Raw genomic sequence first — 72,089 nt, 5'->3', positions numbered from 1 at the left:
GCATGACCAGCTGTATTATCAACCAGGAGATCAATATTGGGAAGAGGAAAGTCATCCTTAGGACTTGCCTTGTTCAGGTCTCGAAAATCGACACACATTCGAACTTTTCCGTCCTTTTTGGGCACCGGTACAATGTTTGCAAGCCATTCTGGGTATTCAACTACTTGAATGAATTTTACCTCCAACAGTTTCTTAACTTCTTCATAAACTTTCATCTCCCATTCAGTTTTGAGTTTTCGGAGCTTTTGCTTCTTTGGCTTAACACCAGGGATTAAGGGTAAGCGATGTTGAACAATTTCTTCACTTAACCCTGGCATGTCATCATATGACCAAGCAAAAACTTCCTTGAACTCTTTAAATAAGGCGATTAATTCCTCGCGTTCTTCAGGAGATAAAGTTTTGCCAATTCGAATCTCCTGAATCAAGGTTTCGTCACCTATATTCACGGTTTCAATTTCCTCTTCGAGTGGTTTTGCTCGGCGACTCTCATCCTGTTGAATCATGTATTTGATTTCAGGAGGAGTGTCGTCGGTATCCTCATCAGAGGGGGAGTCTTGATTGTTATTATTAAGTTTATCAGATTCTGAAGCAGAAACATTAGAAATAAAAGTAGAGACTGGATTGTACTCAGAGAAAGGATGCTTTATTTCATTTAATGCTGAATCAGGTACATCAAATGAAAAATTACCCACATCGGGCTTTACAATAGACGCTTGAAAAAAATTTACAGACTCAACGAACATATTGACATTTATGTCAATTAACTCTGAATCAACGATAGAAGTAGCATCTGACTTGATTCCGCTGGAAGAAGAGGAATCATCATCGACCTTAGGAGACTCGACATTTACAGTACCTGCATTAACAGAATTGTTAGAATAAACAGACTCTGAATTAGACCCAAAGACTGACGTGTATTTATGGACAACTGACTCTTTTGGAGGGACATGACTGTTTAGGAAAGTAACCTGAGGTATGACTTGAAAGGTCCAGTTGGTCAATGGTTCCTCTGCCGGGGTGATTAAATGAGTAGGGTTCAGAATCGAGGCCCTCCGATCAATTACGGCAATAGTTTGTGAATCTTCGAGAAACAGTGAACTCAGAAGGCTCGGCTCTACATGTTCTGCCCAATCAGCTTCTGATTCAACTTCTGTCTGCACATCGGTCTGCTTGTCTTCTAACTGCAGATCAAAGAAAATTTCAAATCCTGGCAACCTCTGTCCTGAATTCTCATCTAACCAAGTTTCGGCAAAGCCACAGAAAGGGACATCTGCACCCTCTCTTCGAAAACGGCCATTCATCGTCAAATTAATCGGTGCCATTGGTAATTCTAACCCCCTGCGGCGACATTCAGCCCATTTCATCATCAGCAGCTTCATTTCTTTAACTTCCTTCTTTGAAGGCTTGTACCCCAGCCCAAATAGATTATTGAAGGATTCGAATTCAGGGAACTCAGTCAAACCCTGATGGTGTCTACCTAGCCCTGCACCTGGCATATATCCTTGTCGACGAATCATCCTGACGACATTTGCGTTTGTACTGGTCAGGAAACAAATTTCCTCATTCATAGCTTCTTTAAAGGTAATGGCAGCCACCTCTAATGAGAATCCAGTCAAACTAACATCCTCAGCTTTCTCCATAGTCAGGTCCTGAGTAATCAGCCCTACTTCCAGGTCTGGGTCCCCCTTCACAGTTACCACTCCGTTTTTGCGAAGAAACTTTAGCTTTTGGTGAAGAGAGGATGGAACAACCCCAAACTTGTGCAACCAAGGGCGGCCGAGTAACAACAAAAATGAGGCTTTGATGTCCAAAACCTGGAACTCTATCTCAAAGTCTTCTCCTCCGATCTGTATTTCGGTGACCAGAGTTCCGATCACATCTCGGCGAGTGCCATCGTACGCCAGAATACCCTGTTCAGATGGGATGAAATCCGCAGGACCAAATCCAAGAGTTGTTGCAGTACTCAACGGGCATACATTCAAAGCAGAGCCATTATCAACTAACACCTCTGGTACTCTCTTCTTGTTGCAAAGTACTGTGATTTTCAGAGATTTGGTGTGGTCTCGGCCCTCAGAAGGCAGATCGTCGTCAGTGAAAGATAAAGTCTTAGACACTCTTGTCATGGCAACCAAGCTTACCAGCTCATCCGGAGTAGTGTCTACAGAGACTTGTGCTGAGTTAAGCTCTTGAAGGACTAATTTTCTGTGCTTAGATGAGGCCATGAGTAAACCCCATACGGAAATATTGGCCTGAGTCTTTTTCAACTGCTTTAACAAGCTCTCTTCTTCTTCATCGGCGCTGACCTTACTGACCTTATTCTGTCTCTGGTTTTCAGTATTTCGCGCAACCTCTGCAGGATTTTCAACACACAATTCTTGAGGCTTGAATACACGCCCACCACGGGTCATATGACGCATCTCGTCACAATGGTTATCCAACAACAATAACTCATCTTCTTCAAAGTCCTCAGCCCTTAAGACATAAGGAGCTGTCCTTCTATTTCCAGCACTGTCAATCTGAAATGTACCAAACTGAGATGAAGACGATTCAGCCAACTCATCGTCATCAAAGGAAATTACATAATGATCTTTCTTTTCTACTGCTTCGAAATCTTCCTTGTCAAACTTCATTACATAGGTTTTTTCTGTGGTAATGGCACAAATGAGGGTTGATGGATCGAGCAGAGGTTCATCAGTAAAAATTGCATTGGTAGCAGGAGGAGGCATGGTATGATGATTAGGAAGTGGGTTTTGAGTAACGTTTGGTCTCTCCACTGCCAGCTCATTTTTGTCAATCATGTTCTGGATAGCATGCTTCAAGGCCAAACAATTCTCGGTCAAATGCCCTGGACCTCTGTGATATTCACAGTATTGATCCATCTTCCAGAATGCGGGTAAGGGATTGGGTGGAGGTTTGATATCCGGGAGCCGGATCTTCCTATCTTTCATGAGCCTTTTGAATATCATTATTAAATCATTCATATGCTTAAAATTGATACAATCCATTGAAAATTCGAAATTAATTACTACCAAGTGATTTTCAACATTCGAAATTCGAAATTAAAATTGATAAAATCCATTGATAAAATCACATTTACTCAAACTTAATCTAACAAAACCTGAAGGCATCATAGATTGCGCGAACTTATTGCACACACTTACATCACTTTCATCTAAACCCCTGCATCTCACATGCACACACGTCCCATTTTAGGAACCCGGAGTGTTATCTAGCATGGTTGACTGGGATTTCATCACCTGGTGCCTCTGTGCTAGAGAAGCATTCCACCCTTAGCCTAGTACCTTTATGGTACGTAAACGGATCTCTTGTTCACGTACTGATACGCCGGACACTGGTACAGTATATCGAACATGGATTCGCGCTAAGGGAACTCTTGGCCTTACCCCTAGATTAACCCACACATGCATGTAGTATACGAACACATGTGCATCACGTGTGTGAGCCTAGTTTAGGATATCCTACCCATTTGTGTCTAGATTAGGCCGTAGTCCATCTTCCAATGGCTACGATCGGTCCTAGGTACACAAACAAAGTCATGAGTCGAGATCCTTTCTCCACTCCGCTAGATTAGGGTTAGGGTTGATGCCTTCAGGTAACACTGATAAAATGTGCGAAGATTAAAAAACTTTTCCTTTGGGGTTAGGATGTAAATCCCATTCATTTTCAAAGATCTCATAGGATTAGTCATTCATGATCCATCCGTTGAAAGCAATCTTATGCTATCTCATCTCATCTTGATCACAGATTTTCAATCTTCTATTATCTGATTCGATCGTGTTTCCATCTGATTCGAGAGTCTTTTGACTCATCTGTCTTTAGTTGGTGTTAGTGGAGTCTTTGACTCGTGTTTTCATCTCTTTTAGAGAGTCTTTGACTCATTTATCCTTTAGTTGGTGTTAGTGGAGTCTTTGACTCCTGTTTCTTTTCCTTTAGAGAGTCTTTGACTCATATATCCTTTAGTTGGTGTTAGTGGAGTCTTTGACTCGTGTTTTCATCTCTTTTAGAGAGTCTTTGACTCATTAATCCTTTAGTTGGTTTTAGTGGAGTCTTTGACTCGTGTTTCTTTTCCTTTAGAGAGTCTTTGACTCATTTATCTTTTAGTTGGTGTTATTGGAGTCTTTGACTCATGTTTCCATTTCTTTTAGAGAGTCTTTGACTCATTCGTTCTTTTGTTGTATTACTAGGAAGTCCTTGACTCATTGGTTCTTCTGTTGGCGTTATTTGGGAGTCTTTGACTCATTCCTCCTCTAAGTTGTAGTATTAGAGAGTCTCTGACTCATTTGTTCCCCTCTTTAGTGTTGTTAGTTCGGAGTTTCTCCTTTAGAGTTGTTGATTACTTCGCTTTTGATTAGAGGCTAACTCAGTCTTATTAGAGCTTTGCTTGCTTGGGATCTTGGATCGTTTTCTCTCTTCTTGGGACGCTATCTTTCTTGTTGTGGTTTGTCTCTTTGAGACGTTAATTGCTTATTCGGGGTTTCCCCTTTTGCTTTAGGGCTTTGCCCTAGTTTGTGGTATTACTTGCGTGTTCCTTTTAAGATTAAAAATATTTTAAGGTCCTGAGCATTGGAAAAGCTTTAAAATCCAAAAAAAATTAGAAATTTAAAACTCAAAAAACATTTGAAAACATCAAAAACCTTAAAAAAATCTAAAGTGTTGAGTGTTTTCTTTTATAAGCGTAGTTTGAGAGTTCGTTTCGAACTACGTTGGCTTGATCCTCTTCCACGAGGTACGTAGTGCAGCTTGGGATCCACATCCCAAGTCCAGCCAAACCTTTAAAAATAAAAATTTTAAATCTTTCAAAGTTACAAAAATATTCAAACCATTTTCAAAAAGATCTTCCTCTAGAGTTAGGAGTATGTCCTAGCTGTTTAGGTTGTGTTCTAGAGTTAGGAGTTTGTCTTGATTTGTATTGATATGGTATGTCCTGTCGTGTGAGTGTCCCTAGAGTTAGGAGGCCTCGAGTCGATCGGTTAGACATTTAGTCGAACCGATGGCTAGACTAGGCATATAGTCAGCCCGTGGTTTTCATTAGGTTGCACAGCCTAGTTACACATAGGATTGTAGGAACCACCTGCATTAGCCTAAGGCTAATCAACTTGCATTAGTTAGGGCATATAGGGTGTCCTAAAATCCACAATTCACTGGAATTTTAATAATCATACAAGAAGCTTTAATAACTGGTTCGGTCTTTTAGATCGAGTCTAGGATAGAGGGCTAGATGTCTTAGGCATCATAATTTAGAATAGGGCATCGAACTACGTGGGCTCCGATTCTTCCCGAGGCCGGGATACGTAGCGCAGCTAGGATGGATGGCCATTCTGGTCCGAGTCCAGTCCTGCATTAGAGTTAGGACTTGTCTTGTCCCGTCATACATAGCATAGATTTGTGTCTCATGTTTTGATATGTTTTCTTACTTTCTTGTACTGATACTATACCTTTGGTTGTAGCTTGCATGTGCGTGTCCACCAGAAACTTAGACACCCATTAGGCATGTCACTCATAACCTAGCTTTGCTTAGGTGACACATTTTTCATTTCATTTTACGTGTTTATTTCTCCATTCTCAGGAAATGCATGCTTAGGTAGACGATTCCTGAGGATTGTTCCCATTTCACATGATTTTTACTCAAACTTCTTTGGAATTAATGAAAATGGCATAAGAGACCAAGTGCTTGCACTCGGGCGAATTGGGGGTGCTCTCAGACCTTCCCCATTCGTAACCAGGCACGAACCCATATATATTTCTGGTTATCCATTGCACAGAGGATTTGATTTTAGGGTTCCATGGCCTATCCATGGATGGCGACTCTGAGTTCTTTTTAGGTACATCTCGGTTTCGAGCCCTGGCTCCTGATCAGGATGTATCTCATTCGTTTTGTATCGCCACTCGTGCTATGCTGTGAGGGTGGCATCCGTTTCGAGAGTTCCTTGGCAGAGCTCTCCTTCACATTGTGGAGATCTTAGAGGATTGCTGTGGGGACCTCGCGTCCCTCGCCGCACTCGTCCTCTCGGATCGGGGTCCACAAAGATGAGAGATGATCTCAACTTTAAAGAATAGGACAAGACCCAACTACTACACATATGGAGCAATGTGGCTCCACATGAGTGTACTCATCATATGTGATGCTGTAGACACCCTCATTTTGCTACACTTTAAAAAGCAAAAGATTCGGTAGTTTGTCAAGTTTCAAGTCCGTATTCCACCTAAGATTAAGCATCTGTGGATTTTAGGGTAGATTTCACCTCGTTGAAGGAATTCTGAAGTTGATTCGCAATCCTAAAGGTTTATAGAGTGTTCCAATGGTATCTGGAAGATGAAAGTTCAAGTTTCCAAGTAAGTGAAAATACCTGCTATTTTTAGAATTTTCAGGGTTTCCCTCATTTTTGCCCATTTTTACGCTACACGGGTATTTTGGTCATTCTCGATGTGTCCCGTTTGACCCCCGAGTTATATTTGAGAAATCTTGAGTGATTTTACAAATTTTGAAAAAACTGCTATTTTTATAAACTCTCTGGGTTTTTTCCCAATTGAAATTCCAAGGGTGGTCCCGAGTACGGCAACTTATGAGGAGAGAAAAATTAGGTTGCTAACAAGTTTTAACTCTTTTGAAAACTCAAACCCAATTTTGGAAATTAAGAGATCAACAATAAAGTTCAAGCACACAAGTTAAATCTAAAGTGCAAATGCAAAATAAAGAGCAAGAGTAAGAGAGATTGCACCCGAGATTTAAAGTGGTTCGGTCCTCCTAACGCGAGGCCTACTCCACTCCACCAACCAAACCCGTTGATGGCTTCACTATGTGATCTTCTTAACTTCGGCGAAGATCGGTGCCGATTACAAATTCCGATTACCTTTAACCTTGGTGGCAATCTTCACCACGGAAAGTGGGCTACGCTTCTCCGAACACTCGCCCGATACAAGTTCTTGACTAAGAAAGAAAGAACAAAAAATCCCTCACAAGGGTTTACAAATTGTAGAAGATGTACAAATTGAGCCTATAGATCCGAATCCTAATCTTTAGAGGATGAGAGGCATAATCAAGTTTGGTTCACTCTTTGGATGTTCAAATGAAGTTTAAGAGTGTTAGGATTGATCATTTGAATGTTTGGAATGCCCATATATATAGGAAAACCAAAATATGACAGTTCAGTGGCATTGTGGTAATTCCTGCGAAAATTTCCAACGGCTATTTTTCCGACCGTTATAGTGTTCTCAGAGTTCCGAGAATATTTCTCGGAGTTCCGAGAATTCTCGGAGTTCCGAGAAAAAATCTCGGAGTTCCGGGAATACTAACAGAAGTTGGAAAAAGTCTATTGGACCATTTCTCGGAGTTCCGAGAATATTTCTCGGAGTTCCGAGAAGCCTATGAAGAGCAGAATTTCACTTCTGTTTTTAGGCTTCCAACTTAACACCAAGTTGGGATTGCTATGAGGGTTCCAAGGTGTTGGAACTCCACAAAGACAATCTCTTATATATTTAGGGTGTTTGTTTATTTGCTTAATTATGCCTCTAATATCTAAAACTAAGATTGGATCTTTTACAATCTAAATATGACTTGGTCTTCAATGGATTCTTCAAGTCTTCATTTGTCTTGAACTTCGATGTCTTTGGCCTTCATGATGTGGTCCAATGAGATCTTCTTGGCCTCAATCCAAGCAATGTTGTCTTAGCACCAATGTGATCTACAACTTAGACAATCAAACACATTAGTGATCATAAATCACTTGTGTATTGGAATCATCAAAATAAGATGGGAATGCCAAGGTGAAAACCATTGGGCTTACAATCTCCCCATTTTTTATGATGACAAGCACAAGAGATTTTTCAATTAAAAGCATACATATTTTCCTTACACTAGAATTCTCTCCCCCTTTGGCATCAATAAAAAAGATTGGGGTAAAAGAGAAACAAAGGGATGAAATATTCAATTTAAAGCTCCCCCTTTTTCAACGAAAAAGACAAACCTAGAACTCCCCCTATTTAGAATTTTTATTCAACATAAGAGGGGATATTTTAATTACCCATAGAAAGATATTCAATTTTAGAGCAAGACCCTAATCTAAGCACATATGATGAAAATCATATTGGGGCTTTGGGAACCCAAGATTTCTTGGTTCCAACACTATCCCTAATCTTAGATGCACATTGGAATTGGTAATGACCATTTATTCCACAATAATGGCATCTAACATGAGGGTTAGATACGCTAGTCCTATCATATGCATGTTTAGGTCTTTGACTAGTCTTCTTTAAGATTATGTCAATAATTTTGTCACCATTTAGGAATCCATGGAGACATAATCTTAACCTTTCATTTTCATTATGAAGATGGGTTATTTGATTTAGAAAATCATTAAAATCATCTTCATAAGATTTGGAAGAGCTTGCCACATCTTGGAGTTTTGCAATTTGGCAAGTTTTCTCATCCAAACAACCCTTAAGGGTTTTAATCTCAAGTTCAAAATTTTCAAGTTGTGCTTGAGATTTTGATATGGAAGAGGATGATTCATGTTTCAAAAAGTCAAGTTCATTTTCTAATTTTGAAAGAGATTTTTTAAGAACTTTATTTTTTGAAATTTGACAATGCAAGGTATTGTACAATTCATCATAAGATATTTTTTCACTATCACTACTTGATGAATTATAAGAGGGGTTTGAATTTACCTCATCTTCATGGGTGAGTGCCATGAAGCAAAGATCATCCTTTTTATTTTCTTCCCCTTCGCTTGAGCTTTTGCCCGAGGTGCTCAAAGCATCCCAACCGGCGGCAAGAGCCTTGTACTTCTTCTATTCCTTCTTTCTCTTGTATTTTGAGGAAGATGACTTGAGAAGTGGACAATCCGGTCTTTTGTGTCCAATCTTCTTGCAATTGAAGCATCTTAAGGCTCCCTCAACATCACTTTCTTCTTTCTTCTTCTTTTTATCCTTTTTATGCTTCTTTCTCCCTAAGCTTTTAAATTTTCTTAAAGCTTCTTCTTCATCGCTATCCACCTCGCTAGAGGATGATGAGTTCGCTTTGGAGGCTTTTAGAGCTAGAGATCGACTCTCTTTTTCTTTCTCTTTCGGCTTCTTCTCCTCTTGTCGGCTAGTGAGGAGCATCTCATGGGTAATGAGAGATCCTACAAGCTCCTCCATGGTTAGCGTCTTGAGATTCTTTGATTCTTGTATGGCGGTTACCTTTGGATCTCAATATGGAGGAAGAGATGTAAGCAACTTACTCACAAGCTCATCAGTAGGATAAGATTTACCAAGATTTGCTAGTTCATTAGAAATTTTAGAAAAACGGGTATACATTTCGGAAATGCTTTCGTTTTGATTCATTCTAAACATTTCATATTTGCTCTTTAACAAGTTTATTTTGGAATCCTTGACTTGTGATGTTCCCTCATGGGTAACGGCAAGTGTATCCCAAATAATCTTGGCGGAATCAAAAAGAGCAACTCGATTAAACTCCTCCGTAGATAAGGCGCAAAACAAGGAATTTATAGCACACAAGTTAAAATCTAAAGTGCAAATGCAAATAAAGAGCAAGAGTAAGAGAGATTGCACCCGAGATTTAAAGTGGTTCGGTCCTCCTAACGCGAGGCCTACTCCACTCCACCAACCAAACCCGTTGATGGCTTCACTATGTGATCTTCTTAACTTCGGCGAAGATCGGTGCCGATTACAAATTCCGATTACCTTTAACCTTGGTGGCAATCTTCACCACGGAGAGTGGGCTACGCTTCTCCGAACACTCGCCCGATACAAGTTCTTGACTAAGAAAGAAAGAACAAAAAATCCCTCACAAGGGTTTACAAATTGTAGAAGATGTACAAATTGAGCCTATAGATCCGAATCCTAATCTTTAGAGGATGAGAGGCATAATCAAGTTTGGTTCACTCTTTGGATGTTCAAATGAAGTATAAGAGTGTTAGGATTGATCATTTGAATGTTTGGAATGCCCATATATATAGGAAAACCAAAATATGACCGTTCAGTGGCATTGTGGTAATTCCTCCGAAAATTTCCAACAGCTATTTTTCCGACCGTTATAGTGTTCTCGGAGTTCCAAGAATATTTCTCGGAGTTCCGAGAATATTTCTCGGAGTTCCGGGAATACTAACAGAAGTTGGAAAAAGTCTACTGGACCATTTCTCGGAGTTCCGAGAAATTATCTCGGAGTTCCGAGAAGCCTATGAAGAGCAGATTTTCACTCCTGTTTTTAGGCTTCCAACTTAACACCAAGTTGGGATTGCTATGAGGGTTCCAAGGTGTTGGAACTCCACAAAGACAATCTCTTATATATTTAGGGTGTTTGTTTATTTGCTTAATTATGCCTCTAATATCTAAAACTAAGATTGGATCTTTTACAATCTAAATATGACTTGGTCTTCAATGGATTCTTCAAGTCTTCATTTGTCTTGGACTTCGATGTCTTTGGCCTTCATGATGTGGTCCAATGAGATCTTCTTGGCCTCAATCCAAGCAATGTTGTCTTAGCACCAATGTGATCTACAACTTAGACAATCAAACACATTAGTGATCATAAATCACTTGTGTATTGGAATCATCATAATAAGATGGGAATGCCAAGGTGAAAACAATTGGGCTTACACCAATTTGGGTATATTGGGGGTTGTGTTGGTCATTTCTAGTGTGCCTGAGACTATCTCTAAAGTATGACTGAAGAATCCTCATAAATCTCAAGTGTTTTAGGAAACCTGCTATTTTTAGAAACTCATGGGGCTTCCACATTTTCATCATCTTATGAATATTTCAATCATTTCTCATGTATCCAAAATCATCTTGAGGGTACGGCTGATAAATTAGGAGTAATTTCATAAGATTTGGGAAACCTGATAAATTTAGATCTTTCAAGGTTTTCTCTTAGTCTTGCACTTCGGGGGTATTTTAGACATTTCTAATATGTCATATTTGGTCCTTAAGTTGTGTATAAGAAATCTTGAGTCCGTTCATAAATCTGCTATTTTTGGAATTTCTCAGGGTTTTCCCAAGTCTCACCAAATTCTTACACCTCGAAGTAATTTGGCCTTTTCTTGTGTAGTTCTTTTGATCCCCGAAATGTGTCTGAGAGATTATGAATGATTTCCTGAATTTTGGAAAACCTGCTAAATTTAGAATTTCTCAGGGGTTTCGCTTAATTTGAAAATTCTGAGTGTTGAGGACATTTTGGGTATTTTCAGGGGATACCAAATGATCATGTTTGATATTGGTCACCGAAAGGACCCAACTTTAAAAGTTTCTATTTTTGAAGTTTGACCACAAAGACTTTTCATTTTTTATTTTTCCCTTTAGGGGTGAACTAATTTGAGAGTATTTTGGTCGCATTTGGATGTCTAACGGTCAAATATGGGCATTTTGGTCTGAAAAGTTGTTTTCCAAAAAAAAAGATGGTTCAAACATGTGTTAGGGATGCACTATAAATGTGAAATGGGTTGGGTCCATATACAGAATGTTGAATTTAGAAAGAGTTTATTAAATTTTACGGAAAAACCTGAAACTCATGTGAAATGGCCCATTGGGCTAAATCCCGCAAAGATGGAGCTCATGTGGGTTCACCTATAGGGTCGACCACCATGGTGGGCGCCCCACATGGCTGACCCACATGAGTTGAGCACTCAACCTTGATGATGTCACAATGGTGACTTCATATTTGTTAAAAGAAAAATAAAAAGAATAAAAAAGAAAAGAAGGAAAGAAGGAAAAGATGAATGATTGCTTAAAAAGGTTTTCTTCCAAAAAAGCAATGTGGAATGACAATAGCATGTGTTGATTGACAAGAAATTAAGATTAGAATCAAATTCAATTTGGAAACAAGACAGAAAGAAAGCAAGAGGGAAAATTTGGAAACAAGTCAAAGATGGGAGCTCTCACATTGGAAACTACTATTTCTCTCTTAACCCTAGCCTTTTTCTATGAAAACACCACACCACACAACACAAAGGGAGAACCATCAAATTTCGTCCCTCTCTCTCCCACCCAAGAGAAAAATCCAATTTTCTCTCTCATAAAAAAAGGAAGAAAAAAGCCTCTCTCTCTTCAAGTGTGTTTATCTCTCTCAAGTGCTCTTCACAAAAGGGTTTCTTGATTTTCTTCTTCTTCTCCAAAGCATCACACAATCAAGGATTATTGGAGTATTCTTTGGATTTTTTGAGCGTATAAAAGGGTTGGACAGAGCGTATGAAAGGGTTGGACAGAGCGTATATCTTGGATCACCAACCCTAGAGACAAGGATCGCGATCAACGATAAGGATCTCACTTCTTTGCGAATTAGAACACGCATGCTAGGGTCTTATTTTTGAAATATCAAATCAATGAGTATTCTTTTGAAATTCCAGTATGTTATAATATAGAATAGAGGCTTTCAAAATCTAAAATTTCAACAAAAATTAGTTTTCTTCCATATAAATATTAATTTTCTTTCTTTATTATTCAATATGAGTTTAAATTCAATTTTCAAGGCAAGTATTTGAAAACAAAATCTTTTTCAAAAAATGAATTTTTTTAGGTTAATAAAAAGTTCAAAACTACTGGAAAGTGAAATCTTGGCCCATGGTTTGACCGCCTCGATTTCCGTTTTATTTTTTGAAAGATAACTCGGCAAAGGGTTATTTCTTGAAGAATAAAATGAAAAATGGGTCAAATCAAGTCCAAATTTCATTACAATTTGGTTCCAAACCTATTTTTACATTTTCAGTTCACAATAAAAGTTTTGGAATTTTTTGATTTTTTTTAATATGGTTTTAATTTATTTTAATTTTGGGTTATTTTTAATAAATATTATACAATTTTGAAAATTGATGAAACTTTCCAGAACTCATGTTTAATTATAAATTGAATTTTTCATATAATACAATTTTTTTAAAAATATTTTCTTTACTGTTTTCTAATCGATTATTCGGTTTACGTGCCTAATTCTTTTTCGTTTTAAATTAGTAAATTTTTAAAATTTTTCTTTACAAACCAGTAAATTAGGTTACTGGAATATTAGAGAAAAATTTTCATTTGGTTTTGCAAAATTTTAATATGGTTTTATAATTTATTTTAATAAACGGGTTTCAATTCGTAGGAAACAAATTCTCCTTTTCTATTTAAAAATCGATTTTATGGAGGAGAGTTAATTTTTAAGATTTGAAATTTTCAGAAAAAATTTTATAATCTATTATATATCTACTGAAATTTTTTATTTGATTTTAGGATACCATTAGGTTTGCTTTTTAAGTAATTCTTTGGTTTCTTCCGATTTTTGTGTAAATTTCAATTGGCATCAAATCGTAATAAAAATTCATGAATGTCATACAGTAGTCTAATCGCATGATTCTTTTTATACTATAAGAGTTTGAGTCTATTTGAAATTGATATGCTATAGGTTGCTGTGTTAATCTATAATCTGATTTGAATTTTAAAAAATCAAAAATTGATATCAAACCTTAATGATAATTCATGAAAATTGTCCAGTAAGCTATAATCATCTATATCGTTATTCGGTGAAAGTTTGGATTAATTTGAAATTGATATACTATAAGTTACTGTGTTAATCTATGAACTGATTTGAATTTTGAAAAATCAGAAATTGATATCAAATCTTAATGACAATTCATGAAATTTTTTCAGTAAGATATAATCATCTATATCTCTATTCTGTAAAAGTTTGGATTAATTTGAAATTGATATGCTATAAGTTACTATGTTAATATATAAACTCATTTGAATTTTAAAAAATCGCAGATTGATATCAAATCTTAATGAAAATTCTTGAAAATTTTCCAGTAAGCCACAATCATCTATATCTTACTACTGGAAAAGTTTCAATTGATTTGGAGTTTGATTGCTTAGGATTTCTGTGTAATTCTAGCAATCTGGTCTTAATGTTAATAAATCATAATTTAATAGCAAATCAACACAAAAGTCAGTAAAAACCTCCAACAAATTTTAAATTTACATCATGAATTTAATCCCAAACTTGTTTGAAACAGAAACCTTAAGGTTCATAGATCTCCCATGTAATTTCGCTATACCGCGATAGTCTAACTGCCGAGATCGCAACTACAATCGTATACTAATTGCGATTAATCCTGCATAATTGGAGTGTGTAAATTATAGTATGATATTGCTCCGAGGTGCACTGTCCACGGAAATCTTGAGAAACATGCCAGGCAATAAGATACTATAACTTACGTGCTAAATTATACAAGGGTTGAGATCACGATTCCCATCCATGGTTGCGATTCGAGGCTGAAACTGGCAAACCATAGAACCTTTGGTATCCCTTAGATATTTAGGAATCGAAAATCCTTGAAAATAAAAAATCAGTCAATCTAAAAATCACCAATATCAACAAATTGAATTAACTTAATCAAAGTCTTCGAAGCCGTTGGATTGCGGTCTCCTATCATAGGAACCTTTTAGGGCCCCTTAGGAACACTTACATCACGTTGTATCCTGGGTTTTAGGGAGTCCTAGAGTTAGGAGTCCAACCTCATCACGGTCGTTTGTTATGGGTAGCAACCCTGCCATAGATCTAGTTACACTAGTAACCCAATTTTTCCCTTGGACAAACCTAGTTACCTAGGATGAAGGTTAACCTGCATTAGTCTAAGGGACGACTTGCACTTAGATAAGACCATATAACATCTTAGATGAAGTCCTAGAATAATAAAATCTTCAACTTGAATTAAATAATTTTTCTTAAACTGTTAAACTAGTCAATCCAGTCTAGATCAGTGTCTTAGATGAGTTAGTATAAGTAGCTTAGTTCAGGTACACCGAACTACGATCGACTCTGATTCCAGTGAGACTGGGATACGTAGGCAACTTGGATACTTGAGTGGCATACCAAGCCCGAGTCGGCTCCACACATAAGTGGTGGGGTTTTGTATATTAGTTTTTTTTTTAATTCTTAATTAAATTAACTAAATATATAGGATTTCCCCCAAATTAAAATTTTAGGAGAACTTTCACTGAGATTGAATTCAAACAAATTTAGAAAATCAAGATACACATTTAGGAATTACATTAAAATTAGATTTTAGGATGCATCTCACGTCGTTCGCACTTCAATAGAGTTAAATGAGTCATTTAAAAGAAATTCAAGAAAGTTAACTTTTGGAATCGAAGACCGGATTATCGGACGAGGATGGTGCATGTGGTGGTAACTTCCCATACCTTCCATTCTCATAACCAGGTAACGGGTCTAGATTTCTAGTTTTTTATAGGTCCTAGATCCCTCATCTAGGTGGCGACTCTGTCATTCTCCTTTGTGTGAAATTCGGATTCCTTTAGTGATCCCAAGTTCACGGAAAGGATGAATTAAATCACATTGCTAGGCTCGGCGGCTTACCCCTGCCCTTGTGGGTACTGGGTTGCACGTTTGTTTGCACCCTATGGCTTGGTTAGGTAATCAATAAAAAAAAAAAGCACACGCCAATCACGTGGGTATGAGAGACCAAGAGAGAGTATGGCGCCTCGGGCGCTCACGACCCTCTCTCGGGATCGGGTCCCACAGTTTGGCGACTCTGCTGGGGACCACCTAACTTCATTAAAATTTCAAAGGATAATTCATTTGAATTGATTTTAATTGGCTCATGAAAACTCTATCTTATATGCTTGATAGATTAGTTTCTCATCACATCATACTCAAACTTAATCTAACAAAACCTGAAGGCATCATAGATTGCGAAAACTTATTTCACACACTTACATCACTTGCATCTAAACCCTTGCATCTCACATACACACACGTCCCATTTTAGGAACCCGGAGTGTTATCTAGTATGGTTGACTGGGATTTCATCACCTGGTGCCTATGTGCTAGAGAAGCATTCCACCCTTAGCCTAGTACCTTTATGGTGCGTAAATGGATTCGTTGGTTCACGTACTGATACGCCGGACACTGGTACAGTATATCGAACACGGATTCGCGCTAAGGGAACTCTTGGCCTTACCTCTAGATTAACCCACACATGCATATAGTATACGAACACACGTGCACCACGTGTGTGTGAGCCTAACTTAGGATATCCTACCCATTTGTGTCTAGATTAGACCGTAGTCCATCTTTCAATGGCTACGATCGGTCTTTAGGTATACAAACAAAGTCATAAGTCGAGATCCTCTCTCCACTCCGCTAGATTAGGATTAGGATTGATGCCTTCAGGTAGCATTTGTTAAAATATGAGAAAATTAAAAGCTTTCCCTTTGGGATTAGGATATAAATCCCATCTTTCCCAAGATCTCATAAGATTAGTCCATTCTTGATCTATCCGTTGAAAGTAATCATATGCAATCTCACCTCATCTTTCCCAAGATCTCATAGGATTGGTCTATTCTTGATCTATCCGTTGAAAGCAATCTTATGCAATCTCATATAATCTTGTGATTGTGTGTCTTTCATTCTTCTATCATACGATTCGATCATAACTTCATACAAATCTCACCATCCCCTAACTGGCAGGAACAGAGTCTCACGATCTCTCGATTATACAATCTCAAGATCTGATATTTTCTGAGTTTGAAAACGTGGGTTTTTTTTAAAACTGATATTTTCTGAGTTTAACATAAAATAAAAAAAACCACTAGAAACTTAATTTTCAGCCACTGTTTGATCGTTTCATCTTTCGTTCAATTTTTCGAAAAATAACCCCGAAAAGGGTTATTTCTCGATGAATGAAACCAATAGTATATCAAATTAAGTCCGAATTTTGTGAAATTTAATTTTAATGGTATTTTAGGATTTTTAGATCACCCAAAAAATTTCATATTTTTTTGAAATTATTTAGTCTGAATTTGAATTATTTTAAATTTAGCCTATTTTAAATTAATATCAAATGATTTTAAAAATTAATAAAATTTTCCAGAGTTTAAGTTTAATTATAAATTGAATTTTTCATTAAATAAAAAAAAATTTAAAATATTTTCTTTACTGTTTTCTAATCAATGCTCCATTTTGCGTGCCATAATTTTTTTTATATGAAATTAAATAATTTTTAAAATTTTTCGTTACAAAGAAGTAACTTAGGTTACTGGAACATTAGAAAAAAAAATTTAAAGGTTTTTACAATGTTTTGATATAATTTTTGATTTATTCATAATAAACAGATTTTGATTACAAGAAAGCATATTGATCTTTTTTCCTTTTAAAATCGATTTTATGGAGGAATTTTAATTTTTAGAGTCTAAACTTTTGGTAGAAAATCTTATAATTCATTTTATATCATATTTGATTTTTTCATCATTTTAGGATGTTAGCAATCATGTGTTTGTGATTTTTCTTTCAAAATAGCAATTTTTGTGAGATCAAATATTGATAGTAAATGACCTCCAACATTCATGAAAATTTTACAGTAATCGTCTCTTATCAAAATGAAACTACTGTAAAAATATGAGATTATTTGGATTAGATCTACTATAAGATACTGTGTAAATCCATAATCTGACTTTAATCTTTAAAAAATTAGAAATTGATAGTAAATCATGATCACAATTCATGAAATTTTCACAGTAGGCTATATTCATTCATTCCTTATTATTTTCAAAATTTTAATTGATTTGGAATTAGATTACTAAGGGTTTCTTTATAATTCGAACAATCTGGTCTCAATATTATTAAATAAGAAATTAATAGTAAATTATCATAAGAATCCATGAAATTTTTTCAGTAAGCTATATTTGTCTATATCATGTTACTATATAAATTTCAAGTTGTTTGGAATTCGTTGGCAATGGGTTGCTTACTAAAATCACCCACTTGGTTTGAAATTGATAAAATCTCTTAAAAATTGAAATTAATCATAAACATCATGAAAACTTTCAGAAAACTTTGATTTTATATCATGTATTCATTCCTTAAGCTGTTGAAACAGAAACCTTAGGGGCCATAGATTTTCTTTGTAGGGTAAGATAGTTTAATCGCCAAGAATGCATTCATAATCGTATCCTAATTACGATCAATCATCGATGACTTGTGCATTTAAATTATAGTATGTTATTGGCTCCGAGGTCCATTGTCCACGAAAATTCTGAGAAATATGCCAGGCAATAACATACTATAACTTACGTGCTAAATTATTCAAGGGTGGAAAGCACGATTCCCTTACATGAATGTAACTCTAGGCGAAAACTTGCCAATATTAGAGCTATTGGTATTCCTTAGATTTTAGGATTCAAAAACCTTTAAGGAACTCAAAATCATTAACTTCAACAAATTGAATCAATTTATCCCATGTCTTTCGGAACCGTTGGATTGCGGTCTCCATCGTAAGAACCTTTAGAGACCCCTTTAGGAACACTTATATCATGTCATGTTCTAGGTTTTAGGGTGTCCTAGAGTTAGGGAGTTCAGCCTCATCACGACCGATTGCTATTATTAGCAATTGAGTCATAAATCTAGTTACACTAATACCCTTTTTTTTCATAGGACAAGCCTAGTTACCTAGGATGTAGGTTCACCTGCATTAGTCTAAGGGATGTCTTGCACTTAGATAGGACAATATAACATCTTAGATAGAGTCCTATGATAATAAAATCCACTCAACTTGAATTAAATAATCTCTTGAAAACTGTTGAAACAGTCCTTCCAGTCTAAATTGGTGTCCTAGATGTCTTAGACATGTAGCTTAGTTCAGGCACCGAACTATGATCGACTCTGATTCCAGTGAGGCTTGGATACGTAGGCAACTTTGGATGCTTTGAATAGCACACCGAGCACGAGTCGGCCCACCACAAATGGTGGGGTTTTGTATATTAGTTTTTTCTAAATTCTTAACTAAATTAACTAAAGATATAGGATTCCCTCAAATTAGAATTTTAGGACAACATTCACTTAGATTGAATCCAAATAAATCAAGAAAAATCAAGATACATATTAGGAAATATATTGAAATTAGATTTCAGGATGCTTGTCATATAGTTTGCATATTAATAAAGAGTTAAATGAGCCATTTAAAAGAAATTCAAGTGAGTTAACTTTTGGAATTGAAGACCGAATTATCGTGCAAGAATGGTGCTTGTGGTGGTAACTCCCCATACCTTCCATTCTCGTAATCAGGAAGCGAATCTAGATTTCTGGTCATTTACGGGTCCTAGATCCCTCATCTAGGTGGCAACTCTGTCATTCTCTTTTACGTGGAGTTCGGATTGCTTTAGTAATCCCAAGTTCACGGAAAAGACGAATTAAATCAATAATAAACGGCACACGCCAACCGCGTGGGTACGAGAGACGAAGAGGGAGGGAGGCGGCTCACGGGCGATTCCCCTCAGCGCGGAATCGGGTCCCACAGTTGGTTATTATATGGTTGTATGACTCATTCACTTTTTCACTCCATATATGGTTCTATAACTTTGTTATGTTTTGATCATTAGTTATGTTGGTTGTTAATGTTATATGGATGTATGACTCCTAACAAACATAGATGTGCATATTGAATCAGAATGACAACTGCTCCACAAACCTCGCAGAAGAAGGGGAAGAATATTATTTGAAATGACCAAATGGATAAGGTGCTAGTAGATACCCTCATAGTTCAAATCGCAGAGGGGTACAAAATTCCAAATGGTTTTAAAGAACCCGCTTACGTAGCTGCAGCCACTGCAATGAATACCTTTTTCAACCTCAATCTCAACAAGGAGCACATAAAGAACCGCATAAAGACAATGAAGCAAACATATAAGAATGTCTGCATCATCCTCACTAGAAGCAGTTTTGGTTAAGACGATGACACGAAAATGGTCACCTGTGAGAAAGAGGTCTACCATGACTACGTCGCTGTAAGAAACACTTCCTCTCAAGATACAATGTTCTTATAGTAATATCATATTCAATATCTTCTTATTTTTTATGCCTCTTGTCACAGGCTCATCCAGAACATAAGAAACACTTCACTACCCATCATGTTTTGCATGATGACATGGTCAAAATCTTTGAAGATGAATTCGCGAAAGGGGCCAAGTCTAGGACGCATGAGAATCCAAGCGTAGCAAGTTCGCAGCCAGTCAGTCTTGATGACATAGGGAGAACTTTGCAGATGACCATACCCTCACGTCTATACACCCACCATCTCCAGAAGCAGATTCCATTAATGGTGGTAGCGAGATATCTCCCCTAAGGCGGGCTGGTAGCAGACGACAGAGGACTCGCCAGGGTGGGGCATGTTTGGACAGTATGTCGCGTCTCTCATCAAGCATGAACAAGGTTGCCGATGCCCTCACAGGTTCGAGTGCCCCTGCTTAGCTTGCATAGCTTCGTGAAGCTGTTAGAGGGGTTAGTGGTTTTCACAGGATATCTTGTTGAGGACCACGGAGTATCTCACAGTAAATCCATCTCAGAGGCATCTTTTCATAATGTACGAGGAGGATGAGAGGAGGTCGTACATCCGAAGGAAGATGGCTCGTTTCATCAGGCAGCAGATGGATGATTGAGGAAGGAGATGGCGATGGGCGACGTATCTTCTATCTTTTCGTTTCATTAAACAATTCTTTTATAGCACTTTTTGTGGTAGTTATGGTGATATGAACTTAATGGTCGTAGTTATGGTGGTAGTTATGGTTATATGAACTTTACAGTCTTTGTTTTATTTTATCTGTAATGATGCTTTGACATTTGGATGGTGGTTAACTACGTGATGGTGGTAGTTAGCTTGTTGTCGTAGTATTAAGGTAACTGATGGTGGTAGTTAACTTATCTGTAATGATGTTAATTACTTTTGATGGATGTGTAGTAAACTTTTTGGTGGTGGAATTTAATGCCTACTGTCATATTGTTATCTTATATCTTTGGATGTGATATGTTGAATTTTTATTAGGTGAGTATAGGGAAGCAAAAGTATTATGTTGTCTTTAATAGTAGATAGCCAGGGATTTACTATACTTGGCCAGAGTGCCATGAGCAAGTTAACAAATTTAGCGGAGCATGCTACCGCTCATTTGAGACGTTGGCGGAGGCTTAGTCACAGCTAGACTCATATTTGGAGAGTGCCAGGTATCGGAGCAGCGAAAGGGTTGAGGAAGTGCAAAGGGTAGAGGAGATGAGAAATGAAAGGGCAGAGGCGGTGCCACAGAGGGTGTTACCATGGGTTTCCCTCTTTCTTGTTGGTTCCATTATATTGCTTTTAAAATCTACTTCTTAAGTTTTTTTGAGTATTTATTTGTGTTAGTGGACTACTTGGTAGGGCTTAGGGGCGTAACTTGTTTTATATGTGGTAAAGAACATATACTGTGCTGTTTCTTTTCCGTTTCCCTGGCAACTGAATGTACATTCCTGTTGTTTCTTTACTGTTTCTTTTCCGTTTCCTGGCAACTGAATGCACACTCCTACTGCTTTCTTAGCAGTTTCTTTTCCTTTCTGTTTCCGTCTGCCACGTCATTTCCTTTTCCTTTCCGTTTCCTGCGCGCAACTGAACAGACCCTCACCATTCATGTCAAGACTCAATCAAGAGTGAAATGATGAAAACGAGAGAAAAGGGTAAACAAAAACATGATTTTAGGGATTTTTTTCTCAAAATGGCTTAAATAACCCTCGTATTTCATAAAATAACAGTATTTAAAGTTGGTAAATAAAGTAATTTACATGTTGTTTTAAAAGTCGATGGGAGTCACGACTTTTTGCTTAATAAAACATGATTTCTTAATAAATACTCGAATCTCATCCACCAAAAACACGTGCCCCATTTACTAGAAAAGCGATTCCCATATATTCCGAACCGCGCTTCCCCAAAATTGGGAAACATGCTTCCCACATTTCGAAAACACCCTTCCCACATTTTGGGGAAGCGATCCGTTTCTTGCTTCAGAAACACGATTCCTGGGAAATGTGATTCCCACTTCTTAGGGGCGTTTCCGGTAATATTGATCTTTTCCCTTTAAAATTACTTATGTTCTTTCACTTATGAGTGTTTTAAATCAGTCCTACATGTATTACGAAAATTTTAATTAGGAAGTGAGTCTTTATGTCAATAGACGGTATTTTAGTCCAAAAATGTTAGTTTTTTATTCTAGGGTTTTGGAACTTTCTAGTTCTCTTCTTTTCTTATATATTATAAGTCTTAAGGTCATTGATGATGATGATTGAATTAATAAACATTGGAGTTTCATTCTTAGTTCTTGATGGATGACTTTTTATTTGATTAATAGAGATTCATGATTCCCTCTAGAGTCTTGAAGGTTCGTCTTCCATTCCAAGAGCGATTATTGGGTCGTTTAAGTGTGAGGCCTAGATCATGATGCAAGGCCACAAACCGAAGGTGTAAGTGTGTGGCCTAGACCGTCGTGCAAGGCCACAAACCGAAGGTGCGGCACCTTAGGGAGATTTGGCGCGATTCGAGGTCATCTTTCTTTTGTTCTTCTTGTTTATTTTCTTTCCTCCTTTTGTCTACCCCTTTCAACTTTCCCTTTCCATAGCCATCCCCCTTTTCGACTTTCCCATGATCTGAAGTCACATTTTTTACCATTCCTTCTTACTTTACAAATCCTATTAACCCATTCTTGAAAACCATTATTTATTCGATCTCGAGCCAAGAATCTGTCTTGTTAATCAGTTTTACTGCATATCCCATATCTCTCGATCCAATGGTCCAATCATGACCAAATTTTTGAAGAAAATCCTACTCTACTATTGTCATAATGTTTAATTTAGGATAATCCGACTCTCTTATCTGAATCCGAGATCAGATATGAGCCATCTGTTTCCAAAATCTGAGTGTTCTTGTTATTTCTAGCCAGATCAATGATCCAATTGTCCGATCGCCATCCAACTTTGGTTGATTGACCCCAGATGTATATCCTAACTTCTATATGAAGATTTGATCGATCCAACGGTCGAATAATCCTTATCAGTCTTTTCTTATTAATAAAATCTTTTCACCATTAAAAAAAAGAAAATTTTTTAATGCCTAACATACAAATTTGGTTCAGATCCCCACTCTATTCAAACACTCCAATCCTTAGATCGCCTTCACCGATTTTAGATTCATAATAGCTTTTAAACGTGCTTTGCAAGACATCTTGAAGAATTTCGAGATGGACGGTTCCAACTTCTCGAAATGGTGACGTAGGAGCATCCCCTGGGAATCTCTACACCAGCTCTTGATGGATCCTTAGGCATGGGCGATGCCACTTGTAAGGAAAGGGGGGCAATTGCCCCCCTTATTTTTTGGAAAAAAAAATATATACCTTTATTTTTTAATAATTATTTATACTTACCCCTTTTAAAAAAATATGCCCCCCTTTCCAATCATCCCTAAGATAGAAAACAAGTTTAAAATTTTAATATCACCATTTTTATCTTTTTTTTTCTCCAAAATTTACTATAATTTTTGCCCCCTTGTGCAAAATTTTAGATAGAAATTTTTTCTATCTTAATTTTAAGATAGATAAAGAATTACTATAATTTTTGCCCCCCTTGTGCAAAATTTCTGGCATCGCCCCTGTCCTTAGGCTAGGTTTGTTTTGCTGTAGTAGGTTTGCTTCATCATTTTATCCTTTTCCATGTCTCTTTTAGTCATTTGGGATTTTAGGGATAGTTTGGTTATTTTTCCTATCTTGTAATTGGCTATAAATAGCCTCATTTCCCTCAAATTGTAGTTAGACCTTTTGATTTTGAAATAGAAGTTGTGGGCATTTTATTTTTTTGTTTTATTTTTAATTTTTAATTTGTAGCTAATCTCGTTTTGGAGGGGAGCCTCTAGTAAAAGAGGGTTTTCTTTGCAAAGGAGGATTTTTCGTCCACCTCAAAGGAGGATTTCCAAGCTTGATGAGCAAGAATTTCTTCCTTTTCTTCATTTTCAATTCCTTGATTTGCAAGGATTTCAATCAGATCTCAGTCTTGATGTCTCCACACCAAGATCCATCTATAAGTTTGGATTGTGTTCATTGAAGAAGAAGATGAGTGCAGGAATTTTCGCTGGATGCAGAGGCTGCTGGAATGAGCTTTGATCTGAGAGCTTTGTTGTGATTTCACCCTCAAATTAACCTTTGTGAGTGGATCATCCTAGCCTCAGTTGTGTGATTCAATTGGTAGAAACTTTGCAAGGAACAGATCCAAATAATCTCAGCTGAAATTTCCTGTTGAAATAGCAGAGGATCATGCATCTTTAATGTTTTAGCTTAGCAGAAACACTTTTCTAAGTTATAGTCTGCTCATGCAGATTCTTACTGTGTTTTCTTTTGAAACATCATCATCAAATTTACTAGCATTCGTGTAGATCTGCAAGAAAAGGGAAAACACTACTCATGACTTTGTTCGAAATCTTTTAGATCTACTGATCCACGGTTTTCACGAAAACAAGGAGAATTTGATTACGGTTTTTGTTATTTTCTTTACATCTGAAATTCTCCAATGGAGATTGGTCCTAAAGATTAGAGTCAGATTCCTCAAAATAATCAGAAGTTGTAGAAAACAGAGGGGCTCCACTTAATAGCAGACCCTGCTATGTTAGCTCACGGCTTTGAAAACTCTGGGCAAGTTCAACTCACCTCTGCATTAAATCTCCCAACAACAGCTGTCCATCTTGCTCATGTTTTCTGTTCCATTATATTTTTTGGGAATGAGTTAGGGCACGTTGCAGATGCATGGCAATTGGCAGAGCTTGTTTTGGAGTTTTAAAGTTCAAAAAAATCTTCTGTAGACACTGATTTCATGCAAGGATTTGCTATTGGAACAAACGAGGCATCAGTTGAAAGGTTTGTTTTAAATTCGTATGTTGCATACCAGGTGTTTGATAAAAATCGTGTGACTATAAGGTCACTTGAGAATATGATTCAAGCAACATACTATCGGTTTTGGTTTGGCAAATGTGATGTTAATGGAAGTTCTGAGCTCTTGGATTACATTCGAACTGTTGTCAAATGGGAATTTCAGTTTAATTTCTTTTCTCGGGCACAACTTCTAGTTTACTGGAATCCTTATTATTTCCAAGTGTAAATCTTGCCTAGTGGGATTTGTGCTTCAATAGACACCACATTTTAACCTCTGTGTTGAAGCTTGTAGGAGATTGTTACTTTCTATTTGTGTGTGATCTGGCGTAGCAAAAGCATAAATGCCTCTGCAACAGTGACCGTTATAACACTATGAGTGCATATGTTTGGTAGTTGATGACTGCATAAATCTATGGTTAGTTCTGTATCATTTCCATTGAATCCATTGAGACGTTTGCTTGACGGTGAGCGTAGCACTCTTGGGTTTGGGAGAGATCCAGCCATCCCTATTGCAGCCACCTACTATCCTCTTTGGATTTTATAGTGTACATCAAGCCGGAGTCTCACCTTTAGAACGCTAAATCGACTCTTGATTCACCTGCATCAGTTGGAAACTGAAACTATGAGATTACCTTGACTGATCCTTGTCCTCTTGGCCAAGGTTTTAAATTTTGGTTTCGGTGTCGGTTTCGGCCATGGTTTTAAATTTCGACCGAAATCCAAAATTTAGGACTGCAATTTCGGATTTCGGTCAACACCGAAACCGAAAAGACCGAATCCGAAATTACCGAAACGTACGAAATTTCGGTGAAATTTCAATCAAAATATTAATTTTTAATTCCCTTACAAAATTTCAGCCGAAATTTTGGCTCAGAAAACCAACATTTCGCCCTTCTTTACCGAATTTCTGGCTGAAATTTTGGTTTCGGCTAGGTCTGAAATTTATGCCGAAACCGAAATTTCAAACAATGGTTTCAGCCACCACAGAAACCGAAACGTTTCGGTTTCCGGCCAAAATTTTGGCCGAAGTCATGTAAAAATATGATTATGATTTCTTTTATTTTATTTTTTAATTTCAACCGAAATGTCTAAAATTTCAGTGTCAATTTCTACAATTTTAGTTGAAATTTCGACTATTTCTATAGGAATTATAACATTTCGGTGTACATTTTTTAATTGCCATGATGACTAGTTTTTATATTGTTATGCTTGATGAATGAAACGCTAGCCCTTAAATATAAGAAATACCACTCTAAGTAAGATAATTTTGGCGGACTCTCAATAACTTGGACACAGATGTCATGGGATGTCCAAGGTACCACTCGTTAAATATCACATTAACAAGATGACGATACTTGTAGAGGAACTGAAGGTGTGTGATTACTCCATACAAGAAGATTTCTATGTCACGAACGTATTAAATTCAGTTCGACCTTCTTGGGAAACTATTAACATTTCTTTTTCCACACTCAAAACGGAAATTGGCTCTCCATAATCTGAGATATCACCCGTAGATGGAGGAGTATTGGAGAAACCAGGGAAGGAAAGGCAAAGATCAGTTCACTTTTCCAAAGCTGCGTAAAAGTGAAAGAGATGTAATAGTATGGTGAAGGTGAACGAGAATAATATAGAAACCACTAGGAAATCTGATGGGAAACACTTTGATAAAAGCAATTTCATACGCCACAATTGCAGTAGGGTTGGACGCTCTAGAAAGTTTTCTTCTTTTGGTGGATTCCTACGAGATTTACTTGCATCACATGGGACTTATCATGGGGTTTATGAGCTTGAAATGTCACCAATCTAAACATGTCACATCTACAAATAAATATGGTTTTTGCGAGTTCCTTTTTTTGTTGAAGAGATTGGCATGCATGTTTAAATGTGAGTTTTTCTGGTAATTTAACAACTTGAATCTCATTTTAGACATACTTTAATCTTGGTCTTGTTGATGAGAAGTATAATGCTCTGCCATCTACATTTCTTTAAATTCATTATATAGAAGTCTAATGCTCTGCAATCTACATTTCTTTAAATTCATTTCATATAATTGCAAAATTGTTGCAGCGTCTTTAGCAACTTCTGGGATACTACTATGCTCCCTGTGTGATATAAGATATGCTCCTTGTTTGATATAAGATTGTAGGGTAAGTTTTTATTTTAATTTGTTTTAAGTTTTAAATTGCAGTGGGTTGAGGATGCAACACTTTTGGTGACACGTTTTGAGTATGCAAACTTTTTCCACACTGTTACCGACTGGTATAGTGCATATGTGGCTTCTAGAGTTACCGGCTTGCCTAATCGGCCTCATCTGGTTTTTGTGGATGGTCACTGCAAGGTATGCTTACTTAATTCGTTCTTAGTCATTTCTTGTTTATTTCAACATCATATAAGATTTGGAAAATGCTAAATGGAAATCACTTTTACACTTCTTTGAAAAAGGCACTTATTAGGTACCACTTCTACCTCGTTTGCATGATTAGATCCATTGATCCCAATGAAAGCCATAAGTTCGGCCAAATACAATTGAGAACACCTTGATGAGATGATTCTAGGCCTTTGATCCATCAAGCATTGTTTGGGGTTCCTCCAAGAAAAGCTGAACCATTGATTTTTGCAGTCCTTCATCTTACACATGGGATTTCCGTTCGGGATGGGACCAAGACCGTGTGTCGCCTCATGATATTCTATGTTGAGAAAATCTGCCGGGTAATCCAATCCGACCGTGCACAAATTTAACAGAAAAGATAAAATAAACAAACCAGCCACAAAATGAACACCGAGATTTTACGTGATTCGGCCAAGCCTACTCCACGGGCGAGAAGCACAATCTTCCACTATGAGAAAAACAATATACAAGGATTACAATGGCTTTACCCAAGACCCGCAACCCTTTCCTTGCTTCCCACACCATGACCGTACAAGAGAAAACCCAAAGAGAAAAACCCAAGAAGAAAACCCAAGAGAAAAACCCAAGAAGAAAACCCCACTTTCTCTTCTTTTTCTCTCTCCTCTCTCTTTTTTCACTCTCTTTCTCTAGCCACACAAGAGACACTCACGTCTTCACTTTTATACTTAGGTTTTCTAAGTAACCTAAAAGCGACACTTGCTATTTTGGCATATCAACCAAAAGGGAATAAAACAAGAGAAATAAGATACTTTCCCCTTTTCCCTTCTTGCCTTCCCACCCAGGCAACCTAGTGGTGGGGGGAAGTAAGACAACTTTCCCAACAATCTCCACCTTGGCTTATTTCCCAGCCGCCTGAAGATTTTCTGTTGATGTCGCCACCGGTCTGCTATCGCCCAAACCACCATTGGCCTTCTGAAGTACCAGCTACACACCCTCGAATCACCTTGGTTCTGACTCCTCCTGATTCGATCAACACGGCCAATGCACCTGTGTAACTGCCAACCCGTTGACTCACTTAGTCAACCTTGGAGAGAGATCTCGATCCATCCTCCCCAATGCAGGTACAATTATCCTCTCACCATCGTCTGCAACCTGGAAACCAGTCTCTGCACCAACTGCGAAAGAGACCCTACGTGTGCGCACACCATTACCATGTTTCCATCTAGCCATCGAGATCTTAAGAACACTAGTCACCGTGTCCATGACCAGACGATATAATCCGCCACACTCCTTTCCTTTCATCAGAACCATACAGCCGAGTGTGATTTTCATGGATCCTCCTACAGCTGAAATCCTGCAACCCCTGGAGTCCAACCGGTCAAGAGATACTAGATTCTTCCATATCTTTCAGACATACGCCACACCATCCAAAGTACGAACCACTCCATCAAACATTTTGATCTTCATGGTTCCAACACCCGTGATGTCATAAGTTGTTGGACTCAAAATTTTAAAGCAAGGGCAAAATAGTAAATCCCTTATTAAAATAAGAAGAGAGAGAAAAAAGAGGTGGTTACGTATCACCTTATCCCTAAAGTAAAAAGAGATAAATATAAAAAGTTAAATCCCTAAATTGTTGGAAATAAAAATGACTCAAGCAAAAGAATATGTGAGTCGCCCACTTTTCAAAAAAGAGAGTTACGTAACTGTCCGCAAAAAAGAGAGGTGATCATGGAATCCTAGATAAGGGATGAGGTGGCACCCACAACAAGAAGTGAAGATCATGAAGTTGAGAAAAAAGGGGGTGAGGTGACAGTTGCTAACTACTTTAAAAGAGTTCTATAAATAGATTCAAGATCTTTTAGAAAAGGGATCGGATCTTGAAGAGGAAAAAAGCTACGCAAAAGGAGAAGCAAAAGAAAATGAGAGAGAGGTGAGAAAAGATGGAGGGCTAACCATTTTTTTTTTCTTCTCTCTTTCTTTTTGCGGGTTTTCTTCAAGGAAGATGAAGACCTTTCTCTATTTAAAGTCTCTTCTAGGGGCTTCTAGACGGAGAAAGATGATAAAGACTCCATTTAAAGTCTCTTCCAAGGACTTTTTAAAGGGAGGAAAGGGAAGATGAAGACCTTTCTCTATTTAAAGTCTCGTCTAGGGACTTCTAGACGGAGAAAGATGATAAAAACTCCCTTTAAAGTCTCTTCTTGGGACTTCTAGACGGAGAAAGATGATAAAGACTCCCTTTAAAGTCTCTTCCTGGGACTTTCTAAAGGGAGGAAAATGAAGAAGATCTTTTTCTATTTAAAGTCTCTTCTAGGGGCTTCTAGACGGACAAAGATGATAAAGACTCCCTTTAAAGTCTCTTCCATGGACTTTCTAAAGGGAGGAAACTGAAGAAGACCTTTCTCTCTTTAGAAACTCTTTCACGGACTTCTAAACGGAGAAAGATGATAAAGGCTCCCTTTAAAGTTTCTTCCAGGGACTTTCTAAAGGGAGGAAACTGAAGAAGAGATTTCTCTCTTTAAAGTCTCTTCCAGGGACTTCTAAACGGAGAAAGATAATAAAGACTCCCTTTAAAGTCTCTTCCAAAGACTTTCTAAGTGGAAAAAGACGATAAATATGTCATTTTCCCAAAGGAAAAATGAAGGAAATTTGAGAAGATGAAATTTCCTCCTAGAAGATCTGTTAACAAAAGGAATCAAATCTTTCTGGAGAATAATTAATTAAAAATTGTATTTAGATAGGGAACCTCTTGATGGACAATTAGAGGTATTTTCTTTCTTCAAGAAATATAATTAACAGTCAATAGAGCCGGAAGTGTACGATCCCTATAAAAATTAATAAAACCTCATCTTTTTAAGAGGGAAATTTGATCCCAATTTATTTTATGTGTGTGATTTCCCTTTTCATGCATGTGAAATTTGTTATGAACACAAGTAGACCCGTTACCCAAGGACACTACACCCGCCCTTGTCTCCTGAAACGTATCAAAATAGTCCCTCCTGAAGCATACATGAACAGAGCACCCTGAATCTAGAATCCACTCATCATGAGGAGAAGTGTGATTACCTGTGGAGATTGGGAGAACGTCTCCAAACACTTTGCCCTGCTCATCCGTTACCGCCACCGCCGTATTCGTAGCACCATTGTCCACTTGGTCAGCTCGCTGTGGACAATCCCGCTTGATGTGGCCATATCCCTTGCAATGGTAGCACTGCACGCCCTTTCTGCCGACCATAAATCTTGACCTGCCTTTTCCTGATCCCCTGTCAGACGAACTTACTCTTTGATTGTCACCATGAACAACCAACCCTTACTCTTCATTTGCACTAAAAACAGGTTTCTTTCGCATCTCATTCGATAAGAGCGACTCTGTGACTTCCTCTAACTTTATTGTATCCTTACCGTACAATAAAGTCGTCACCAAGTTGTCATACAAATCAGGAAGCGAAGTAAGAAGCAAAAGGGCCTTGTCTTCTTCCTTCAATTTTTCATCTACCTTGTGGAGCTGATCCACAAGCTCGTTGAACACCGTAATGTGTTCCAGAAGATCCCGCTTTCCTGCATCTTCAGCACGTATAATTGCCGCTTTAGATACAACCGATTGGCCAAGCTTTTTAACATATAAAGCTTTTCCAACTTCTCCCATAATTTAGGCACATCTTCCTCTTCCATAGCGTTAAACATAATGCTATCTGCCAGACATAGTCGAATCGTGCTAACTGCCTTCGACTCTATGTCTTACCACTCGGCACCTGTCATCTTCTCCGGCTTTCCATCATTTCCCTTCAACGTCTTAGGTAATCGTTGTTGAACTAGGATGTCCTTCACCCTCATCTTCCATAGGGTGAAACTGTCCTTTCTGTCAAATCTGTCGATGTTGAATTGAGTAGAACTTGATTTTACTGCCATCTCAGATTACTCCGCACTTCACGGTGTAGCGCTCCACCTCGAACGAGAATCTTTTCTTGGACAATCTTTCTACTCCCAAAGATCGCTATGACCGCGATCCAACCACAACACCCATGATCACTCCACCCGGCCTTGACGATCGCTCCAACCACAGCTATGATACCACTTTTTGAGAAAATCTTCAGGGCAATCCAATCCGACTGTGCACAAATTTAACGGAAAAGATAAAATAAACAAACAAGCCACAAGATGAACACCGAGATTTTACGTGATTCGGCCAAGCCTACACCACAAGTGAGAAACATGATCTTCCATTATAAGAAAAATAATATACAAGGATTACAATGGATTTAACCCAAAACCTGCAACCCTTTCCTTGCTTCCCAAACCAAGACCGTATAAGAGAAAACCCAAGAAAAAATCCCAAGAGAAAAACCCAAGAAGAAAAGCCCACTCTCTCTTCTTTTTCTCTCTCCTCTCTTTCTCTTTTTCTCTCTCCTCTCTTTTTTCACTCTCTTTCTCTAGCCACACAAGAGACACTCATGTCTTCACTTTTATACTTAGGTTTTCTAAGAAACCTAAAAGCAATACTTGCTATTTTGGCATATCAACCAAAAGGGAATAAAACAAGAGAAATAAGATACTTTCCCTTTTTCCCTTCTTGCCTTCCCACCCAAGCAACCTAGTGGTGGGGGAAAATAAGGAGCGGGCACGGAACCTTTTAGAAGCCCCTAGCTCTATATTAGAGCTAATGGCTTTCAGTCGAGTGTCGACGCAGTCGTTCAAAACAAAACAGTGTACCTAACCTCCTCCTTGGCTCACTTTGGTTGCAAACACTTATTCCTTAGCCAAGAAGCAACAGTAGCAACAGTCGCTCCTCGACTCACTTCGGTTGCAAACACTTCCTCCTTAGGCGCATGTCTCGCCAACACAAAATGGGGGTTTCACTCTTTATAGGACTTGATCAAACATCTCACGACACGAGCTGACGACAACCATGCAGCACCTGTATGAAAGTCAGTACCATCCCATTACAGACATGTTTTGTTGTTCATATGTCAAGGGCTGATAAGGTTTTGCGCGTTGTATCAAATTAAACCACATGCACCACCGCTTGTGCAGGCCCTGGTCAATTCCTTTGAGTTTCGGTCTTGCGACCATACTCCCCAGGCAGAGTGTTTCATGCGTTAGCTGGGCCCCATCTTGATGTTTTCACCATTGGATCTTGAGAAGTGTCTACTAGAAGAGATCCTCCTTTATCTCTAATATTTTCATTGTTACATAATGGGTTTCTTGAAAAATATCATTGTTATAAAGAGTTCTTCCGAAATAGAACTTTTTCGATCTGTTGAGATTAGTCAATTGGGACATTTTAGAGATTGCCCTCAGAAGCAATTTTTAAAAAATTAGACTGATAATCGAACCATTAGGCTGTAAGACAGAAAATTGGGTAAAAACCGTTGAGATTTGTCCATTAGTTTGTTAAAATTTTCATAATGGTTGCTAGCTGGCTACTTTAATACCAATCTTCTCTTGAGGAGGGGGAAAGGAGAGGCACGGCACAATTTACTAGCATTAAAAGAGTTCCAGGAGCTGATTATCACTGTGGGCTTCTAGATCTTGGATTCAAAGGAATCACATCGTAGAATTGCAAACCTGAGCTCACGCACTTTCAGGAGAGATTCTAATAGCTAAATTAGGTTGGAGATACCTCGACTACATTTATTTCTTTTGTTGTGATGCCCTACCGATGAAGCATCCGACAATTATCTTGCAATTCTAGCTGCCATACTTGTATGGTTGGATGCGCTTTTAGAAAGAATGTAGCGATGTTTGAGAATGAATGAGGAGAATCTATATCGCTTTGGATTGATCCTGGGGTCTGTACATGGCTGTTTATGGAATCCTACAAAAGTAGCCAATCCAATTAACTAAATATGATTTAAAATTGAAGATCGTCTGACAAGTGATCTTGTGATCTTCCAAAATGGAATGAGGCAATCATCGAAAGCATATGCCTTCAAGATCCAATGCATGTGTCTCTTCCGTTGACCCCTAAAATCAAATTCTTTTTGTGGTTTGTGATCCTTCGCGGGATTATGGCTGAAGTTATAATTAAAGAAAATCTGGAATGTTTTGATTTATCCCCATTATATGTAGTATTATGAGTATGCTATTCCGTCATCTTATCCAATGTAATTATTGAAGGCAGGTGTCGATAGTGATACAGGGTAAATGCGCGAAAGCATTGCTCTAGCTTTGCCGGGGATTAATGGCCGGAAGTGGATGCACAAGCCCAGGTCAATTGGACAACTTGTGAGCGTAATGCTGGCTGAAACTGTCTCTAATTTATGAATTCTGATTTAGTGAAATTAGCTGTCAGACGAGAGATATTTCTCTCCCAATTGAGATCAGAATTTCATTCAATAAAGTTCATTTTCTCCCCTTAAACTCAGCTTTTAAGGTGAAAAAAACAGCTGAAAAATTCTGCCAAGCTCAAGTGGAAGGGCAACCTCTAGAGAACTGGTTAGGGGCGGATTCTGTAACCGGGGAAGACTGTCTGATCTGTCTAACTTACAATCTAATTTCATTATTACTAGACTTGTATCCAAAATCCTCACATCTGTTTCAACAAAACTGCAACTTATCTGTGAGATTTTCTGGTTTTTATCGCATAACCAGTCCCTAAATAGCTCTCGGTTTGAGATAGATCTCACCAACTCAATTTGAATTCTCGGATCTTTCGAACTCTAGTGTTTTCTCAGTGATATTTAGATCTACATCTATAGATTCACCTTGGAATTGCCACGATTTCAAGCTAGATCTGTTCCTAACCTATTTGTCAATTCGTTAGTTAACCATTCCATTTCACTTTATTGAATCTCTACTTGGAACTTCTTGTTTAGATCTACCTGGTACGAATTTGTTTGAACCAGTACCTTTCAAAAAAAAAATAATAATAATTGTTTGAACAGTGCTCCTTTGTCACTATTCCATTTTGCACGTGTACTCTACATCAAACATGAACTCGTTTGACTGACATAGTTTCTCTTAGATTGAACCTTGTTCTTGCATTTATGATGGGTACCATATGTGTTTGGCTGGAAAGGGATTCTCTAAATACAATTATAATGATCATTTGGAGAGCTCAACCGCCATGGAACACAGATGGTATCATAGCTGATTTGTTTCATTATCTCATCTTTCTCAAATCGGAATGACTCCCACACCTTCAGAGAGGTCATTGGGGCCATTGATTTTCCCTCACTGACCGCAGAAGCAATAGTATCTGGAATGGGAGATCTCCCTCCAACTGCCTAGAACCTATTCTAATTTATTATATCTTCAGGCAGGGTTTGCCTGTGTGAGCATGGTCTGGCCTTTGGCTATCTTTTTCCTTTTTCGTGAAAAAAAAGAATTATAAAAAGACCAACTTGTACCGATGACAATATATGCTGTAGAATACAAAGATATGCCTTAATAGTGCTCTGTATGAAGGAATTCAATGGGTTTATATCCTCGGAGTGAGGTGGGCCAAAGAGGTCTCATCCAACCCGCTTTTATTTTCTGAACTAGAGACCCTAATGAAAAGGGACTGAAGACACCTCACTCTTGTTATCATTAAAAAAGGCACCTCACTCTTGTCCCATGTAGTGAGGCTATAAGAGAAACCTTGTTTGTTTTCAATTGTAGTGGAACTCCCATTACTTTAATAGAAGTGATTATTTCGTCCAAGATTCTATGATTATAAGAGCATAAATACAACACCTAATCATTGCTTATTCCCAAAAATAGCACATAAACACTTTTTTTGTTATATTGCAGCTTTCATGGAGTTCCTGCAGAAGAGCGATTGCACTGGCAATCTTTCCTAGTTAAGCTTGGAGCAGATAATCTCAAAGGTGCCAAAAATGAAGAGCTCTTTGTTGCTTCACACAAGTATGTAAATATTCATCCCGACCTAAATGCTTTTATATTTGGGTGTTTGCTGTGCTGCAACCATGGTTTTAAATTTTCGCTGAAATACCGAAATTTTGGATTTCGGCTGGGAGTAAAATTTAAAACTGAAACCGAAATTATAAGATTTTCACCGAAATTTCCACCGAAATTGCCACCGAAATTTCCACCAAAATTTAGTTTTCGGCTTAGGCCGAAACCAAAACCGAAATTTCAATCCTTGGCTGCAACAGCATCACAACAACTCTATATACACAAACAAGGACTGTGCATGGCTGGAGAGAGTGTTCATTTTTCTTCTTGAACGCATTTAGAATTCTGGGTGACCTTCGAAGAGCATTTTACTTAGTGAGTTGCTAGGAAGACATGCCCATGTCAGAGAGCTTGCTAATAGCCATCCCTATTATGCCACCTACCTGACAATACATTTAATGACCATTTTTTATTGACAAAAGTGCCCCAATATCTTTGATAAATTGACAAATATACCCATATTTAGGTACTCGCGGCAATGTTTGGAGCATAGTTCCCTGAAACTCCTTGGGCGGGTGGGAAATCCGTTTCCCCTAAAATGCGTTTCTTGCGGCTGGGAAACACGTTTCGGAAACGTTTCCAAAATATGATACAAAATTGGAGAAATATTTCTGAAACACATGGGAAACATATGGAAAACTTATGTAAATAATGTGTAAACGCGTGATAAACATATGCAACACTCGTAGAAAACGCATGTGAAACGTGTAGGAAACATGTGTGGAGCTTACGAAAATCATTTTGGAAAAAACACATCATTTCCTAAGACGTTTTTCGTACCATTTTCTATTGTTTCATGTTTCTCGTTTCCCCTATATTTTTTTTCATATGTTTCCCGTTTCCGTTTCCCACCCTAGTAACTATGGTTTGGAGGGCCGGCACAAGTGTCTTCATATCATTTTCTTTCTACTTATTATCTCATATATTATTAACTGCATGGAAATTCTAGGTGTTTAGCATGGAAGATAGTATCAACCATTCAAATAAATCACGAGTGATTTTACTAAGCATTTTTTTGAACTGGGTATTTTACTAAGCATTTAACAAACATGTGATTTTTTTCTAGTTTATAATACTTACCTGATGTGTTTAAACAATTCTCAGAAAAGAATTGGTGATTTTGGTTGAACCTTCCCTATGTAACTTGGGACAGCTGTTGTTGTATCAAATATGGACTAGAGGTGGAAGACACATAAACTCTGGAATCCGGATATCATTGCCCTCTGAACAATTACCGGATTGATAATATTGGAAGGTATATTCTTATATAAACATTAGCTCATTAAAACTATATAAATAGTATATTTCTGCACCTTTCCAGCATTTCCATGCCCTTGTTATAACATGATATCATAGCTGACCTAGCCCATCCTGCCGACAACATAATGGAAGGAGAGATTTTATCTAACAATGGTGCAAAAGTGAAACTAAATTCTGTAGGATTATCTTTACTGATTCATGTATCTTAATTCTATAGGACTATCTAACCAAGAGCCAATATGAGAAGATTTCTCCTAAAATTTCATTTACAGAATTGACTGCCATTCTAGTTCAGTTTTCTTCTTCAGAAGATACAACCCAAGCCAGAAGATATTTCAAGTTTGAGGGATTATTTTGTCCTCCAATAAGCAATACATAAAGGCGTTCACTTAACAGTAATTGCTTTCAGAATATCTTCATTTCCTCTTAACCACAATCCAAAGCAACTTTCTAAGTGGTATGATGGGATTCTCAACCCTTTTAAATCCCCAACTTCAGAAACCCTTCCAAATTACAACACCAGCAATCAATCAATTCAACAAAAACATAAAAATAAAAATATCCATTTCTTCTTCCCTGGGGATTTCTCTCATCTTTGATATGCAAATGAGATATGAGCCCCCTGAAATCACCACTTCAACAGTTTGGGGTCATTACTACTGGCACAAAGTGTCAACCCCATATGTTACTTTTTTCAAAAAGCTGAATAGCTACTTATATTAACTAATGCCATAATGGCCTTGCTGAACTTGATCAAATTTGATAACAGTCTCAATAACATCATATCTTATCTGCAAGATAATTCGAAAGACGGTCGATTGGCTTGGAAGTGTGCTCTTGTATGCCTCAGCACCTAACTTTGATGCGGACCAAGTAATCAGCAGTGATCCAAGCAAAACTAAGCTGTACACGAACTCCATATCCATCTGACTCATTCAAATCTCTAGATCTCTTCACCCAGCGAGGGTGATAAGTCACCTGGTACCATGCAGATGCCTTCTGTTCATATACATTATTCTTCTCTTCCTCTGTTAACTGCTGAATATCCGGCCCAATCGCCTCGAAAGCACACCTATATTCCTTATGAAGGGCAGTGTAAGCATGCTTGAGCCTCTCTTTCAGATCACCTTGCTTCCTGCTATTGTATTTCGGCATGGACCAAATGTGCCCAGTTACTACCTCCTCCTCTGAGTTCACATTATACTGTCCTAAAAGAGCATTCAGCTGTCCATCATAAGAGCATTTGTTATTCCATGCATCCAGAACAAAATCGGCAGATCCAAAAATTTCAAGATCCGTATCGTATGGTATGTCATCGGGAGTATATGTTGCTTCGTCCAACGTGTCTACGTTCCAAATGTCTTTGATTTTACGGCAGAGTCTGCCCAAAATTTTATAGGACTTGTAGGACTGGGACTCGTCCTTGCCCATGAAGTCTGGGTACATTTTCGGTTTGAGCTCTTGAGGCATGGTGACAAAAAAGCCAGTTTTCGGGAAGTCAACAGCTGTTGCTGCAAGCGTTGCAAGCTGGATGCATTTTTCATCCAGGGCTCCAATATCGCTGAGGTCAGCATGAACCACATGGGCATTGCAAATAACACCAAGATTCGCATTCACCATGTTCTTTGCAAAAAAATCTTTTATGTCCTGTCAAGCAAACACAGATCGTTTGATGTTAGTTTCTTCATCCGCTGAAACTAAATGAAAGATCATTGAGCTTAAAAATATCCTCATAATTGTAAGGCATCAGACAAATTTCAGGAAGGCAACTAAGGGATGTTTGGATACGCGGAGTTTAGAATCTTGTATTTGGATTTTAAGTAAGAAATCCAGGTTTTAGAAACCTCTCGCCATCCTGAGATTTCTAAAACCTGGAAATATGGGATGATCTGCTACTCTTGCTGAGAGAAAGAAAGGCGAGAAATCAGAAAAGGATGGCTGGTCTCCTTCTCTCATTGCCCATCTACGATTTTGAGGAAATCCAAGATTCTAAAATCCGCGTATCCGAACGGCCCCTAAGATAATAATATGAAATTACCAACTGATGAAAACTATAAAAAGAACCATTCGAGTAAGTTATTTTCAAGACAGAATGATCTATAAGTCAACTCAAACTGTAAAATCATCAGACTATCAGAGAAATCAAATAGAAAAATTAGATGATAAAATGCATGATCTTTTAAGATATGTAGGAAATTAAAAAAATATAAAGTTCTTAAAATATGGAAAAACAAGATAGTGACAAATCAGCCATATATTAACATTACACGTCAATTTTTTTGTCAGCTTTTAACAATCCATGGTATGTTGACTTGGTCAAAATGACTATATAGCATCCAAGCCAAATATTGGAAATAAGGCAGTCATAGAACGTCAGCTAACATCATATTTCATTTTCCTTAAGTATATATGTTGAGAAAATCCACTAGGCAAATCCGATCTGACAGTGCACAAATAAACGGAAAAGTATAAAAAAACACAAGCCACAACATGAAATCCAAGATTTTAATTGGTTCGACCAAGCCTACATCCACGGGTAAGAACACGATCTTCCACTATGAGAAAAACAATATACAAGGATTACAATAAATTAAACCCAAACCCACAAACCCGCAACCCTTTTCTTGGTTCTCTCACCCAAGACAGTACACCAAGAGTAAACCAGGAAAAAACCCCTAGAAAAAGAAAACCCGAGTATAAACCCCAAGAGGAACCCAAGAAGAGATTTCCCAATAGAAAACCCGAGAAGAAACCCCAAGAGGAACCCAAAGAAGAAACCCTATTTCTCCTTCTCTTTCTCTCTCTTCTCCCTCCTCTCTTTTTCTCTCTCTTTCTTCTCTCTCCTCTCTTTCACCTTGAGGTAGCCGAACACACCCCAAGCACTCTCTTGCCGCACACAAGAAAGAAAAAGCACACTCCTTTTATAATACAAATGTTTCCCAAAACCTAAATACGGTTTCTCTTTCACCTCTTGCCTTCCCACCATAACAAGCCACGGTGGTCGGAAATAAGGTAACTTTCCAACAATCTCCACCTTGACTTATTTCCCAGCCACTTAAAGACTTTCCGTTGATGTCGCCATCCGTTTGCTGTCACCGAAAACCACCATTGGCCTTCTGAAGTACAAGCTACACATCCTCAAACCATCCTGGTTCTGACTCTTCTTGATTCAATCAACACAACCAATGCACATGTGTAGCTGCCAACCAGTTCACTCACTTAGTCAACTTCTCGATCAATCCTCTCCAACGCTGGTAGCGTCACCTTCTCACGATCGTCTGCAACGTGGAAACCTGTCTCTGCAAAAGAGACCCTACTCGTTCACACACTACCAATCTGTCTTCCCACTTGACATATGTTATCTTTTCTGGCTTCCCAACTGCTAACTGACCAACTTCTCCAAAAGCTTAAGCTGCTGCAGAAAGGCGTTATTTATCTTTTATACTTTAACACTCCCCCGCACGTGTGGCCCACATGGCAAACACGTGGCACATGTGGTCCCACTTTGGGAAGACCAACGCATGTGGATTTTTGCTATCCGAGAGGTTTGAACTTTAGACCTTTGGCTCTGATACCATGTTAAACAACTAGTTACTCCAAAAGCTTAGTTGGTTAGTTAACATGGTTTCAGAGCCAAAGGTCTAAAGTTCAAACCTCCCGGATAGCAAAAATCCACATGCGATGGTCTACCCGAAGTGGGATCACATGTGCCACGTGTTTGCCAAGTGGGCCACACGTGCAGGGGAGTGTTAACATTTCCCTTCGACGCCCTAGTTAGGCCCTGTTGAGCTAGGATGTCATTCACCCTTATCTGCCATAGGATGAAACTACCATTTCCGTCAAATCTGTCACTGTTGAACTAAGTAGAAACAAATTTTACCGCCATTTCAGATTCCTCCGCACTTCACGATGTAGCACTCCACCTCGAACGAGAATTTCTCGGACAATCTTTCCACATCCTAAGATCGCTCTAACCGTGATTCAACCACAACACCCACGATCAGTCCACCAGACTCGACAATCGCTCCACTTGAGCTCCGATACCACTTGTTGAGGAAATCCGCAGGGCAAATCCGATCCGATCATGCACAAAGAAACAGAAAGTAAAAAATAAACAAAAGCCACAAAATGAACACCGAGATTTTACTTGTTTCGGCCAAGCCTACATCCAAGGGCAAGAACACGATCTTCTACTATGAGAAACACAATATACAAGGATTACAATGGATTAAACCCAAAACCCACACCGACAACCCTTTCCTTGCTTCCCTCACCCAAGACCGTACACCAAGAGTAACCCAGTAGAAAACCCAGAGAAAATTCCCAAGAGAAATTCAAAGAAGAAACCCCAAGAGGAACCCAAGAAGAGACCCAGAGAAGAAAACATACTTCTTCTTCTCTTTCTCACTCTTTATCTCTCTACTTCCTCTACTCTTTTTCTCTCTTTCTTCTCTCTCCTCTCTTTCCCCTTGAGGTGGCCGAACACACTCCAAGCACTCTCTTGCCTCACACAAGACAGAAAAACCCCTCTCTATTTATAATACAAAGGTTCCCCAAAGCCTAAATACAATTTCTATATCATCTCTTGCGTTCCCACCACAACCAGCCACGAATGGTGGGAAATAAGTCGACTTTCGAACAGTATAATATAAAACTAACCATAGAACAACTAACGATTATGAAATCCTGTCTCATTCTCTTTCCAAACAAATTGCATTGTTCTTTTTTCTTTTTTCTTATATACACACACAGAGTGTGAAAAGGAGGGAATTTTTACTCTATGTTCTTGTGTTCATGTGCGTAATGGGGGCGCCACCCTCGAAATTTGATTCAATGGCAATTGATTTCTTCAGATGCTGTCATTGGATCAAATATCAAGGGAGCATCAATGTCATAACCCCATTACACTTGTAAATACACGAACACCGTATGATTTCTCTCTCTCACACACACACACACAGATGACCACTATAAAAGAAATAGTGCACAAAACCTGCCCACTACAGAACTAACCCTGGCCCAACACATAAATTAGACCTATACACTCCTTCCCTGGCTAGCAAATCAGCTTTTTTTAAAGTTAACTACCAAATCTGTTGTATCATTAGCATTCTCAGGGATATGCTTGAAAATAGGAAAAAGCTCCTCAAGAACCTTTATGGTGAAGTTTGCTAATCTCCTAGGATCCATGATCCAGATGCTCAAGAGATCACATTTTACGAGGCACTCACTGGAGATTTGAAGCAAGTCAAATTTGGGAATGTGAAAGCCGTTTGTGCGTGTGAACTTTTCCTTCATTAGAAATCATTCAAAAAACAAATCTTCAGTAAATACCGGAATGCCACCAAGTATAAAAATATATTATGGCGACTTCATAATGTTGTTGTGCAGATGTCTTCTATTCTGGTGGTGATTCATCACCCCGGCGGACTAATGTGCACGATGCAGATGTTGGTTGTACTATAAAGAAAAATTGGCAATTCTTTGCCGAAGTGGCATCAATATATGAGCCACGTATTAGGCTTACGGGTGTGATACTTTTGGGCTTTTTCTTCGATGAGAGAAAGGGTAGAAAAGAGAGTTTGTAACTTAAATATCAAAATAGTAACTCTCTTCACCTGTGGATTTAGGGGCAGTGCCAAACAACATAATTCTTGTGTCTTATTTTGTGTGTTTGAGTTTTTTGCACCTCATCTTTTCGTAAGTTGCACATTGAATTATGATCTTATTTTAGAGAGATTAGAGACTTCTCGGTTTTTAACATACGTCATTTGCTACACCTTGAGAACTCACGTCAAAATTAAACTTAAGCTAATTAGCTGAGACAAGAATCCATCTAGCCAAAATCAAAATCGCCTACGAAAGCACAAACCATTTTTCATAGATTTGATAAATACAATAATAGTTGAGACTACAAAAAAAATACTCTATTGATAAGGGTGTAAGATTAATTACAAATTGATGCCCTTCACCAAATTCAAGGATACTTGGTACCATCATCAAAGTTTCTCTAACTCCCTTCAAACAAAACCCACATAATATAAAAAATGAAGTAATGCTCTAAAAAATTGTCTTTGTTGTTGAAAGGATATTTTCCAACACTAAGAAGGGATCATAGTTCTAAATTTCCACCGAAACCGATACGAAATGATCGAAATATTTTTGTTTTCATCCCCAATGAAACCGAAACAACCGAAATGCATAATCCAAAATCGTAAGTGTAATAGTAGTGTATTATATCAGTATGTATTACATAATTATATTTATATAAATTGCATGCGAATTGTGATGCATGTATTATGTAAAAATATTGATATGAATTACATGCAAAATTTGGTGTGTACTAAATTATCAGACATGTGCGACAGTAGATGTCACTAGGTGTTCGATGTTTTTAAACCATTATGGATGGGTGTTTTTTTAACAGAGCACCATTATGGATGGTTGTTTTGCTTATGCGATTATTTCGAATGTCTTTATGCTTATTATAGCATTCCTAAAATTTCATCTTAAGATTCGATCATTTGCATATGTATCCATATGTTTCCATGATTTTATAGGATTTCCACCGTAATTTCCAACCAAAACCGAATTATTTCCATTTTCATGGAGACCGAAACCAAAACTAAAATCCAAAAACCTTGGAAAATGGAAATGATACAACATCAAAGCCAAGACTAACCAAGACATGCGAAAACATTTTAGGATAGCCCACCAAATCAAGACTAATGAGCGTTCAAGTTAGGTTTACAATGTATATTGTTGTATTTATTTTGTGTTATTTTTATGTTAGATAGGGTCCATTCTGGATGGCTCTAATGGCATGGATTGAAATTTGTGTTAAGAGACATATATAAAAACATCATGTCATGAGGTTGGGCATTCAACCTCCATGAAAGTCTACATTACTCTCTTTTTTTCTATTTCTTCTTAGATGAAGTGATGATGATGGTTTCTTCACTTTGACATGGTATCATAGCATGATGATTAAGGATTCAAGAAAGAAGATTAACCTTTGATTTTTTTTTCTTTAATTTTCTCTTCTATCTTACCTTCTCTGCTATATGAGTCATGTACCAAGAATCCTTGTTTTGAAAATCTTACAATTTACGATTCGATTTTACGATTCAAATCAAAGCTTATGTATAATGATTTGAATCCCATGATTGAATCTTAATTTGTATGAATCTTACAATTTCGATTGAATCGTAAATTTCGATTGAATCTTACGATTCAATCATAAATCGTATGATTCATGAAATACATCCAAATTAAGTTTTGTATAAAAGAAAATAAGACTTCCTTTCGAAAGATCCCATTTCCTTTCTACATTACAAGAAGCCTCGAAATCCTTCTCATTAGAAGGAAGAAGACAGAGGAGTAGGAAAACGAACGAATCGAACCAGTCAAGCACAATGCATGTGCATGAGGGCATTACTTACATCGAGGGGGGAGATGACTTTAATGACGACACCATCTACGACTCCAGTCTTTTATGATTGATACTTGTCATTTGATGTTTGAGACTTAAAGAATTGATATGATCTTGCATTTTTTTTTATTATTAAGATTATTATCCAATATGCATGTGTTGGGATGAGAAATAGATGATTAGTATGTGCCAAGTTTGTTAGCAAACAATTCTTATTACGATAATGAATGGCTAATAATGGTCGTTTCTATTTGAATTAATGAATTTGGATGAAAAATGAATAATTGGCTATTTTTCACTCTTTAATGGGAAATGTTATCGGCACAACCTTATTTTGATATTTGCAAAAACCCAGCTGTCTTTTCTTCTTTAGTTGGCCTGTGAGAGCTATTTGGGAAATGCCATAACCTTTTGACAGCTTTTTAAACACTAGAAGACAAGATGGGTTAGAGAAAATATCAAAATAGGGATGTGCTGATACATTTCCCTTCTTTAATTTGTTTATAATTTTTTATTATATATATATATATATATATATATATATATATATATATATATATATATATATATATATCTGTGTGTGTATTTCTGAATAAATCTTACGATTTACGATCCGATAAGATTCGACCCTGATTACGATTTACAATCCGATAAGATTCAACCCTGATTACGATTTACGATTTGAATCCAATTTTCAAAACATTGCCAAGAATCGTACTTTTTCTACCATCGGAGTCAATGATACCCTATACGAGCCTAAATCCTCAATCCCACCATTGGAAGCCCTAATCCCACATCCTATACTATTCAAAAGTCTAATCATTTTTCTTAATTAAAACCTTAATTCTCTCAAGGCTATAATGTCAGTGTCGATATACATATCAATCACTACTAACATGGAAGCATGTCAGTTTTGATCATAGATTTCAAAAGAAATTTGATAAAATCATGAAAGTTATGGAAATGCATGCAATGATGAGAATTCAAGACAAACTTCACAAAAATGTTAGAATAAGCACAAATAAACACTTAGAAACTATCAAACAAGCAAGACGACCATCAATAATGGTCTAAAAAGATCAAACACCTAATGAAATATATTGCGTGCATGTTTGAAATAGTGAGGCTCATTCTAAACTGAAAATCTATACAACACACGTGTAAAAAAATTGGAAGCTAACATGCAGATAGGATAATGGTTTTTGAAAACTTAGTTTTTCCTATTCTAAAGGATTTTCTAACAATAAATAAATAAAACAATTAATTTTTAAAATGATAAATATGATTTCATCAATCAACAGATCAAGCAAGAAGAACTCATATAATAAAATTAGAAATGTATAATATTAGTTTTTATTCCAAAATATAGTTTTTCCCCAACTTTTAAAACTATAAATTCATGAAAAATGAAATAACATAAGATAAGCACTTACCACGCAAACATGTGAAAACCAAAGCTTCTCTATGCACTCTGGTCAAAATTTTGATATGTCGATTGAAATTCGTAATTTACATAAAAAAGTGGCAGTGTTTCAATCAACCAGATTGAAATGCTACCGAAATCTATGCATGACGACCGAAGGATTTCCTTTCTGTGCGGATAGAAAAGGAAATATGCCGATAGTTTCATGCCAGTTTCGGACGACATTTAGAACCATGAATTCTTTTACCCAACCTATTCGAAATCCCAAAACCGTACATTCCATTTGAAAACCCCAATCCAACTCCTCGTCTCAGAACAAACCAAAACCCTAACTGCCTAAATTCAAGAACCCTCAACCCTAATTCCCTATTTTAAAAAATCCTAAATTGAAAAACTCAACAAAAACCTTAAACCTCTTTATTTGAGAACAGTAAATCCCTACTTTCAAAACCCTAAATCCCCTCATTCGAAAGTCCTAAACCCTACATCCCTACTTTCGAAAACCTTGTGCTCAGGTACCCACCTCTCACAAGCTCTAAACCTAAAACCCCCGCTTCAAAAACCCAAAACACCAAATCCCATTTAACGAAAACCCAAAACCATATCCATCCACACAACAACTCAAACCCTCAAAATCTCAAGCTTCGACAAACCCTAAACCCATTTTGTACTCTCTAGAAACTGTATTTTTCCACTGCTTCACGCTTCAATTCCAATTTTTCCCCGTTCCATTATGATGCCTTCACCGCCACCACTACATCCCAAACCCTAACTTTCCCTACAACACATTCAAAACCTTATTTGTTTATCTCCACTTTACAGAATTATCAGTTCATGCACCCTAAACCAGATACTCCACGCTTCTCACTACCCTGTCCCATTCCCTTTGTCCTCCATGGGGTTCTTCATGCTCCTTGAAGCTTAACGTGCTACGCCCCTCTCGCTCCTTGGCACTAATTTGAAGAGGATGCATTCATATCAAACTAATTAATTTTTAAGTGGACTGACGTAGAACTGTTCTACACAAATATCGTGGATCATTGTGCTTTGAAAAAGCATATTTCTCGTTTTTTGTTGTTGCAGAAAGCGGCTTCATTCAGTTGCTGATTTGTTGAGGAATGCTATTTCTCATTAATCTTTGAATGAAAGCAAGCCAACTATCATAGAAATACCTGTCATGTGGCTTATCTCCATTAAACTAAATGGTCTCAATTACCATCTTTGGCTCAATACGTAAAAGTAGACATGGGTGCTAGGGGCAAGCTTAAATATTGAACTCAAAATGGACCTCCTACATCTAATCCAAAATAAGAGGATTGGCTCAGAGAAAACTATAAGATAATGCTGTGACTTTGGAACTGCATGGAACACAGTGCTAATGTGATGTTCCTGAAGACTGCCAAGCAAATATGGGATACTGTGTGCGAGAGAAATTTTTCTGATCACTATATCTCACGTGTCTAAGTTGGTTGAGAAAATTTTCTTTTACCGACATAGAATGAAGAGATGTTGATCAGTTATAGGAAATCATCAATGAAAATTTGATGGTCAAAGGGTATCTGCAAGAGTATCTTCAGACCAAAGATATTGGTAAGTTATGTTACTTTCTTGTAATTGAATAGCACTGTTGAAATTTTGCATAATTTTATCACAAAGAAAGTATGACGCTGATCTGCTATCAGCAACAGGCACGCTAGGAGCAAGCCCTACACATACTCCTATGGATCTTAATTCAGAACTATTAAAATAGAAGGAAGACTTATAAGCTATGTTGCATGGTTTCGGATTCGCGTGTCGGGATCCGACATGGATTCGAGGTCTTGGATTTGGCAAGCCCCCAAAAGTAGGATTCGGATTCGGTAATTTTTAAATAAAATAAAATTTTCAAAATTAAAAATTTAAATATGTATGTATGTATATGCATATGTATACATATTCATGAAAATTTTGAGGCTAGAGGATTGTTGTGACTTTTGTATGAAGAGAGTCGAAGGAGGAAGGGAGAGTCCGAGGGTAAAGGCACTAGGGTTTTTATTAAAAGAGTACGGGTTGTGCTTTCATATAAAAAAGTTAAGAAAACACATTTAAAGGGAAAAAATACATGATTCGTATTTTAAAAGAGACAACGATGAATCAGATTCGCCCGAAAAAAAACATGATTCGTGCGGAAAAGAGACAACGATGAATCCGATTAGCCCGAAAAAACAGGATTCGTGCGGGACACGGCTACGACAAGAATCCGGGTGTGTCCCATGTGAATCCATGTCCGATTCGCATGTGGCCGTGTCGACACGGATTTGGCATAGGGGGCAAAGAATCCATGCAACATAACTTATAAGAGGAATCATCACCTTTTGTTGGAAGGCTTATCTACCTAGAGATTACACATCCGGACATTTCCTTCCCAATAAGTGCTGACAGTCAGTTTCTGCAAAATCTGATTGTCAATCATTGGGGAAATTGTTCGATGCATTTTAATATACTTAAAGTGGCAAATGACAGAGGAATTATTTTCAAGAAACGTAATTATTTGAGAGTGAAAAGCTTCCCAAATACGAAGTGGGCAAGTTTGTTTTCTGATAGATGTTCTACAACATAATATAATTTTTTTGGAGGAAACTTACTCACTTGACACAAGAAGGGAAACTGTGGTTGCATGATCTGATGCATAATCAGAATATCAAGCCCCCGGACACAATTGTGAATTGGTTTGGTTAAAGAAATTGATGAACGAGCTAGGATTCAAAGTCTGTAACCCAATGAAAATGTCAGGTGATAATGTCATGACCAAGGCTTTAAATTTCAGCTTCGGTTTCAGTCACCACAGAACAATTCAGTTTCAGTTGGAAACTTTGGTGAGATCCTGTAACTTGTAAAATTGCGGAAACGTATGGAAACATATGCAAATGATAGAACATCTGGAAATGCTAGGACAAGCACAAATACATACTTAGAAAACATAAAATAAGCAAGATAGTCATCCATAATGGCTAAACAACATCGACCATTTACCGGTATGCACTGTAGCGCATTTCTGATAATTCAGTATATACTGTCACTAAAAAAAGGTATATACCATATTTCACATATAATTCATATAATTATTTAAACATAACACAGACACCACATTTCACATGCAATTCACACACGCACGCACGCACGCACGCACACACACACACACACACACACACACACACACATATATATATATACACACACACACTACACACACACATACATACATACATACACACATATATACTTATGTAACACATACTGATATAATACAGTATACCACTAATACACTTACGGTTTTGGTTTTGGCAAACAGAAACATTTCGGTCGTTTTCGATTGAAATTCAGAAATATGGTCGTGACACACAACATGAGTTGGTTGGGTTGAAGAAATTGATGGAGGAAATAGGATTCAAAGTCTGTAACCCAATAAAAACGTAACGTAGGTTGATAATCAAGCTACTACTTACATCCCGAGGGATCTAGTGTTTCATGAGAGGACAAAACACATTGAAGTGGATTGAATTTACTTCAACCAATAATATAGTTCTCTCCATGGTATATGGGATGAGTGAATGCCTATCAACCCCGCATCAGATCTAGATGTCCTGAACCAACAATGGGAGTTTAAAGTGGCAAAGTTTGTCTTCGGACTTGACACAACACACAATGTTGTCCATGGAAAAAATAATGTTGACCATAAAAGAACTTCCCTCCTAAAATAGATTGCACTCACAGCTACAATGCGTTGAGCTTTCTTCCTCTTCGTATTCCCAACCAAATACTGGTACAAAGTTTTCCTTGACATTTTCCATTGGTCGAGGCGCTGCTGGTCGAGGTTCTAGTCTTGAGTCAAGGGAAGGACGTAGAGGTGGTCAAGGACATCAAATGCTTTAATTGTGGGTGTGATGGTCCCTCAGCCAAGCAAAAAGTTATTGCACTCCATGGGGCCCACTTGAGTTCATCACGAGATGGGTTTCTTTATTTTCATATGGGTTTAGGGTTTTAGTAAGAGTCATGGCTTTAAATTTCCTCGAAATTTCCTTCAAACGACTAAAACGTTTTCATTTCCATCCCCACCGAAACGGAGTTTCTCAATGTCATTATTTCCAAGCGAAATTCCACAAAATTGGACCGAAATTCTTGAAAATCGACCGAAATGGTCGGAATGACAAAAAAAATGGAAAGAACTGCAGAACAAAGTAACCATCTCTTATGTATGGGATGTTAGATCAACATAGGACCAATGATACATCGTAACTCTTTATCGTATTGACATAGAGTCGGGATCCTTGGAGGGGAGACTGCTTGTTGTACCTTCTTATACTTCATTACATTGCACTTCTTTATTGACTTTAATGTTCCAAACATGTGCGACAACGCATGTCAGTAGGTGTTCGATGTGATTAAGCCATTATGGATGGCTTTCTTGCTTATGTGACAATTTCTAAGTATGTATTTGTACTTGTGCTAGCATTTCCCAAATTTTCATCTTAAAATCTCTATATTTTCATGTGTTTCCAAATGTTTTAGTGATTTTACAAAATTCCCACCGAAATTTCCACCGAAACCGAAATGTTTCAGTTTCCATGCCAACTAAAACTGAAATTTAAAACCTTGGGAAGAGTCCATGTTGAAGAATTGTCTAAACTAGTAAAAGCCAGTTTTTTTAACCAAAAACGATAATGTGAACACGAGTGGACCTCAAAATATTATCAATGAACAAATAGAAAAGATAAAAGATGACATAGTCCCCCTAGCCTCAGCACCCCAACAAAACCAAAACCTAGGCTACTTCAGACGGATGTAAGTGACGCAAACAAAAATGATCAAGAACAAATGGCGTGAAACAAGTTTCAGTTTATTAAACTTTTATTTTCGTCATTTTATTTGTAGCCTAATTTTCAGGTATCAAATCTTGTCTATTTGGCTTGATTTTGGTATCATTAGAAAGGTTTTTCGATTACCTATCTAACGAGCCCACGATCACGCAATTTGGTCGTGATTTGAGGAAGTTATGGCCAATTTACCGGCATGTATGGGTCTATTACGGGATTTCTATTTTAGGGTTACTTTAGTCTAAGTTTTTAAGTTTTATTTAAGTTGCTTTTGATGGACGACTAAGATCAGTTGCTTGGGTCTTAAGTTAGCTTTTACGGTTTATTTTCTTATATATAGATATCATGAAAGCTTTGTAGTAGACTTTTCTTGAATTATTGAATGAGAATTTGCCTTTAGGCTTTTGAGTTCTTTGAGAACTTTTGAGTGTTTTCCAGTTTTGCTCTGAGAAACTCGACTTCGACGAGATCGAAGTAAATCTCATCCCCTTTTACTGTGATCGAAGTACTCTATTCCCTGCGACAGCTGATCGAAGGGCCATTTTCTTGTTATTTTATCTAGTTTGCCTCCATGGCTGCGTAACAAGGTAGTTCCGAGTTTCAAATTGTGCCAATAAGGAAGCCCTAATAAGTCATATCTAGTAGCTCTTCTAGCAGAGGCAGGGAACTCCTCCCACCAACTCTAAGATTTTCATACAAATGGAATTACAAGCCTCATTGGCAAGTGCATCAGCCACATTGTTCCCTCCCTGTATTGATGGGACATAGAAGGTTCGATATCCTCATATAGATCACGAATATCAAACCAAACACAACCGATCGACCATAGATAAGAACCTTTATTAATAGTTAACCACAACTTGGCTATTTGTTTTAACGAGAGCCTTTACATATTCCAAACTTTGTAGAATCTAAGGCCATAGAAAAGAGCCCTAACTTGCGCCTTCATGTTGGTGCTTGTACCATAGTACTGGGAAAAGGCATCCACAATATCGGCATAATCATCCCCAGCCCTCCCCCCTCCAAATTTACATGGATTGCCTTTCGCAACGGCGTCGGCCGTCAACATTAAGTTTAAAAAAGTTAGTCTTAGCCTTCACTCAGCATATCACCTAGATGGATTTAGGGCTGTCATTTTGACAGAGAATACCCATCTACTCAATCACCATATTTCATCATGCTTCCATCACTGGCTGGATTGTTGATGGGGCACATCCTATGACCCATATTCAAATTTTTATGTGCCATTCAAGTATTTTAAGTCTCTTAAGTTATAGGAGAGGTACCACGTCCTTTTCCCACCAATATCACTTGGATTCTTTAAGTTGTAGGTGTTTGAAATGGGATCCAAGTGTGTATTACGAAAATATTAAGTGATAGTCATTTAAGTCATTTGTAATTGTTAAGATCAGAAAGTGAGAGAAGAAAAGAGTGAGTAAGAGAACTATGCTCCCCCTCACCAATGTATTTATACAAGAGGAATTAAAATCACCAAAATGCCCTTAGGCATATATACAACATCTAAAACTCCCCCTCAAGCTGGAATGTATATATCATACATTCCTAGCTCGTTACAAATATCACTCAATTTTGCTTTGCTCAATGATTTAGTAAATACATCGGTTAATTGGTAAGAAAGTGGCGCTAATCTCGCCCATATGAATTCTTTAACGAATGAAGTGGCAGTGCACTTCAATATGCAGGGTTCGCTAGCTGTCTAACTCACTCTTTTGGTCATTGTAATACAAATACATTGGTGAGGGGGAGCATATCTCTCTAACTCACTCTTTTCTTCTCTCAGTTTCTTCTCTTAACATGGTATCAGAGCCCTACGGTTTTGGTGCTCTAGAGACCACCGTTGGAAACATCCCTTTGCTTCCTTCTTCCTCATTCTCTCGCCTCCACTCGTCCTCCATGCTCCAAGATGCTTGCCTTCCACACCACCACGCCGTAGTCTCCACCACATCCACACCGTAGCCTCATCTCCATCACCTCCGTGTTGCTTGCCAACAACTCCACCACGCCGTAGTCCCTTCACCACGATGCCTTCACCTCCACCACATCCACACCATAGCCTCCCGTCCCACGTCTCCATCTTCACCGTGACTCCCAAACCTTAGCTCCCCTCTATTCCTTTCCGGAAACCACTCCCGCACCCAATATCATCCGGACTCCACTCCACCAGCACAATACCCTTTGCACACCCTAATCTGTCACATCCTTTCTCCAAACCCAACCTTCCTCACCCTCCAAATATCCTAAACTATCCCTAACCCTCAAATCTAACCCTACTCTTCACTCTTCGAGTTCTTAAATCCTTCTCTTTAATGGCCTAAATCATCCTAGGACATCTTTTATCCCTTTCCGCGGCTCCGATCTATGTTGATTGTTTCTCTTCTCCTTATTGCACGCCGCGTGTTTGCTGAAATGTCAGAGTGAGGTGTTGTGCCTCCAATTTCATCTCCTAACCTCTATTCTCCTCCTGGCTAGTGATCATATATCCCTTCCTACTATGTCTCTTCAGCAGAACCGCGGTATCATGGCCGGGCCCGTCGTATGATTCTTCGTCTTTCTTTTGTTTATTTTACGTCGTTGCGACTGCGAGTCTCCCTCTATCTCTTTCTTCATGGTGCCCGTCATCATAGATCCTCATACCTCATATCAGCACTACTCTTGTTGTTAGCTCTCCTCCCTCACCCTTGACTCCATCTTCTAGTTATTCTCCTTATGTGGATGCTTCATTCCCACAGATGACTTCCGTCACACTTGACGGGTCCCCTTCATCCCGTCCAGAGGTCATTTCATGCGCCGCGCTGTATGCGGAGCTGTGAGGCTAGTGACCCTTCTATCGAGGCATCTATTCTTGGCCCATACGTTGGTGGTGACCGTCCTGGCCGTGGCAGATGTAGCTTTGACTGGAATTCTAGAGGGAGTGGGCGCCCTTTCTACACTCATTGTCAAGTAGCAGACCATATTGTGAGTACGTTCTATGTCTTACATCCGGAGCTCTGTCCAGTCTGTTCTCCTCACATCACATCTGTTCGCCTGCCTGGTGCCTCTACCTCCTTCTCCGCCAGCCCAGACACCCATGATGGCTATGTCCGCATCTCCAAGGCCGACTATGATGAGTTTTTGCGCTTGCGTGCCGCATTCCCTTTGCTATCTGGGAATCGGGAATCATTCTTTGGTTCCTTCTCCGCCAGCCCAGACACCCATGATGGCTATGTCCGCATCTCCAGGGCTGATTGTGATGAGTTTTTACGTTGCATGCACACCGCTAGCCACCTGTTGTGTCTTCTACCCAGCCTAGTAGTTTACCTGCTTCACTTCTTACTACTTCTGGTTATTGGATCATTGATTCCGGCGCCCCCAATCATATGACGGGTAACCCTGCTTCCCTTAGTTCGTTTAAGCCTCTTCATCCAGCCTCTACTGTTACTCTAGCTGATAGGACCACTGCACCCATCTCTGGTATTGGTACTATTTCCCTTTGCTCTGATACCATGTTAAGAGAAGAAAGTGAGAGAAGAAAAGAGTGAGTTAGGGAGATAGACTCCCCCTCACCAATGTATTTATATAAGAGATGAATTATAATGACCAAAATGCCCTTAGGCATATGTACAACATCTAATAGTAATTAATCATTAAGTTGGTAAGTAACCTCAAGGGTCCACCTGTCAACTTAAAAGAAGACCTTGTAATTTATTTGTGGTAGTAAATGTCCTTGTAATGGGAGTTTGATGTTATTAGGAGTTTGAGTTCTATTTCAGAAAGAAAAGTAGTTTACTTATAGTAGAATTAGATAGAGTCCATGTAAAGAGGGATTAAGAGTCCTAATTAGACTAGGAGTAGTTTTATAACAAGGATTAAGATTCTGAAAATTTGTATCGCTTGCATAAGCCATAAATATGTAAGGCCTATAGGCTCTGAAAATAGATGAATGTGAATGAAAACTGATAGTTTCTTATTTTGATTGGGTGTGATGCTTTTACTGAAATGTGATGCTTCATATCCTAAGATGCAATGCTTAGGAGAACCCTAGTGTGACTCCAGGTTAGTTTTCTATCCCTCTACTTTTCTTTGCTTTTTGTCCCTATTTCTTTCTTTCTTTTCTCTTATCTATTCTCTCAAGTGTTGGCAACCATTGACCACCATAACCAACTCCTTTCACCTTCTTTTTTTCCTTTTCAACATTCTCTTTCAACTTCCCTTTTCCCATTTTCACCTAATGTTTTCACATTTTACACTAACACTGATGGGGACGATCCTAAGGCCCATACTTAATCTTGTGAGTACTTTTTTAGGTGGATTTTAAGTCCCCTAAGTATAGGAGGGGTACCACAGTCTTTTCCCACCAATATCACTTGGTTTCTTTGAGTTATTAGGGTTCTAAATAGACCCCACACATGTATTGGGGGAATTTTAAGTGGGGAGAGAGTTTTAAAGTCATTAGAGGGTATTAAAGTCCAAAAGTGTTAGGTTGTTATTTAGGGTACTAGAACTTTTTAGTTCTCTTCTTTTTCTTCCTCAGGGCATTTTTCTTTGATGAATAGTGATGAATGATGATGGATTCTATGGAATGATGAATGAATAAAGATTTGAAATTTTTCTCTGGTGTGGATGTGATTTCTACTCCTTGCCAAGCTGTGATGCCTTGATCTTCCCTAAGGTGCAATGCTTCGAGATTGCTAGTGGAATTCTAACATAATCTTCTTCTTTGGTGAGATGCCAAGGAAAATTCTTAGTGGGATGCCTTGATATAAGTATCTTATTTTTCATTACTTTAAATCTAGATTTCTCCTATTTTATATCTTCATTTCTTGGTTTCCACTACAAAAACAATATGTCCTAATACCAGAAATATTCTTTTATCCTTGCCTTAAACCTCAAAACCATAATTTTTCTTTTTTTTGTTTTGCACGTCAAATCTCAACCTAAACTCCGTGTCTCTTGAGTGCACCTTCACAGCATACATCTGCACTTTCTCGGCATATGTCCTAGACCCACCCCAAACCTAGTAAAAATATTCTTTCAACAAATCACATGTTTTAGGATCCAAAATATTAATTTTCACCCATCGTTTTCACCCCTCACGTCCCTTCCATAGATATGTCTAACAATGGTCTGGAATCATATCGAAGTATTAGTCCAGCCTTCGATCATCCTACATCAAATAAACTTACGATTTTGGTTCCACTATGTGTTTCAGTTTCAGTACGGGTTTCAATGCGAATAGAAACAGAATATATCATATTTATTCCAATGTCATGGACAGCTGACCAACTGAGTACCTTCCCTGTGATCATGGCAGAAAACTAGGACGGACAACGGCGACAAACAGGAGATCAAGAAACTTTGAGATTTCTGAGTAGTCCGAGATGAACAACAAGCAGCCACGGAACCTATAGAAGAGCAACAACGGGGCAACGAAATCTTGGAAAAAAAGATGAAGAGATTGAAAATCTTGGCGAAGAAGAAAACCTTAGAAAGAAATGCGACTCGGAGGTGAATCGCAAAAACTAGAGGTCTGAAAAGGCGGCGAAGGAGAGAAGGGACCGAGATCCGGGGCACTAAAGATGTGCTAGATATAGATTGAAGAGTCCAATGTTGGAGATATAGGAAAATATGGTCTTCACAGGACAATAATATTCCCAGGGGCTTGAAACAAAATTTATTCCTATGAGCTTTAAACAAAATCGCTGGCAAATGATAAGTATGGTACTATAGGTAAGGGATGACCTCTCATCGAAAGGAGAGGAGAATACCTTAGTACCTTACTGAGAGAAGGGGAAGCTAACCTGGAGCAAGTACACATTTGTTTGCCTTGAGGGTGGAGTCCTAGCGAAATTGTGTAACTAGAATCAACACCATTAGAAGTATTTGGGGCAAGCTGCAAGAGTGGTAGACTAGAACTCTTCAGGTGTTGGATGCTTGGCTACAACGAAACAATGGAAAGAATGGAAGGTTCTAACTCTATCCTATCAATGTGGGCGAGGTTATAATTATTTCCCCTCTGTAAATGACTCATAAACCTTTGATGCAGTGGTGGATGTCGGCGACGGGTTCCCCTTTTGAAATCTTACTACCATGGTATATCAAATTCGCGAACATTTTGCCGGCATTTGGTGGGACGGTGTTGTGGCGGGAGATTTCTGGTGTCCCTCCCTAGACCTGGTGTGAAAATAATTTCAGATGCATTAAGGAATGCGACTCGTAAGTGGATGGCAAAAACTAGAGGTCTGAAAAGGCGACGAAGGAGAGAAGGGACCGAGAGCCGGGCAATAAAGATGTCCTAGATATAGATTGAAGAGTCCAGTGTAGGAGATATAGGAAAATATGGTCTTCACATGACAATAATATTCCAAGGCGCTTGAAACAAAATTTATTCCTATAAGCTTGAAATAAAATCGCAGGCAAATGATAAGTATAGTACTAGAAGTGAGGGATGACCTCTCGTCGGAAGGAGAGGAGAAAGCCTTACTAAGAGAAGGGGAAGCTAACCCGGGGCACGTACACGTTGGTTTGCTTTTAGGGTGGAGTCCTAGCAAAATTGTGCAACTAGAATCAACACCATCAGAAGTATTTGAGGCAAGCAGCAAGCGTGGTAGACTAGAACTCTTCAGATGTTGGATGCTTGGCTATGACGAAACAACGGAAACAATGGAAGCTTCGAACTCTATCATATCGATGTGGGCGAGGTTATAATTATTCCCCCTCCGGAAATAACTCCTAAACCTTTGATGCAGTGGTGGATATCGGCGGTGGGTTCCCCTTTTGAAATCTCACTACCATGGTATATCAAATTCGCGAACATTTTGCCGGCGTTGTGGCGGGAGATTTCTGGTGTCCCGCCCCAGACCTGCGTGAAAATAATTTCAGATGCATGGGGCAAGAATAGGGAAGGTCCTAGCTACTGCTAGGTCGTATGAGGCGGGGGGAGGATACACAAAAGGAAGATTTTAACAGAATCCTCTCTGGCAGTCCTTGAGGTTTTATCTGTGCCAATAGCAATTGATACGAGAGTGTATTGGGTGATAGCTTGTTAGGGCAGATCTAACATAGGGATGTCTACCAATGGAAGAGAAGAAGATTCAGTCACAACCACACCTGGAAGAATCTGGGATTTGCAAGTATCGGGGACTAGAAATAGGGGCCAAAGCCAGCAGAAGTATCCCCCGGCCAGTCATGGGGAAAGAACATCGGTGGTCGGTATGCAGTTTATGTCAACTTTGGTGCACAGTAGCGGATAGGAAGATTATGAGAAACAGGAAAGATCTCCACTATCCTGTGCCACTATGAATCCAGTGATTGGTAACCACGTCGAGACGTTGCCAGTGTCAAGGCCGAATGAGATGGTGGTGGAAGAAGGCAGAGGTACCACAAGGTCAGACTCTCAGCATGCGGGACAAGGAGAACTCAATAGAGGAGGAAGATGTGGTAGCTTCTAGACCAAGTTCCTATCCAGAGGAAGACGTGGTGGAAATCGATGGTTTGATTGACACAATGACTGAAGGGCAGAGAAGGGAAATAGAAACCTACGAAGAAGGGGATGTTGTAGAGGTGGGCCCACCCATTAAGAAGCAACAACTTATGAACTTTACAGTCCCATCTGTGCCTTTCAATTGGGCACAGTAAGCCCAATTGAAAGGCCTATGGGCTGTACAGGGAAGAGCCCATTATGTTATGCTTCTTGGACAGAAGGTTTTATGAGTGGGCTTATCAAATTTGTGGAGGTCCAGGTCCGTTGGTCTGAATTGCTCGAATCAGCTTTCAAGACACAGTGAAGTCCTAAACCTCGTATCACTTTTGCCAATCCGCCAGATTGACTATGCAGAGAGAACAGTTTTTCCCGAGCAAAACAATAGAAGATCTGATAAGTTGGTAAAGTTGTGCCCATTGGTCAGTTCCCCCTCCTACAGAGGATGAACCTCCTCCACGTGATTTATGGTTGGTTGCCCCCTCCTGCAGAGGTTGAACCTCCCGTGCCGAACTCAAGGAGAAGGCGATCTCGGGTTGGGTTTGGACGGTGAAGATGGACTGAGCTCAGAAGAAAGGAAGCTCATCCCATTGTTGGAGCCGATCATGAAAAGCCACAACCCAGTAGTTGATAATTGCATGGGGGTGCAGTAGCTTGAGGGAAGTCGAAGCAGAAGGAGAAGATCATTTACCCTCCTTTTTCGAGAAAGAGCAACTGAGATACTCCCTTCACCAATCAGCATTCTAGAAGGCAACCATCTCCAAGTAAGTGTTCCAGACTTCTCGGGTGTGTGTTTGGTTTGCCTATTCCTTCTTGCTTGGTGCAGGGTGCAGGGTCAGGGCAATAGAGGGCAATAGATGAGCTGACAAACTCGAGGGGAGCTATGACCAGTCCAAACCCTTCAAGAAACCGTCAGAACCAATCGGAAGAGAGGGGTATAAGGTCAGAGGATCCGGAAACGACAGAAGAGGACAGTGGAAGGGGCAAAACAAATACAATTAAAAGAAAGAGGGCTAGGAGGGTGTCTAATAAAAGAGGACTTAAGCTAGCAATAATTCGGCAGGTTCAAGAATATATTCCTCTACTAGGCAGGTCCCGGAATGGGATGTGAACGAAATATTTGTGAATCAAGTTATGGCACAAGCAAGGTTTAGGAATTGTGCTATGCGGGACTGAAGGAGAACTTGCACCATATGAAATATCAGGCAGAAGCAAGGGACCATCAGTTTCAAAAACAGTCAAAGGCTTCAAGGGAAGAGGCAATGAGGACTAACAGAGAAATGGTTCGGTCACAAACAACAATAAATTATGGCAGGGATTCGTCAAGCAAATCTAGGGAGAGGGGGCAGAGAGCGAAGTAGAGGGAGCCTATAGGGAGCCTATCCCAAGAAGGTTCCAATTGACAAATAGGGGTACCATGAAGGCTCTAATTTGGAACGTAAGGTTTGAGAAGCCTCGATAAAAAAAAGCCCATGTTAAGCAACTTATGCAAAAGTATAAGCCAGATTTCTTTTGAATACAAGAAACAAAAATAGATTGTATGAGGAGATCGATTAAAAAGTGAGCAGTAACTGGTCAGTTAAGCTGGGACTTCCTGACGATTGACGTGATAGGGGCGACAGGCGGTGTACTTGCTATGTGGGACTCTGCATTGTTTGAGACGATTGATAACATTGGAAGGTTCAATGTAACTGTGGTAGTGAAGAAGATTTCGGATGATTCATTATGGACTTTTATTGGAGTGTACAGGCCCTCTTTAAGAGCAGACCGGAGACTTCTTTGTGAGAAGTTGGACGAGGTTATAAAGAGGTGGTCATATTCATGGGGCATAGGAGGAGACTTCAATATCACAAGACCATTGTTTAAGAACTCGTTGACCCGACTCGAAACTTGCCCGAGTCAACTCCCTTTTACCTTGGGCACGTTCCGCATTGCACTGCATCCGCATTCTGCATTTTTCCCTATAGAGTCAATAAAAACTCCTTTGACTCTCCCGAGTTATGACCGTGTCAACCGCATTCTTGGCGGCATCCACGACGAGTCAACAAGGTTTTTCTTGACCGCTTTCGGCGTCACATATGCGTTTTTAAACACTGCACAAAACTGGTAGAGGAAATGGGCAGTTAGTAGAGTTTGTCAATGTATGATGGCTTTCTCGGACTTTATAAGCATAAATGAATTGGTTGATTTACCGCTAAGTGGAACCAGTACATCTGGTCAAGGAACTCCAGCCGAAGTAGAATTGACAGATTCATCCTAAGTCCTCAATACGCCTCTTTCTCCACTGAAGTCTGTCGGTTGGCTATGCCTAACATCATATCGGATCATTGTCACATCATACTAGATTCAAGACTCCAATCATGGGGCCACATGCCCCTCCGATTTGAAAAGCTTGGATAGAAGTTCCTCAATACACCTCTCTCTCCAGTCTTGGGGCCACATGCTCCTCAAGGGTATTCACCGACAAATCATTCTACCACCAAATCGTTCTTTGTCCCAGATCTGTGTCACTTGCCAAAGTTTGGAGCACTCCGGCGCCACCTAGGGTCTCCGCCTCTAGAGAGGCTGCGTTCCTAGATAACATCCTCGTGTAGCCGTCACATGTTGATTGTAGATCATTGTGCCTTGTGCGTAGAATCAGGGGAAATGGTGGACCATATGTTTTTTCACAATACGGTGGCAGGAGAGGTGTGGTGCAGAGTAATAAGGAGGTTCGACTTCACGTGGGTTTTCCTCGTTAGGCTCATCCAAGCTATTGGAGTGTTAGTCCTTTGGCCCTTGGCGGAAAAAAGAAAAAAATACTCTTGAATGTGGTGTTGCTGGCCACTATTTGGGTCATTTGGAAAAACGAAATGCACGGGTGCTTAAGAACTTTGTAAAAAAAAGTCACAATTTGTATACATCAAGATTATATCCCTTTCTATCATGTGGATGAAGATCCTTCGTAGCTTCAGGTTTGTTTTAGCTTACAGTCTATAGCATGGTTGGAGAGAGATTTACAATAGCAGTGAGCAGGTGATAATCTCTTCGCCTGAATAGGGGCTGCCCAGCCTGGGTAAGATAAAGTTTAACATCGATGTGTCTAGTATGGCCAAAGTTTTAAATTTTGGTTTCGGTTTCGGTTTCGGTCATCAATGAATCCGAAATATTTCAGCTTCGGTACAAACTTTTGGCCGAAATCTTGTAAAATCACGGAAACATTTCGGTATGAAATCACGGCCGAAATCCAAGCAAGATTCTTCACCACTGGGTTTTCTTTTTATTTGTGTCTTTTTTCTAGAAATATCTTAGCGGAATCTCCTGGTTCTTCTCTTTTCTGCGAGTCGAGTGGATTTTAGTTAGGGTTTCTGTCAAATTTCTTTGCTTTTTTATGTGAAAATTTGCATATTTCGCATATTTCGACCAAAACATTAATGAAATTCTGAGGCAGGGAAGGGATTGAGTTTTTTCTTTTTTGAATGGCAGCAGTTTTCATTAAACAAAAAGCAGGGCGACAGAGAAAGTACACCCCAAAAGTACAAAGATAAGCTTAATACAAAAAGTAGAAAGCTAAAATACAAAAATACCACCCAATTATGGGGTAAGGAAATCAAAAAGCTCCAAACTCTGTTTATCCACTCCTTCCGTGGCTAATCTATCCGCAATCCCATTAGCCAATCTTCTTACATGCATAAAAGACAAAGAGACACCATTCGTTCCATCACAGATCTCATCAAAGAATTGAGCAAATCTCCATGGGGGGACCAATGAACCTCTAAGCCAACGAATTACAGTTAAAGAGTCACCCTCCACAATCACGACGTCCATTTGATCCCTTTGAAGGCGAATAATACCCTGCTAAGCGGCTCGAACCTCCGCTTCACTTGCATCTGAGGGATTGAGTTTTTTTTACTTCCTCCCCTTGCAGGTTTTTTATTTTATTGTTCTTTCTCTCTTTTGTTCTCTTTCCTTTTTCTTTGTAGAAACCATCTCGGTCTAGAAGTTTTCTCCTTTCGCTTTCTCAATAAATTTTCCATCATTCATGTCAAAGTATAAAAGATTAAATAACGCCTTCTCCAACGGCTTATGCTTTTGGAGTAACTGGTTGTTTTACATGGTATAGAGCAAAGGTCCTCGGTTCAAACCTCCTTGATATTAAAAATCCGAATCTAATGGCCAACCCAAAAGAGGGGCCACATGTGCCACGTGTAGGCCAACCCTAAAAAAAGGGGCCACATGTGCCACGTGTAGGCCAACCCTAAAAAGAGGGGCCACACGTGCGGGGGAGTGTTAAAGTGTAAAAGATTAAATAACGCCTTCTCCAACGGCTTAAGCTTTTGGAGTAACTGGTTGTTTCACAATTCAAAAAAATGGAAATGGAAACATTTTGGTCATTTCGTGTCAGTTTTGGTGAAAATTTAAAACTATGTTGAGGAAGTGGATTTCATATTGGACACCTACATTTGCTATGAGCCAGATGTGCAACCTAATGTGTCTGTTTATAATCCCCAAATAGGAATCACCGATTCGAACGGTAACATCAAAGTTACACAATGGACCAACAGGAATAACACAAATCCCTCATGTCAAGAGAAAAACCATACTCTGCAGACATAACAACCCTTGTAAAGGGCAACGATGTGCATTGAATGTACTGCAAGAATTGATCGGCTCCATATGTAAACTCCCTTCACACACTTTCACGTATGCTTGGCTTCTCTACCCTAGTTACGGAGATAGGTTGCCCTACAAGACAGAGGGATAACATGTATCAGGTGCATCAGAATGAGATGTCTAGAGTCATTCCCACATGAGAAAGGGTGTTTCAGTATGAGATGCCTACTCCATTCACTATCCATTTCTGCCACTGTGTTGTATAACTTCTCACTATTGAACAACCCTCTCTTACTTTTTCATGATATAAAAGAAATTTTCAAAAAGGTTCGATACAATGAATTACATGAAACAGCACTCTGATGTTATCTCAAGCTTTCTTATGATGTTAGGATTTTTATTTTTTTATTTTTATTTTTTTAAAAGAACGAGAATTTTGTTTTTTGTTTTTTTTTTGGAACAAGGAGAGAATTTTTTTTAACATCAAGAATTGCATGAACTTGTTTTTCTTATGATGTTAGGAACTTAACAAATGACACGAGGTGTGAACAGACAAAAATAACAGATACATGTTTAAATCAACATGCATATATCCCAGATAAAGTTTATAATTGAGCACTCTTGACATGTCAACTCTAAATTGAAAAGGTGCGTAAAGTATAAACAGGGGAGTAACACCACCCCACTCATCTGGAAAAACAGAATAATGTTTGGCTTATTCAGTAAGCCTAAAAGTAAAGTTATTATCCAATCATTAACATATAAATATTAATTTATACCTACAATTTCCATAAATCCCATGTCGCAAATCAATCAGTAAGCAGCAATAAGAAGCAAATTTAGCATTGTGAACTACGACTACAAAGTGGAAAGCTAAACTATCAATGAGAATAAGTAGAAAATAGTCATGTAGGAAAGACGGATTACCTCAGTGGAAACTTTGCGTGTCAGTTCTTTAGCTTCTTTAGCTTTATAATCCAGTGGTGGATAGCTCTTCTTGCTTGGCGGTATGAGATTTTCATCCCATGTCACAAAGTAAAGATCCCCATCTAGGTCACTTCCAGATGCCTCATTTGTGTGCGGTCTATCTCCCTTTTGCGGGAAAACCAGACAATCCACGAGATGATGCAAGGCAGGCACATCGACTGCTTCCAAGATGCGAATGTCTCCCGGGTGAAGACAAGGGTTCTTAGCTATGGCCACAATCCCTGTGATTATACTTGAATTATTTGTCCAGGTAAATTTCGACCCATGCTTAGAGAAACAATTTTGCAATGACAGAGTAGATGCTTGGATAAAGCACTGGCCACTTTCAAGTAGGCCAAGTTCATCCAAGCAGCCCATAAGCCACCGGCTTTTAGGAACAAAGATTCTAGCCTTTTCCACAAGGTCGTCTAACTGAGCAGACCTTATGCAAGATAGCATTCCTCTCAGATGAGGCTCCGTTCGAGGATTGAAACCGGCACTCAGCATCATTGCCGCATTATTCCCTTGCGCGGCACATGAGGACGTCAGAACCTCGAATGCCACATCAGCGTTCTCGAGAATCTGATTTAGATTACAAACCATAGAATCCTGCAATCTCGAAAATACGTCATCGGGGACTTCCAAAGCTGAAAGCAATGTCACTATCTGTCGGTTTAAGAACCCTGGTTGGAATCTGGTCCATGATACTACTTCGAATATTGTATGGTTAGACTGAAACTTGTCCATGCTCGGTCTAAGAGACAGGCGAGACCCATCATCGTCTTCTGGCCAACAAGCTACAACCCCCTTGCACCCAGCATACCTGATTTGATAGGCACAGGGGGGATTCCGAGTCAGTTGCAATTTATGTCCGACTTCCATCGCTAGGCCAGTTGATATCTTTCCAATCCCATCAGAGAACACATAACCATTTCTCTTGATATCTCGAATTTCCCAGTTCACCTCCTGAGATGGGACACTCACCGTTGCGTAAGTCGATGAGAAACATTGTCCCATCCTAGCTGCACATTTTGCAACATTCTTGTTATAGAACTTTCCCATCCAATTCGTAATGGATTTTACGCTCACAGTCTCATCACCAGCAAAAAACCAAGCAGATTGGTCCCTCAATTGATTTGACGAAAAGGCCAAAAAAGAATACTCTCGTCCACATAGACGAAATCCATCAAACAGAATGCTTCTAAATCTTTTAAAAACTGCAGTTCTCTGCGAGAAAGATTTCAATGTGATATCCTTAACAATTGGTGCAGCATAATATGAAAGCACATTATACTTCAGCTGCTGCATGCCTTCATCCATGAAAGTGACCCTTAAGAACCTATCAGCAAAATTTCTGTAATTTCTAACAACCCTATTAGAAAGTTCTACCTCGGGAGGAAGACAGTGAGCTTTGGTTGGCGTAATAATCAACTTCCTTATCTCAATATTATCATCAGAAATCATACGGCGACTAAGAAGTTTAGGGTTCTTCAACAACCAGTTTTGTACACTCTTTAGCCTCCCGAAAGCATCAAATACAGGGTGTTTATCAGAACAAATGTGTTTCAATGCTGTGACACTCACCAGCGGTTTCTCTCTTCTCAACAACTCGTAGAATGCCTCGGACAGTTGATGCTGATTAATGATGCCTTTGTGCACTAAAGCATTCACCAGGTACATTATATCAAAACTTATCCCCTCCTTACAATGTGCGCAAAAGAAAGCATCCGACATAAACGCACATGAATCGGGCTCATTTTGGACTCTAAGCTGGCGTTCGGGCTGGAATTGGGTGATCCTTCGTTGTCTCAGGTAATCCATCACCTTTGTTAATTTAACCTGAAATCGATATGAGAAGGAAATTCTGTAAGAACTGAATCTACCAATTGCCCCACTAGGAGTGAAATCCGTTGTCCTAATCCACGGATCCTCATCGTCCAACAATGCATATGGAACAGATACATGTATGTCATCATCGGCCGTCCTATAATAGACCAATGGAGACGATCTCAGATGCAAGAACATCACCAACTGTGATGTACCCTTATCTTTATACTCCCTAAACTCACTTATCTCTCTCACCAAAAACTCCACCTTGAAATCACATTTAATCACAGCCTGTTTGTTTGTGGACTTAATTGAGAAAGCAACGTCTTTAGTAAATACAATCTTGCAGCTATCATCAAAGGAATCGATGAGGAAATCAATTCCTGAATCAGGCCCCTTCCAACCGACCCAGAACTCATCTCTATTGACTAGTGTTCCGATCTCAACTCCAACATCGGAAAATTTAAAAGGGTCCATCATACGCCTCCGATTAACCCGGTAAGAGCTCTCAAGGCCCAAATTCACCTTCAAAGGATGGCAATTCAGCACAAGCTCGCAACGACCTGCGGCATTGCGCGCCCTTTCTGCCGCCTTAGGGGAAGCAAAATGCACGAAGGCGTGAGGCTCTACCTTGTCGCATTTGTCATCTCTCTTTATCTGGGAGGTGTTCAAGACATCAAAGTTCGGGTAGGATTCATGTGGAGTACAAGAAGTCTTTAGTCTACACCTCCAAACCATCCCAATTTCCTTTTCTAAGAAATCCGAAAGATCTTTTGCAGAAACCTCTCTGTTGAATCCACCAAGACTAGCTTGAGTAATAATCATCTCCTTTGCCTCTCTCGCAGTGCCCATTGATTCCATTTTTATCAAAAAATCGTAAATTGAATCTCCAACGTCAAGATAATGCAGTTTTGTTCTTCAAGTGAGCTTCTTCTCTCTCATATCATAACAAAATAAGCGCTACAGCGAAAAAAAATAGAAAAGAAAAGATAAAAATCGAAATAGAAATAGAAAAAAATCATAATACTATACTAACAGAAATTCAGTAAGATCTTGTTTGGATTGCAGGAATTTTTGGGAAATGTTTGGAAAGGAAAAATATTTCTAAAATTCCTTACTTATTTTTACAAGATAAACGATATTTGAATTTTGAACCGACCCTATTCAATTTTTATTTACAGGGGCCTTCAATTTATTATGATATCCCTCTAAATTAAGCACAATCATGTCATTTCCCTATAAATCGAAGAAAGAACAAATTTCCCACAAAAAATTTCCTTCAGTATTATTTTTCTTGCAATCCAAACAGGGCCTAAAAGAAAGCCAAATCCAGAAGGCAGATGAAAACAGCCAACATTTACGTGTAGTATGAAATTCAACCATAAACCAATAAAATTGGCAGCAAAGATGGTAAACCCTAAACCCAACAAGTAACCTTCAAAATTTTCCCTCTTTCTAATAAAATAAAAAAACAAGAAGATTATGCAGGACGAGATATATCCATCAACTTCATTTAAAAATTGAAATTTCCCCAAGGCTCTGCTTGGATTGCAGGAATTCATTGGAAGAAAAAATTTCTGAAATTTCGTAGTGTTTTACACACACAAAAAAAATAACTTGAACCAACTTATTCACATAATAGATAGAGGGACATTCAATTGAGGAAAATATCCCTCCAAATTAATCATAATCTTATCATTTCCTCTGAACGGTGGAAAGAACAAAGTTTCCAAGAAAAAATTTCATCCATAATGTTTTTGCAATTGAAATTTGTTTAAGACACAATTTGAACAGAGGGGGAAAAAAGCAAAATCAAGAGAAACAAAGAAAACATAAATTCAACCATAAGGTAATAAATTCACATTGAGGGTCGACAGAAACCCTATACTAGACTAGAAATGACAAACAATTGCTTCAAAATAAAATGAAACTAGGGAACCTACATTGATACACAGAAAAAGAATCGGATAAAACCCTACTTACCTGGTAAAAAAGAATCGGATAAAACCCCGCTCAGCTTTCTCTTGTTCCCTTCTCTCACAAATCGTCGAATAAATCAAAAATGTTTGGAGAGAGGAGAGAGAGAGAGAGATTTCAGATCTTTCTTTAATACGAAGAAACTTTGTTCTTTTGCAAAGCACAGTAAGTAGGGGGCAGGAAACTGTTCTGTATTTCTTTTGCAAAATGTAGGGTTTTTTATGGGTTTTTCTTTTGGCTACTGAAATTGGCACTACCGTCTTTTGATAACTACACTAACTCATTTTGTCTTTTATTATTTAAACGGCTGTCAAACGTCATTACATTTCCCAAAAAGCTCTAATTAGATTAGTCAATTGAAGAAGAAAAGACAAGCTAAGTTTATGCAATTATTAAAATATGGTACTGCCAATATCAGTACCTCTTTCGTTTCCAGAGGAATGAAAGGGAAGTGATATTTACGTCCTGGGACACCCAGCGTCAGTGTATCAATGGCAAAAGGGGGGCTCATGTACTTTATGTCGGAAAAATCCAGAGGCTTTGATTGCAAAGTACACTGGCAAATGGGTGTCCCTGGTGATAAAAGGGGCGTAAATATTATTTCCCGAATGAAAACGTTGTTTTTATTTCCAGAATAAAAAACTAATAAATTGTAAAATTAGGATGCTTGCAACGGAAGTTTTTGGGAAATGATATATCCGCCCCTTTTGATCACTAAGAACACCCCCTGTCAGTGCATCAGTGACTAAAGAGGGGCTGTTGTACTTATGTCGGAAGAATTCAATGCCCCTTATTGCCACAAACACTGACAGGGGGTGTTCCTAGTGATAAAAGAGGCGGATATATCACTTCCCAAGTTTTTTAGTGCGGGTTTGTTTGTATTCACGCGGGATGGCGGGAAGTACTGTTTGCTTTTTACGCACATGGGAGATTCTATAATCCGTATTTAACTAACGTGGGCCGGGGAGGTAGAGTGCTAGAGACCGTCTGTAAGAGTATCATACAAAATTCATTAACTGATTGGATGATCCTAACCGTCCATTTTTCTTGGTGCAATCGTAATCGTCTAATCAATGCCTAGGAATACAGAAAATCAAATAGAAAAACCATCAGGAATGTTAGCCTTCAATTAATCTTTTGAAACAAAAATGATCAAGGGTTCACATTCAACGCTCAAAAGGTGTATTTGATCATTTATTTATACTCTATAACTGGTTGAAGCCCCGTGTGCATTGCACGTGAACGGAAAACAAAGAAAAATAAAGAATGCATTAAAATTGTTCAATCCATAAAATGCATCAATCGGATTATTGGCTGCACAAAAGAAAGATAGCAAAAAAAAAAAAAAGAAGAAGAGGAGAAAACCTTTGCGTCCAAAGCTTAATCTGCTTGATCACTGGCCACTAAAGCGGATGGTCCCAGCTTGAGGGCAGCATAGAGAATGAGAACAAACTTGAAGCACAAAAAATCAGAGAAAACACGAGACAGCATATAAAAGAATGAAAAGAGCTGGAATAGCAAAAGTTGTTTAGGTTTGGAAAGGAAAGATTCGGATGAATACATACTTATTGGACTTCGTATTCCATATGCATAAAAATAGTTTTGGTGGACAAAACTTGCTTCTTATTATGGTTGTTCCATATATGCCTGCTTGATGAAATGGATTTTGGAATTTATTAAGATTCTCGAAAAAGGGCACTGTCAATAATCCCGTTGGCACTGAAACCATTAAAAGAACACCCAAAAAGGGTGAAAAAGCCAAAATAAGTGATTCTTTTTTAGCCCTTATAAAAAGAAAACGGATTCTTGAACCTCTTTCACGCTCATGTCACGTCGAGGTACTGTAGAAGAAAAAACTGCAAAATCCGATCCAATTTATCATAATCCGTTGGATATAGATCCAATTTTAAAATTTTTTTGATTCCTTAGAATTTTTTTTCCCGTTCCTGGTGGTATCAAGATGCCGCTATGCCGGAAGATCTTATCGATCTCGGTGGTATTGGGTTGATTTAGTGTTCTGATGGAGCTGCTCGGCTTGGCACTCCTAACTCAGTGATTGTTGGCGGTTCACCCCTTTTCTGTATTCTCACAGCATCTTCCAGTGCCCGATTCGAGAGGATCCCATTCGTGAAGATGCCTTTCCCTCAACACATGGAGAATCTCGCTATCCCGTAGCGAGTCGAACAATGCAAAATATGAATTCTCAAGGCCGTGGGTTGGGTAGATCAGAGCAAGGTGTTCCCTAGCCTACCAACTATTCTATTCATTTTTAAACCATATCCGTACTAACGTAGTGGTAGAAAGAGTACCATGTTGTACCTGGACTTCAAACGGTTTAGCTTTAACCATGTCAATGGTCCCCGCTCATTGCTGGAGCTATAATAATCATTAACCAAGCTTTTTGGTATCACTTCTCCCCACATCCATATCAGACATGTCATTTGCTGAAAAAAGACCAAGCCCAATTCCTTCATAGCCTCTCGCTCAGCTCTTGACGAGTCTATAATGCCCGCCCAGGTCTCATTAGTCAGATAACAAAGCAAAACAATGAATTGAAGCGAGTAAGCAGTAAGAGTGAAAAACGGATATGTTTTGACTTTTGAATTCCCCCAAAGGAGTAATACCTAAAGATATTTTGTAATAAATGGGAGAATGGGATTTAATGGGCTACTCTAGATTTGATGTGATTTTTATGGGAAACATTTTCGCTTATTGGGTTCTTGAGACGTTTTCGCCTATTGGAAAGTTGAAGAGACATTTGAAGGGGTTCTCGAGGAGCGATAGAAAAAAAAAGATGCAGAAAAAAAAGAAGAAAAAGAGATGCTACGTGGAGCACTAGCAACGTTTAACAACCTGAAATGAGAACCAAAACTACAGCTATGTTAAAAATGATATGGGTGTTAAAGTGAAGAAAATAAGATATTTTTCCCTCACTGTAAGAAATCAACAACCTGGAAATCATAATTTTAAGCACTTCAGAGTGAAGGAGTGTTATACAGATTTTTTTTTCGACACATATAGAAATAGGGCTGCCATATAAATAAAAAAAACCCTAGATGAGAAAGCACGAACAATACCTTATAAAATTTCAAAATGGGATTTTCTAATTATCAACTGCAATGGGTCAACGGAGAGTCCTTTTAATGGTGAAGAAAATACGAAAAATAGGGGGGGAACCCTAGATGAGAAAAGAGGAGCGATACCTAAATATTTATATTGAAATCTGCTCTTTAAGTGTTCTCAACAGCAACAGGCAGATGGAGAGTCCTTCGCTTCTTCGACCCGAGATAATTGATCGAGCCACGACAATCGTAGAGGAAAAGGTGAGAAAGAAAATTTTGATTGCAAAGATGATTATGGGAAAATTATTATAATATTAAAAAACTAACCTCGATTTTGATCTTGTCGTTGTAGCTTATATGGATTTCTAGATTCAAAGGAAAAGATGAGAAGGTTGCATAGTAGAGGTAGTCGAATAGCTGTAGAAGTTTGGTTGGTTCCATTTATGGGTAGAGGAAGGCAAAAATGCAGTGGTGGAACGAGAAAAGGCAGCTTCTATCTTTTGTCATTTGAGAAAACGTGCAGTGGCGCAGAATGACGAAAGGCAGCTTATATCTTGGGCAATAGGAAATGTAAGCCCAAGGGTACATCCCTCTCTTGTTTTGATGATCAACAAACTCAAATTGATGGTAGTTTGCTAATGGTTGTTCAAGTGTTGTGATTAAGACATGGTCCATTCATGTCAACACTTGAAGCAAGAAAATCAAGAGTTTAGTCTTGGAGAAAGTAAAGTCTTGGTGGTCTCCCTTCAAGCCGTATGATGTATTGAAGAATCAAGGGATCCACAAGTGCAAGAATATGTTTGAAGACTATCTCAAGACAAGGAGAAGATCGTGCAAGCGCTAAACAAGGTTGAAGATCAAGAAGACCCAAGGTTATAGTTCGTAGAATGCATGTGAGTCCTCTTGGCACTTTGTGTTTGCATGTTTAATATTTTCAAATCATCTCTAAAACCATTTTTCTAAGTGCATAAATGTATTTGAAATCACATGTTTAAAGCCAAAAGACCATGGCCCAAAAGCCCTTGAATTTTAAAGTTAAAAACAGATTTTCACTCAGGGCCGGTCGACCAGGACATGCCGGGCAACCGCAATATGCTTACTGGAATTCCAAGACATCTCGAAATTTATCGGGCAGGTCGACCGCCAACCCCTCGGTCGACCGCGAAAAGTTTTTAGGCAAAATGAATTTTAGAAACAGTAAGCCTATGGCAGGCGACCGCGAAGGTCCGGTCGACCGCGTAACCTTTTTAAGCCAAAATATTTCTAAAACAGTAAGCTATTGGTGGACGACCGCGACTACCTCGGTCGACCGCAGCGATAAAGATTTTGAAATTTAAAAAGGGTGCCCGATAAGAGCGGGCGACTGCGGTGGCTCGGTCGACCGCGGCGGACTCGCAAAAGAGACGTTGGGGTGTACAGTGGGTAGTGTAGACACCCCATTTTGACCGAACCCTAATAAACGTCGGTAGGATAGAAACCCTATCAAACTAGTATTTTAGTGTCCCTAATTTGTTCCTGGAATAGTTTAGGGTCTCATTTAGGTCCCCATAAATTTTCATCAGAATCCGTTGCGGTTTGCTAGCGAACAAGCGAAGTTTGTAGAGTAATGTAGTGTGGGAATAAGGGTGGCGATTTAGCCAGAAATAGGGGTGTGCTGGAACCTGAAAAACCGGTTCAAATTTTTCGTAATGGGTTGTCCAGGGAGATATAGAGGTATGCGGATTAGTGTGTAGCGTAATTGAGGGGTGCTTTATCCGAGGCCAGGGCAATTTTGTAAATAGTAAAGATGCTTTTCTTCCCCTCCAAGTCAGCATTAGGCCCTAAGCTAGGTTAGTGAAAAGTCTTAGGACTAGGATTAGTTAGAGGGCATCTTAGGAAGCTTCCTAGGTGGTTAGAGGGCCTTTATCTCGGCCCTTGATTCATAAAGGGGATTTGGAGGGTTGAGATCAATTCTCAAGGAGATATTTTTGCAAAATATTTTCCCCCTGCTATTACTTGGGCCCCCTGCTAGCGTAAGTGAGTTTTCAAAAATTCAATAGAAAGGATTGTCCATGTAAGAAAGGGGAGTGAGCATATATCATTATTTTTAGGGGTCCATCTCTTACCCAAGCCACCCCCTAATAGTGTAGAAAAGAGTAGTCATGAATACATAGAGCCCCGCTGTCCTTTGAGAAAAAAAGGTCGAATTTATCACTGCCCTATATAGGCACCAGCGAATTAGGGTTTGGCAGGGGATTTTCTCGTTCGAAGCAGAGAAGA

At 38.7% G+C, this 72,089-nt stretch overlaps 2 protein-coding genes across 2 annotated transcripts; one reads left to right on the top strand and one right to left on the bottom strand.

The window, feature by feature from the left end:
* Positions 1-23,617: 23,617 nt before the first annotated feature.
* Positions 23,618-36,333, top strand: LOC143854240 (uncharacterized). Its single transcript, XM_077364097.1, has 4 exons — positions 23,618-23,990; positions 26,900-27,049; positions 34,796-34,909; positions 36,065-36,333. Exons 2-4 carry the CDS (start codon positions 26,940-26,942, stop codon positions 36,201-36,203), a joined length of 363 nt encoding a protein of 120 aa, XP_077220212.1. The 5' UTR covers positions 23,618-23,990; positions 26,900-26,939; the 3' UTR covers positions 36,204-36,333.
* A 49-nt stretch (positions 36,334-36,382) lies between these two features.
* On the bottom strand, positions 36,383-66,962 carry RDR6 (RNA-dependent RNA polymerase 6). The gene is made up of 3 exons (XM_077364088.1): positions 66,775-66,962; positions 62,926-65,751; positions 36,383-37,867 (listed from the first exon to the last, which is right to left on the bottom strand). Exons 2-3 carry the CDS (start codon positions 65,650-65,652, stop codon positions 37,067-37,069), a joined length of 3,528 nt encoding a protein of 1,175 aa, XP_077220203.1. The 5' UTR covers positions 65,653-65,751; positions 66,775-66,962; the 3' UTR covers positions 36,383-37,066.
* Between the last annotated feature and the right edge of the window lie 5,127 nt (positions 66,963-72,089).

The sequence above is a fragment of the Tasmannia lanceolata genome, unplaced genomic scaffold (assembly GCF_043159265.1).
Source record: "Tasmannia lanceolata isolate RefF3 unplaced genomic scaffold, GAP_Taslan_0.1 ptg000003l, whole genome shotgun sequence".
In the NCBI taxonomy this organism is placed as follows: domain Eukaryota; kingdom Viridiplantae; phylum Streptophyta; class Magnoliopsida; order Canellales; family Winteraceae; genus Tasmannia; species Tasmannia lanceolata.
The sequence above is the reverse complement of the archived record's forward strand: the minus strand, read 5'-3'. Positions and strand labels throughout refer to the sequence as shown.

What these genes read in the sequence shown, in the direction of transcription:
- RDR6 (XM_077364088.1), bottom strand. Translation starts at nt 65,652, where the DNA reads ATGGAATCAATGGGCACTGCGAGAGAGGCAAAGGAGATGATTATTACT. An exon ending in CACGCAAAGTTTCCACTGAG is followed by an intron (nt 37,868 to 62,925) that starts GTAATCCGTCTT and finishes TTTGCTTGACAG; the next exon opens with GACATAAAAGATTTTTTTGC.
- LOC143854240 (XM_077364097.1), top strand. Translation starts at nt 26,940, where the DNA reads ATGCAAACTTTTTCCACACTGTTACCGACTGGTATAGTGCATATGTGG. An exon ending in TTGTGGATGGTCACTGCAAG is followed by an intron (nt 27,050 to 34,795) that starts GTATGCTTACTT and finishes GTTATATTGCAG; the next exon opens with CTTTCATGGAGTTCCTGCAG. An exon ending in CTCTTTGTTGCTTCACACAA is followed by an intron (nt 34,910 to 36,064) that starts GTATGTAAATAT and finishes AACAATTCTCAG; the next exon opens with AAAAGAATTGGTGATTTTGG.